Source organism: Eurosta solidaginis, chromosome 4, assembly GCF_040869045.1.
Source record: "Eurosta solidaginis isolate ZX-2024a chromosome 4, ASM4086904v1, whole genome shotgun sequence".
Lineage (NCBI taxonomy): Eukaryota > Metazoa > Arthropoda > Insecta > Diptera > Tephritidae > Eurosta > Eurosta solidaginis.
Window position 1 is genome coordinate 208,309,702 of NC_090322.1, and position 60,948 is coordinate 208,370,649.

Consider the following 60,948-nt stretch of genomic DNA (forward strand, 5'->3'; position numbering starts at 1 on the left):
GAGCCTGAGAAAAAAAGTGAAAATAAAAAAATGCACAAAAAATCGAAAAAATCGATGAATTTTCTCAGGCTCGAAAATTATTCGGTTTTCGGTTATCGGTTAATAAATCGACCCAGTCTAATGTATATAACATTTTTGAAAACACAAAGAACCTGATTATTTAGTAAATAATACACCTAGAATGCTCAAATTTGTCGTGTGGACTGATATTGGACTCTTTATAAAAGTTTGAAAAAAAAAAAAATTTAAATGGGTGTGGCACCGCCCACTTGTGATAAAATCAATTTTACTAATGTTATTAATCATAAATCAAAAATCGTTAAACCTATCGTCAAAAAATTCTGATGAGAGGGTGCATTTACTATAACGAATGCTAAAAGGGTCGTGGACGAATAAAATGAACTATGTCTTTGCAAAAAAGAGCTTTATATCAATGGTATTTTATTTCCCAAGTGGATTTATAACAATAAATAGGAAAACTTCAAATTTAAAAAAATGGGCGTGGCACCGCCCCTTTTATGACTAAGCAATTTTCTATGTTACGGAAGCCATAACTCGAAGAAAAATTAACGGATCGTAATAAAATTGGGTATACAAATTTTCCCTATAGCAGGAAATATTTCTACAAAAAAATGGTCGAGATCGGTTAAGGATCACGTCTACTTTTATATAAAAGATTTTTTAAAGGGTCGTAGACGAAAATAATATAATAATATACAACAACGAACATTTCGAAGAAAAAATCATGAGAATCGGTTAATTCTTGACAAAGTTATTGACAGTTGAAAACATAGGTAAATAAAATATCGATTGCATTTTATGGGATTCAATCGCCAATAAATCCGAAGAAAGAAATTTTATGAGGCAAAAAAAAACACGTGTTTTATTATTTTGACCAAAGAACAAATTAAAATTTCATCAAAATCAAAAATCATGTCCTGCGCGGACCGGGTGTCTTGCAATGGAATGAGCCATAAGTATATTATATGTATATGTGCGCAAACGAACGACAGTCATGTGCACTTGGTCGCTTGTCGAGCTAAGACTCCAACTATTAGGAGTGATCCAGCTATCAGATCTAAATGCAGCAAGTGGCATATGTCGTAGAAAGAAAAGAGAACGGATTTTTTTTATAATATATGTCCCGGTTTTCGTTTCGGGTTTTTTAGTTTGGTTGTTAAACAAACTTCTGGTGACACATTGGACTCATTCAGTCTATGTGAGGTGCTCAAGAACCGGCCAGTTGAACCTTACCTAAACTTGCTTCCGTGCTGGGGTGTAACACTTAGAGATACCAGACCGCTTCGATAGCTGCTGTTGCGGGTGAATAGTATAAAACTAAAGAGAGTTGGGTGAATTGAGTTGATTCCGTAGTAATCACAAAATATTGTGCTTCCGTTATTTATTAAAATTATTTTCATTTCCTTGAAACTGTGTGCTTTTCGTTGGTCTTCCAAGAGAGGTATACACAGTTCTCAATATCCTTTTTTATTTTTTATCTTTCCGACAGGGAACGAGTTTAATTTGCTTGGATTTTTTTACAGTAATTCCTAATAAATTTTCAAAACATTTTGTTTTTTTTTTTGTTTTTTTTTTTTTGAGAGCGGGAATGATTTTTCGTCATAGGAATTGTTCCTCAAAGCCAGGGCTGTTCACATATTTTTATATTAAAGTGCAAATAACAAAACGTATACAAAATTATATCTGCACTGAAGCAGTGAATTATTTTAAATGTTTAAGGAATTTTGATGGTCGAATAAATTTTGAATTAAAATTGTTTCTCAGTGATACAATATTTTTGAAGAACTGTTAGTGTATATTTGAATATCATACATAAGTGCCTTGGCTTCATATGGAAGTGACTTTTCTTTGCACTTTCATATTGTGACGAATATTACCATCACTAGTAATAAACTCCCAACACAAAAACATTGAAGCGAGCCACACTGTGTACATAAACACATCAATCATCATTTACACCCATATACATATGTATATAACGCATGAAGAGATATTACGCGCACACACTTGTAGTCATCAGCTCCACACATGACTTTGAGAAACGCATACACTATAAATATACATGTATATAGCTAATTACTAACTAGGAGATATGTACAGCAGTTCTAGCAGGCGAAACGACTGCACTCTAGGCTGTAGTAGAAATATGCGAATGAAGCAGCAGAGAGTATAAAAGAGCGCAAGCTGAGCAATCATTAATCAGTTTGATTTAAGCACGCTATTGGTTGCGAAGTATAAGTGTTATTGTGAAGTACTTTTAAAGTAGTCTAATAAAGACCATTTTGCATTATTGAATATTGGAGTTATTTATTCAACAATTTAGCGATACGAACGTTAGTAGAAGGTGTAAAATAAGCGGAGTTTCCCTAAATTCGTTACATTATGAAATTCAGGCACTTTGATATGAATCGAATTTATATGTGAGGGCATAAATACGTCCTTCTTGTCCGCCTCCTCACGTATGGCAGATAGCGCGCGGTCTATACTCTGGGTGTTGAGTCACATGAGAGTTTCTGTTACTGGGGCGGATGCCTACTTGTCCAGGGTGGTGATTCTGGGTGCCAACTACTCTACCATTCTTAGTATGATATGGATAACATGAGCTATCTATGCACAGGATATGTTAACCATCCTACGCGAACAGTTGCATGAGGAAACTAGAAAGGGGACCTCTGTATAGCCTTCCAACATAGGTAAGCATATTCTGTTTACCAAACAGTGAGGCTGCTAGCGGCCGCCAATCAATTTTCCCATTTTTGTGGTTGAAATGGCTTCGATAGGCAGGCAAAGAAGAATTTACAACGCAAAAACAGACGTTCCAATTAAACAATTTCCAACAAAGTTTGTATTGTTGGCTCAGGGGTGGGTTTGAGACTACGCTGCCACGAACCGACTTAGTTGATTAGGCAAGCGTTCACTTACCAGCGCAAGAGATGGAGTTACGATCGGCGAAATAAAAAATAGCTTTGACTGTAACGTGGTGAAATGCAGCCCAACTATGAAATATTTTCCAATGAAATGACCTTAATCGATTTTGCCGGGGCCCGTTAAATAGTGGGATGTGTTGCAGGCACCTGCACAAAGAGAAACACCAAGCAAACTGGCGGGCTTATTTTTAACAAACGCGAAACAAATAATCGGCATTACTTTAGGGTCCTAGATGTGTCATTATCCAATGTCTCAACTTTATCTTGTACGGATAGATTTGGCGGCCATACATATTTACATATATACAGACTTCTTCTGTGTAGCCAATTTTCGCAATCACTCAAACCACGTTGGCCTCTAATGGTTGCTCTTCGTTAAAGATATGACTAGAAGGGTATCATTACCAAACGTAACAAATTATTTCGGAGATCCGTTTAAGATAACTCGTCCGAATGGCGTTCCTCTTTTATTTGCCTGTGTTACTTAAACTCACAAGTTTATTACAAAGTTCATTCGATGGTTGCCAGCTAAATAAACTTTTCACACTCCAACATTAATGTATGCAACTTAAGTCTCATATATTTTCTCTTTTCCCTCCATTGCAGCTCTCAACCGCCGCCCAATTTGGCAGTATTATCCCGACAACATCAACAACAACAACAACAACATTATCAACACCAACAACAACAACCACATCCACTATATCACACACAATCCGCTCCTGCTGTGGCTGCAGCTAATTCTGCGTACTATGCCTCAACATCGGGTGCCGTTGATACCAGCGAATTGATGATACGCCTACGTGAATCTATCAAACAGAAAGAGGAATTCCTTAAATCACCATTACCGCACACGCACGCCACCTCACACACCAGCCATTCGACTGCTGTCGGCCACACAGTCCAACAGCATTTCTTCCCACCACATACACCACCATCTGGCAGTCCACAATTGTCTATGGTGTCGACGACATCAACATCAGCCGGTTCATCTGTCCTTAGTAGCATTGGCGGTGGCAGCGGTGCTGGGCCGGGAACGGCGCGTGGTCAGGTGCGTACACTCGTCAAACAACCATTATCTGCAACATCCTCATCGGCGTCCAGTACGCGTGAATTGCTGCCCACCAGCAAAGCAATTGAAATGCAGCAATATTACGGCAGTGTAAGCAATACAACAAGCGCGAGTAGCAAAAATCATATGACGAATGTTGTTGGTGGTGGTAATGGTAGTGGTGGAAACTATATTAGTACGGCGGAGAATGTGATGAGTCGTGGAAGTGTGGTGTTAAGTACAAGTGGTGTTAGAGGTAGTAGTAGTGGAGGTGATTTGGTAACACTGCGTCGTGCAACTGGTAATGGTGGCAGCAGCTCTGGTACTGGTGCCCACAACAACAATAATGGCATGGGTGATAAATATGCTAAAGATTTGGATTATTTGGAAACATTGCAGGATACGGGGGTTACAAATAAAGTGTGAGTTTGTTTGGAGTGATATTACTTTATTGATTAAGTTTTATTTTATCCAATTATGTTAGTTCAAGTATTTAATCTATTCTGGTGGCGTATGTATCTCTGCTTTTCCGTCTCTAAGTACGTGTTCTCTGCTGTCAGTCTATCTATCTGTAAATTATGTTGTTTGTTTTCGCAATTGGGTTTTCACTACCATTCGTTTTAATTATGATAACTATTAGGCCTCGATAGCCTTCGGCATTGATTTAGATCTATTGAACTCAATCCTTCAGCACATTACTGTAAGTGAAGGTTTTAATACATCTAAGTACCTCTTTTGGCTTTTTACTCCTTACCACGAACAGATTAAGAGTGACGCCACCTAATTTTGTGTCTCCCTACTTTGCCAGAGCGGTCGCAGAGAATGTAAACCGATATATCATCCGCCATCTCACAAAAGCGACAGATTTGTGTATCTAATAGATTTAACTTGCTTAGGTGATATCGTAAACTACAGTGGCTCCTATGTACCCAGTGAGAGTTTGTATGCTGATTCTCTCGTTGCGGTACAAACAGTTTGTCTTTGACCTGGGCAACCAATCCATTGTTGTCTCAAGTTTCCTATTTATTTATGGGACACAGAAGGCCGCCAGACCATAGGATTCTGCTATCCTACCCTGCTCTTTTCTATAAAAAATCGATATTTTTTTGGATAAATCGATATCTTTTCGATAACAAATCGATAATACCACGATAATTCTCCAAAGATGGACCGATAGCTCTTCGATAATAGTTGTAACAAGCCCATAACGTCTATAGCAGACCAATAACATGCCCGTAATTCTATAAAATAACAGCACGAAAACTTTTCATATTCATCAATTAATTTTTCCCGAATGAATTCATTCCGAAATAGTCTCTAGAATAATCCCGAAATTATCTCGAAATAAACCTAAGACGATCTCATAACTATAAAAGAAATACCGAAATAGTACAGAAATTATCCGGAAGTAGTCATGCAAATAATCCCGAAATGTTCCCTAACACGTCCCAAATTGATCTCGAAATAGTATCTAAAAGAATCCCGAAAAATTCCAAAATATTCCCGACATGATCTGCCGGAATCATCCCAACATAACTACAAAAAAGTCTCGAAATGATCACAAAAATGTTCCCGAACAGTCCAGCAATGATTTCAAAAGGGTCCTGAAAATAGTCCCAGGGCCGTGGTATGATTTTTCAGGTTTAAACTTTGAGGAATAACAGTTATTTTCAGATCCTAATAATTATACAATGTTAAGTTTACATTAAGCGGGTGAGAGATTTACCATCCCCTCAAAAATAAACATATCTCACTTTGAAAGCCCATTTTTGCTCGTGGATATCGGTTGTTATCCATAATAAACCAAATTGCCTTTACTGGTAAACTGTTAAATGCAATCTCTTGTAAATACCTTTATTTACCGTTCGGCTACCTCCGAACATCCAAACTTATGACTTAAGTATTTAATTGAACTTTTTTTCTACCCATCTATATATCAATCTTTATAGTTTTGAGCGCAAACTCGTCTCACACCTCGCCAAAGGTTTCGATCCCTTTCAACCGCTCTCCATCAATACGAACGCCTGTACAGATCCCAATATTACAACTAGCAATGTGATGGTGATAAAGAAACCCACAGTACTCTACGATTCACTACATCATCATCCTTTGCATCAGCAACAGGTACAACAAACACAACAGCAACAAACACAAACACCAATGCAACTAATGAAGTTGCAACAACAACAGCAGAAGCAGCATCAACAGCATACGACCAACAGCGTTGTGGATGGTACACAATATAGTCGCATGGAGATACACAAGGCCAGTTTGGCTACGACGACCATCGATCATGCGCCGTCAAGCAGTGAGTATTTTTATAGTTGATTTGTTTATTATTTTTATATTTGTGGGAAGTCGCTTATAACTTGAGTTGAGTGCGCATAATACAAACGAAGTGATTTAAAGATTTCATATCAATCCTGTACGTAAATGCGCACATTGCGTTATCAAAGTAAGAGAAGCAGAAAATAGCTAACTGAACTGTTGTATATTTCATATTAGAGAAGACGATGGGCCAGAGGCTATTGGTATTCTTTAGAGCCGGGCTCTCCATTGGAAATGGAGAGGTTCTCTACCAGTTAAACGAAAGCTGGGGTATCTGCTTGTTTCCCATTTATCTCCCTTTTCCTAATTGCAAAGAGGTCAACCAAACTCTTTTTACCAAACTGGCTTTTTATCATAGATGGATAGGTGAGATAGAATAATCGCAAACCCGTAGATTGACTCCAAAGAGACAACAAACTTCGAACTGAGATGCTAGTATGCCGCTTTGGAGGCGGAGAGAGAGATAACAAAGATATTCAAATCAGCCGGGTACTCTTTTTTACTATATAAATTACTCTGCACAAAAACACACCACCCTCACCCTTTCGGTGTGTCGCGACGCCAGGAAAAAATTCTGATATAAGGCGGTTTTGAAGAAAAAAGGTCAGATAAGACGTTTGGGAAACCGCAGCCAGTATAAACTCTACAAAGGACTGACCCGTTTTGCTCTATACATATGTATTTGAAGTGCTGCAATCGTAGTGGGATGTGTTGCAGGCTCTTGCAGAAAGAGAAACACCAGGCAACCGGGCGGGCTTATTTTTAACAAACGCGAAACGAACAATCGGCATTACTTGAGGGTCCTAGATATGTGCATTATCCAATGTCTCAGCTTTATCTTGAACCGATTGTTACATAGTACATACACGCTTCTTCTGTGCAGTCCATTTTCGCAATCACTCAAACCACGCTGGCCTCTGATGGTTTCTCTTCGTTAAAGATATGGCTAGAAGGAGCTAACTACCAAACGTAACAGCTTATTGCGAAGATCCGTTTTAGATAACTCGTTCCAATGGCGTTCCTCTTTTATTTGCCTGTGTAAATTAAACTCAACAAGTCCCTAATAGATTTTTTCCCCGGGATTCCATAAATCCATATCAAGACAAAAGCGCGTAAGTACGAGTTACGTATTTCTGTTCTACCACGAGAGAGTAAATAGTCGACCGCTGAGCTATAATCTTTTATCTTTATAATGATCCACCTGTTTATAATGGTCCAAAACTTTGACGATTAACTTGTATAGTAACAAAATTAAATGGATAAATGGAATCGACAAATATTCAGTTCTATTCCGATTGACACTCGCGATATGGGAATAGTCATTGATTTTAGTTGGTTCTATCGGGAGCCAGCGAACACTAAAATAGCGGTGGCAATTTTTATCAAATTTCGTCAGCTAAATTCTTCTGGTTTTCTTTTCGATAATTAAAAAAAAAAAAAACTTTTGTTTTATGAATTTTGTAAATGATGCAAACCAATATCAAAAACGTTTTAAAAAAACTTTTGAAAACTCGAGAAAGTTTTAAACAAAATTTTAAAGCTCTAAATTTCTGATCTTTTTGGAGTATGCTGTTTTGTAGCCCAATAAATTTTAGTTTCAAAAACGTTTTCGGAAAAATTCGAAAACTCAAGAAAATCACTTTCGAACATTTTAGTTAGAGCCAAGTTAATCATCTTCGTATAGAACAAAATATAAGAAACTTTTGAAAAAAAATTTTCAAAAATCAATACGATTTTTGAGGGACCTTAACCTGCACTTTATCAGACTAAAATGGATTGAGCTACAAAACTGCATACTTATAAAAATTCATATTTTTCCGAAAATGTTTTTGAGATTAAAATTGAGTGGACTACAAAACTGCATACTCAAAAAACCCTTAATAAAAGTTCGAAATTGCCGTAAAATTGTCTCACCGTTTTTTAGACTGGTGTGCATAGTTTCCATTGCAAAATATATTGAAGTTTTTTCCTTAAATTATCGAAAAAAAGGATAAGTTTAATTGACGAATTTTAAAATTATTGTTACTGCTATTTTGCTGTTCGCTGCTTTATATAACAGAAGACTCGCGGTAGTTTGTTCTTTTTTTAAATTAATCAAACCCCGTTCGCTTCTTGCTGTTCATATTTAAATTGTATGCTTCTAATCCGTAAATTTGTTTCGCAGAATATACCAGCAAATTACCGGAAGCTCTTGGACCAACAACAGCGCCAACAACCACGGCGATGACTGAACCAAAAGCAGCACTCACTGATATTGCTGAAAGCAATGAGGTACCAGCAAATATCCAAGGTATATTATTTATTAACTCTCAATCCCTCGCACTTTTCCTACTCCTTCTACGTCAAGCTAAATCCTTTACAGCAAGCATTTATTATGACTTACGTTTAACTGCTAAGTACAAAACCTGTTTCATTATTACCATTTTTTTAACTTCCCATTTTTACTTCATCATCAAATCAATCTCTCTTATCTTTTTTTCTACAAACAGTGGCTGCTAGTGGCACTTCCGATGTGAGCGGTGGTGCTACTGTCGTCCGTCGCTTTAAGCCGATCTCATCATCGTTTGATGATAACAAACCAATGCGTCGCATTTCGTATTTACGCGCTACCAACAATGAAGCTGACTATTCAACATCGGACACATCGATCACATCACTAACGGGATTGAATAGTAGTGCAGTTAGTATTAGCTCTCCACCGAAGCAACCACAACCACCACTTATTGAGGTGGCTACCAAACAGTTATCATGCGATAGAGAAGACGATGACCATTTGCACCATCACAACAACAATAATGATGATGATCCAACATATGATGTGGTTGCTGGTGATGAACGGCAAGTTGTACAGACTACGGTCAATATAGCGCAGGAGCCGCAATTGCAACAAAAACATCAACAACAACAACAACAGCATCACCAACATCATTTAAAAAATAATAGATCCAGTGTCACTGCAGAGGCGGCAATTGTGGCGGCTGTGACTGCTGCAGGTGTTGGTGGTGGTGCTGCGGCAGCATTAAGTGAAAGTAGACGTGAATCGTTGAATAGTGAAATACGTAATAGGTGTGTTTATTATACATATATTTTGAACATATATTTATGTACTGCTGTGTTTATAAATATGATTGATTTACTTATTACTTACTGCGTGAAGATATAAAAAAAATAGAAAAATATTTACATGAAATATGACGTTTATAATGTTTTTTTTTATCTTTTGCACTCAGCGTTCACATTGACGATGTAATCGCAGACATAAATGGAAAATTGGAGACAAAGGATGTGGCTACCGAAATGGAAGTGTTCGAAACCGAAATGGAGATTAAGTCGTCGTGCATCAATGGAAAGGTGCGTGTGCATGGAATTTTTAATTTGTATTTAACTTTCTTGTTGCTAGCTTTTTCGAAGCGAATGCGTTAATACTTTTTAAGATGTGTTTCATAATACGGGCAGTGTTGGGGTTTATTCCAATCTTCGAAATTCGAAAATGGTAGTTGGAAGAAAATATCTGTTCTTAGTAACTCATACCAAGCTTGACAACATATCTTTTATAGTAATCTACAGTAGCGAACACAGAAATAGCAGTGACAGTTTTTATGGAATTTCATCGATTAATTTTTTTTATTTTCGATGCTTTAAGAAAAAACTTTATAAAGTTTTGTAACTGAAACTATGCAACAATGTTTTCGAAAAAGGTCGAGAAAATTTTATGAAAGTTTCGAACTTTTTATTAAGAGTTTTCCTAGTTTTTTTTAAGAATGCTGTTTTTTAGCCCAAACAATTTTAGTCTAACAAAGTACAAGTTATAGGTCTCCCAAATTTCGTATAAATTCTTGGAATTTTTTTTCCAAGGGTGTTTCAGATATTCCTCCATATATGTATAAATTAATATAAAACACCATTCGGAACAAATGGCAAAAATCTATATGAATTTCTAAAGACCTATTACTTTTGCTCTGTTAGACTAAAATTGATTGGGGTACAAAACTGCGATTAACTAAATAAAATATTCGTAATTTTCGTAAATTCTCGGTTTTTCGAGTTTGAGATTGATTTGCTTAGTTTTAGTTAGAAAATTCATGGAAGTTTTTTCTTAAATTATCGAAAAAATGTAAATAAAAACTAAATTGACAATTAAAAAAAAATACTTGACAGGCTGGCCGGCACGAATTTTGTAATTGAAATTTAAATAACTTCCCGATAAGCTACAAGCTTGAAACTTGGAATATAGTTCAGAACCCGATGGCAATGCATTAATAAGAAAAAACTCCGATAGGTGGCACATGGATCGAAATATTTCAAAAAAATCGTATTTGTGGTCCGATTTGGCTCATATTTGGAACACATAATACATACAAGAATAGAAAGCGACCTATAAAAAAAAATCGCCGCTGGGTGGTGCAAGGAATAAGATATTCAAAACCGTATTTGTGGTCCGATTTGGCTCATATTTGGAACACATAAAACATACAAGAATAAAAAGCGGCCTGTGAAAAAAATCACCGCTAGGTGGCGCAATGATCGATATATTCAAAAAAATCTTATTTGTGGTCCGATTTGGTCCACATTTGGAACACATAATACACACATGAATAGAAAGCGACCTATGATGTCCGATTTGGCTCATATTTGGAACAAATATTACATACATTCCGGTAGAAGTGACATCAAAATATTTTTGAGTTCGAGAGGGGACAAGCATACGTGGCGCAGAGTCGAGTAAAGGCTTTGGAAGTATTATGTATTAAGGACTTAAATTGTAACAAATTGGCGGGAAAGAGTCCTTGTAATAATGAGTCACTAAATGAGCTAAATGGAACAAGAAATAATAGGACTAAAAACTTGAGAATAAAATAATAAAAAAAAATTTTAAGTTGAACGATTTTATTGAAAACAATACTTACACGAAGTAATAATAATACTAAAAGCTAGAAAACAAATAGGTAGATCCTAGGTACAAGTCATCACACTCCTCATCAATCTATGACGTTGATAAGACAATTAAATAAAAGCGTTGGATGCGTCAACTGAACCTTAATAAGGTTATGCTACGCCTCACATTTTTAGAAATTTCACGAGTATAGATTTCATTTTATATGAAAAGGCTAAGAAATCTAGGGAGGGAAAGAGTAAGATTAGTAAGAGGAGAGGATAATTATTGGGAGCGTGCAGTTAGTGGGTTGAAGAAGTAGAAGTTATCTAGGTCATATATACATATATTTCAAGATGTGGACAGTTTTATAAAAACGAACCGAGAGAACTGTTATGGGATTATTTCGAAATTGTTTTCGGATCATTTATGCATTGTTTTCAAAGGCTGCGGGGAACTTTTCGGGAACATTTTCCCAACATTTCAGGTGTGTTTTCGAATCATTTCGTTATTAATTCGGAACTATTTGGGGTTGGATCCTCTCCCCTTAAACCAAAGTAGTGGATAATTTCAAGACTATAGGAGTGTTCTAAATCATTTCGGCATCGTTTTTGTATCATTTGGAAACTATTTTTGGAATAATTTTGAGACTTTATCAAAATTTCGGAATTGTATTCGGATCATTTGACGACTTTTTCGTGATTTATTTCCAGCACTTCTTCAGTGTTCTTGTAAAGATCATTTCGATACTAGTCTGGGACTGTTTCTGGTCTTTCAGATTTTCCATAATGATGGGGTTTAGAATCATTACGGGACTATTCGGGATTGCTTCCAGGGGGGGTAATTTTGGAAATGTATTCAAAATAAATTCGGAATTGTTTTTGAAATCTTTTTGATATTGTTTTTAAAGTAATTTCGGGACCATCTTAGGATAGATGGGAACATTTCGGAATTTCAAGCGTTATCATTTCGTGACTATTTCGGGATACTATATTTATAAGTATTTAAGCTTGACAATATTATTACACCTCAGTTTTCGTGGGCGTTGTTGTAATTTTCATTTAATTCCCAGCGTCTTTCGGACTATCGATCTTGGCGGCAAGTGAAAATCGAAATCAAAGGCGATTTCCTACGCATCTATCCCGGGCGTCATGCTAAAGAGAGTCATGTAAGCTCACTACTTTTAAATATGGATTTATTATTATTAATAACTTAATGTTTCTTCTCCACAGATGATAGAACTCGATATTAGAAGTTTTAAAATCTTTGATGAATCGGTCGATAAAAAGAAATCCTACATGTTTCGTATGCAATCGAAACCAACACAAATTGCCACACTGGGCAATGAGCTAAATCTGGATGATGTTAGTGATAAGTTGACTTCATCGGGCAGCAGTGCATCGACATCAGCATCGCACAATGAACCACAACATCACCAACCAAATCCGCAACCTACAGAAATATTATTTAAAACGAAAAGCATGACGGAAATGAAACGCATTTTCGGTTTATTGCAATGGAAAAATAGTCTTATTTATGACGATAGTGTAAGTTGAAGGGAAATTTGCATAAGTTTTTACTAATTACACAACGCATAACGCGTTGTTCAACTCAATTCGGAGATGGGTCGTTCTGCAACCAATATTATAGCAATCATTTATTTTAATTAATATTAAATATTACTTTGTTTTGTCATTCAATTTGCGTAGGATCTTCAAGGCAGGCAATTAGCTGAGCCGCAAAAAACTGCGGCTATCTCAAGCATGCCAACAGCAACATACTGTGATGATAACGTACAACAACAACAACAACACCAACATAAGCAATTACAACCAGAATATTCACCTTTAAGCACAACATCACGTGGTGGTGGTGATTCTGAAATCATCACCGATTCTATATCGCCAGTGATGAAAACACGCAAATCATCTTCACATAAAAATATACCTGACAAGGATTTAGGTTCGCCAAAAGCCAAAAATTGGAAAGATTTACTATTTAGACGTGGTGGTGGTAGTAGTAGCCACCATGCTGACATATCACCATCAAGTTTAGCCTCGGGTGGCAAGGCGACTGGATCTATTGGCGTGCCCCTGAAAATGTGCCCAATGGTGAGTTGCAGCGTCAGTTTCAGAACATAACGAGGCAAAAAAATGCGTAATTTTTTTCTAATTAGCGCTAAAATATCGGCCTATTAATTTTTCGATCCGCGGAAGGTGGTTCGCTAGCTTCACGCTTATCTTTCGTAGATATTCTAAAGAGATTCGACAAGAAGGTTAATAGTAGTATTATGTAGTAAGAGTTGCCCCAAAATTGTAAAGCGACATTTGATGAGATAACCACTGCCATTAGCTAGTAAAGTGTAGTGGCGCAACCCTGTATATTTTTGGATTTAGATCGGAACCTATTCGACCGCGACTTACGCCTCAATTTATGAATCGCGTCAGGTTAGTTGGCGGCCACCGTGGTGTGATGGTAGCGTGCTCCGCCTACCACACCGTATGCCCTGGGTTCACACCCCGGGCAAAGCAACATCAAAATTTTAGAAATAAGGTTTTTTAATTTGAAGAAAATTTTTCTAAGCGGGGTGTTTGGCAAGCGCTCTGGGTGTATTTCTGCCATGAAAAGCTCTCAGTGAAAACTCATCTGCCTTGCAGATGCCGTTCGGAGTCGGCATAAAACATGTAGGTCTCGTCCGGCCAATTTGTAGGGAAAATCAAGAGGAACACGACGCAAATTGGAAGAGAAGCTCGGCCTTAGATCTCTTCGGAGGTTATCGCGCCTTACATTTATTTATTTTATACTGATGAGCCACCAGAAGTGGATGGGATGGCCGTTATTTTTATAAAATTATGTTCTTATGAAACTTCATTTCTTTTTATCCTCTATTTTTGTATTATTGAAACTTATATATCTTTTTCCTTTCAAATATTTTTCTTTAGTCCAAAAACAACGAATATGTGCCCCAGCTGGTCGACGTCTGTACAAATATAGTTGAAACGAAAGGTCTCGGTGTAGTCGGTATTTATCGCATACCCGGCAATAAGGCTGCCATTTCAGAGTTGTCAGAGCAAGTAAACAAATCGGACTTCTCATTTGATCGTTGCAACACCGATGTTAGGTGGGAGGACGTCAATGTGGTATCGAGCTTGTTAAAACAATTCATTCGCAATTTACCTGATGCACTGATGCCGTGTACCTTCTATATAAATTTCATCGAAGCTGACAAGAAGACTGGTTTGGAACGTTTAAAAGAGCTGCGAGAATTGTTAAGCGCTTTGCCGCGTTACTCATATGAAACATTGAAACATTTGATACGGCATTTGAGTCGTGTGAGTAAGAATTGTGATGTTAACTTGATGGAACCAAAAAATTTGGCTATCATATTTGGCCCATCGATAATACGAACACCCAACGATACGCTCGAGATTGCGGTTAAAGATATGAAACATCAGTGTCGTATTGTGGAGTTGCTTGTGACGCAGGTAAGAAAAGATGCAGTAGGTTTGAAATTGTACTAACATATTTGCTAACTTTTAATTTATATTCCAGTATGATTACTTTTTCGAAAATGGCGCTTTACCCGATTTGGCAGATGTGACGGGTAATACTCCAATCGCCTCCACTTCCAGTTCAGCGGCAAGCGCTCTACAAACACAAGAGGATCAAACGAACATGCTACTGCATAATGTGTCAAAAATTGAGCGTCTAACCGAACGTGAGTCGTCATCTACAACACGCACTTCACGTTTTATACCACAGCTACGTCGACGTACGCATAGCAAACGTGGTGCAGCCAGCTCGGACACTTACTCGGGTGAAAGTGTGTTGGTAAGCGAAAAGCAAAAATTGAATCAAAGTCATAATGCGATTTTGAATTCAGATTACAACAAAATAATCACTAACAAAAACAAACATAAACGTAAATCATTACAATCATCCATCAATCTCAATCAAACCATTACTAAAATTATTTCTGCACCACATCACATGCACAATGCATTACTTAAATATCATACTAGCACCACCAATTCCACCAATCGCAACAACACTACCATCACACAATCCACTCCTAATATTTGTGTGGCAGCAGCTGCCACACCAACGGCATCCAAACCACCAACAACACCACCACCTCCACTACCACCCCACAAATCTTTCAAACAAGGCGCATCGGTTAGTCGTACGCAAAAGCAGCTGCAGCAGCAGCAGCAACAACAGCAGCCGCTGCAGCCGCAACAGCGTCGTCGCAAAGCCGTGCCTACTATTTACGATTTTGGTTTAACATTGCGTGTACAATTTCAGTCATTAGATTCAACGAAATCAGCTACAGCAGCGATGACAACAAGCAGCAGTTCTACAAATGCTACGACAGCATCATCGAGCAGCGGTAGTGGCGGTAGTAGTAGCATACACCACACTATATCCAGCAGCACAACACAAAAAACGAAGAAGGAACGTAATTTCTTGATCAATCATGGCGGTAGCGGTTTTGTACGCGTACATCATCGTAAGGCCAGTCTGGATGAAAAGGACTCGGGTAGTTGTAGCGGCTCGGGCAGCGGTAGTGGCGGCAGTATGAGCAAAGAGCAGCAACGCAGTAGTGTCGATATATCTGTGTTGTTAACCGACGATGAGTCTAGCAACAGTCGAAGTGATACTGGTAAGTATCGTTAAGAGAAATTAGTTTGAATCGTTGTGGGGTTGTGTAGCGCCACCCTCTCAAGGGGTTGCCAGCGCAACATATAGCTTCTCCAATCCAATTGTCAACCTCATCTACCCGTGGCGAATCATGTTTCATTAACAGCCGAGGCTCTGGCGACCGCAAGTTCCTCTTGGAACTAGGGGTTGGGGAGGGCGGGATGGCCTAGAAGATTCAATGTGGTCATATTAAATCGTTCCCGAGATGGTCGGGCCAGTACCTTAATGGTGCTGTGTTACCGGAACGTAACGGATCTATATCCGGCAAAGGACCATCAACATCGATAACACTCCCCAAAGCCTTCGGGGAGTGTCTTTATTGTTAATACAACAACAACAACAGCAGTTTGAACCGTCCTTTCGCATGCTCGGTCACGTAACTAAAAGTTAAGATATCGCATCGAAATACTATGCTATTCTAGTAGTGGAAAGATATCTACCCAATTCTACACTCTCTCATGGTTCCTATTATCATGCAAATTATATATATCGATGAGATGGGTCTTGAAGTGTTCGAGAGAAAAGTTCTTCGAAAGACGTATGGTCCTGTATGTATAAGCTGTCTGAGTTTTACGCAGACATGACGATAGTCCAGCAAATAAAAACCCAAAGTCTTCGCTGTTTAGGTCATGTTATGCGAATGGACGAAGACGCGCCGGCCAAGAACGTATTTCAGTCGACACCGTAGTTTGGTAGCACAGGAAAGGGGGACCTCCACTGAGTTGGGAGAGGCAGGTGGGATAAGACTTGATCTCTCTTGGTGCTGGCGTGAGTTGTTGCGAAACGGTCGAAATTGCTTAGCCGCCTAAGCGCCAATTATTGATCATGATGATACGCATCTATTGCTATATTATTCTAATCTGTTGAAGCAAGCATCCAATATTTGAAAAAGAATACTCATATGTATAACAGAGTAAGGCTAGGAATGGGAGGCAGTGAGATAGAGAGCAAATGTGCGAGGGATAATATGAGTAGGAGGTAAGGTTTATGTATAGGGGGGAGATTAAGTTGAATTGGAAGAATTGTCCGATAGTAGGAGTGATAGAAAGTAGATATGGTAAAGGCAAGAGTGAGAGAGACAGGGTTAGAGCTAGGGATAGAGAGACTGAAGTACATTTTCAAATATGGAGAAGTAAGCAACGACCCGTGTCTGATAATCAATTAAGGCCTAGTTTCGACAATATGGGTCAAATATGACCAAAAAGGCCCTATAAGGATTGGAAAAACTTAATGCTACGATAGCTCGCTTTTGGAAATTATAAAAATCAATTTTTTTTTTAAGCCGAAAATAATATTTCTTTTTTCTTTTTAAAATAATTTTAGTATCTCTCATCACAGGTTCAATGTCTCTCACCACCATCACCGATGCGCTCGATACAAAATTACGCAATCTACGAAGCGGTTCGGAATCAAATGATGAAAATGGTTCGCCAGAGTTTCGTAAAAATCGACGGCATACACTTGGCCAACCGCTACATTTGCTGCATTCAGAAAACATTCCCTATGCAGACGAATCACCTGAGCGTCATTTTTATTCCTGTCCATTGGATGCACCAAACGTGCTTATGCTTAGCCGTTCCTGTACAGCCACTAACACCCTCGCCACAACGAAAGCGAATGAGAGCAAAGAACAGCGTGTAGCTGCGGCATTATCTGCCTACAAAAGCAACAAGCTGCAACATTCAGCTACAGTACCAATCAATCCAGTCGCAGCTTCAGCGACGGCGTCGCCAATAACTATTCTGGGCGGCAGGTGTAGTACACCAGCGTCAGCAGCGTCCACGCCTACCGCAATTTTGACTGTGAAAACAACAAATACACCAGGTGGTATTGTTGCTGTTAGTGGAAATGTGGTAAGCACTGGAAGTGGTAGTAGCTTAGCGCGCAACTCCTATGTGGGAGGCACACGTAGCTCACGCTTCTCCAAGCAAATTCACGAGCAACAATTTTGTTCTGATGATGACTCCGAGGGTTCAACAACAAGTGATCCCAAAGATTCACTTATTATAGCATCACCGCCGTTTTTTCTAGATCGTTACAATAAGAAGCGACGTGATCATCGACTTTTCCGTTCGGCTTCTTTCAATTGTCGCAACTATTCATCGTCAGGTGGTAGGCATAGCAGCAACAGCGGTGGACCGCATAGCAATACAAGCGGCGGCGGTGGTTCGGCCTCAGCGTTAACTAAAGATGAAAAGACTGATATGAATTTAACGAAGAAGCGACAAATACAAAATAAACAAAATCGTTCGATTAAGCGACGGCATACGGTGGGGGGTCCACATGATTATAATGGACCCAATAATGGTTGTTGTACGGTAGCGAATAGTAATACTTGTAATCAACATCAACATCAGCATACGTGCAAGGTGACCGCTGGTGGTGCTGGCACAGCAACAACAACTACAACCACCGTATTACGACGCATTCCTATACCAAGCGCTAATGCTAATATTAGCAATAACAATAACAATATCAACACGAGTTTAACGCATGATGGCAACAACGGCAATGGCAGTGGTGGAGGAGGAGGAGGAAGCAGTGGCAACAGTGTTAGTGGCGGCAATGGAGGCGGTGCGGCTACAGTTTCAATGGCAAGCAACGCGGCTGGGGAGCATGTGCTGGAAGTTGGCATACGTATAAAGAATATCAATAGAAGTCGATATTAGAAGAGACGTTATGAAATGATGTATAATGTATGAACAGGAGCTTATTTAGCATTAGTATGAAGCAATGAATGTGAAGAAAGTGTGCTTTGCAATTTTGCAAACAAAAAAAAAATAAGATAAATAAGAAATAACACCAATTAGTTTTTAAGTTCAAAGTAAAAAAAGTCAAAGAACGTTCAGTTAAATATATGTGTGTGTAGAAAGAAATTTGAATATTTAGTATTAGCAAAGAAATTATATTGTAATTAGAAAACAAAACAAAAAAAGCAACAACAAAATCGGAAACAACAAACACTGGGGTTATTCATGCTGTGAGCAAATTAAAAAAAAAAAGGTAAAGAGTAAATTTTAAAATTTGGTTTGATGTTAAAATAAGTATAAAGACAGCAAAATATCTTTCTATGAAATAATTTTTATAGTAAATGCCAATAAGAAAAGTTCTTTAAGGAGCTTACGTTTTATATTTTACTTGGATAAATCAGACTCTCTGATGAAAACGTATAAAAAGCATAGAAACGCGTAGAAGAATAGAAAAAAGCTGTAGTCTTTATCTTCTGTATATTGGCCGAAAAGCTCCTCCAAGGAAATCAAGAAAAGTACTTTAGAGGAATCGCAGAAATAAATGGCTCCAAAAATGTAAAGTTACAAGTTTCGAAACATTTATTTTAAAAGAAAATGTTTCCGCAAGAGCAACCATTTTCAAATAATCAATATCGATTTTTAATTTTTAATCTTTTCTTATTCACTTTGTATTGAGTTTTATTTTGGGTTCGCTTAGTGCTAATTTTCGCTAATTATCTTCCGAAATTGTAAGCCAGATTTACATAGAACGTCAGTCAGCGGTCAGTGCTTCACTTTAAAGATGAGTTCAATGTACGCTTTAGGATACGATCTTGTTACACGAAGTTTGTAAAATGTAAAGCGAAGCAAAATGTTGAGATATTTTCAAATATGGTGCTCTCAGTATCAAAGCTCGTGGCAAAGAGAACTGATAGCCTATATATTTGGTCAATATAGAATAGATTAACTGCTAGGTGAATCTTACCTCGGCTGCTTATTCGGACACGCTCTATTCCAGAAAATTTTTGAAAGACCGCCTCTATCAGAATTTGTTGCATACGCTCAGATAGAGGCATTTTTGGAGAAAATGCTTAGATTGGGCGGTTTTCAAACAAATTCTGATATATTGAGTTTTCAATAGTTTTCTAAGATAGGGCGTTTTCGAAACGGCAGTCGAGATAGGGTGATATTGCGATCGATATAAAATGTTTGTAAAAAAAAAAGTCTTGAAATTTCCTCGCTTCAGCTTATCTTTTATATATCTTCTGATTTAGCACTTGCTGAAAAAATTAAAAACATTTTCGAGATTTTTTCTATAATTTTCTTAAAAATATCTTTTCTGGCAGATTGCTGATTTTGAATATGGAAAAGATTTATTTGGTTCAAAAATACTAAATTTAAAATAAAATGAAAATTGTAATAATAACGTGCATTATCGATTTCAGAAACCTTTCTAGAATTTGATTTGCGTGAATTTTCTTAGGTCGTTAACAAGCTCGTTTGCCGTTTCAAAAACGCCCTATCCTATCAAAACTTGTTTGAATAACGTCCTTTCTCGAATTTTTTTTTAGAAATGCTTTATCTCAGAATTTTTTAATAACGCATTATCTTAGAGCTCGACACACTTTCTCAGAAACTGAGGCAGTCTCATCAATAATTTTATACAATTTTATATAAAAAAAGACCTTTACCACCTTTTCTTCGAACATAAATGTTTTTGGCTCTCCCACTTTTACTACAAAAATATAGATTGTAGATTTTGAAACGTTGAATTCAAATATGAAAAAAATATTTTGAGAACGGCTTTTTTTGAATTTCAAAACGTTTAAGGTATTCACGTGAAACCAGCCATCACACTTTCTGCTTATGTGGTTAAAGCTTTAACACCGTTAACATCAGTTTTGAAACGAATTGAATTAAGTACCAAAAAACTTATTGCTAAAAAATTTTAAGATGCTGAATTTGATTAATAGTTTTGCGCTGTTTTTCTTAATTCTGAAACAGTTTTTCAAATTACGAGTTCGTCTAATTTATCAATTAAAATAAAAAGACAACAAATCGCAAAAGTCCATGTTGTAGAAACTTGCTTTAATAATAATTTTTTAAAGATTTTACAAAAGCTACCGCATGGCCTGAACTTCTTCGAAAATTGTTTTTTTTTTTTTCTTTTTTTAACAGAGATATTTTGCTGTACTTATACTTTCTTTAATACAAAATTAATAAATTGTAGAAAATATTTCAAAACGCTCAACACATATAAAAATGTTGAAGTTTTTTTCTGCAAATTTTTTTTATTATACAGTTATGTGAGAATAATACACAAAAAAATTAAAAAAAAAGATCTGTTTAATACAGAAAACTTTCTTGAATAAGCATATGTATTCTGGATGTATATCTGAACCACCTAATCTACAAACATATTTTTGTAGCGCAAAAAATCATGTTTATTGTTTTACTTTTTTTAATTCAAATTCTTTAATTGCGATCTTATACATTTTCATTGTTATTTGAAAAAATATTTTTTTTCTTTATTTTAAATATAAACACTGCAACTACATTTTTGCATGCTAACAGAAGAGAACATAGAAATTTATGAACATACAAATTTATTATGAAAATACAAATATATCAACTTAAAAGTAAAATTTATGTATTACGATTTCAAAACGCCCGAACTTGTTATATTTACCTAAAATATACAATTTAATTTAACTGTCAAAATATTGATTGTAAATACTTATAATTATGAAGCTACGATAAAAATAAATAAATTTATTTATTTGCAAAAATTGTACATACAAAAAAAAAAAAAATATGTCGGTTTTCTCATATCACATTCAACGGAGGACACTTTATTCTGATCAATTGCGATTGTTGTTATCGTTTTGTTATTAGAAAAATTAACACATTTTTTACTCAGCGTGCTTTGCACACAGAGTATATTAACATTGATTGGATAACGGTTGGTTGTACAGGTATAAAGGAATGGAGATAGATATCAAAATCATCAGTATCGAAAAAAAATTTGATTGAGCCATGTCCGTCCGTCCGTCTGTCCGTTAACACGATAACTTGAGTAATTATTGAGATATCTTCACCAGATTTGGTACACGAGCTTACCTAGACCCAGAATAGATTCGTATTGAAAATGAGCGAAATCGGATTATAACCACGCCCACTTTTTATATATATGTATATAACATTTTGGAAAACACATAAAACCTGATTATTTAGTAAATAATACACCTAGAATGTTGAAATTTAACATGTGGACTCATATTGAGACTCTTGATAAAAGTTTGGAACATTTTTTTTGTAAATGGGCGTGGCACCGCCTACTTGTGATAAAATCAATTTTACAAATATATATCATAAATTAAAAAGCGTTAAACCTATCGTAACAAAATTCGGCAGAGAGGTTGCCTTTACTATAAGGAATGCTTTGAAGAAAAATTAACGAAATCGGTTAAGGACCACGCCCACTTTTATATAAAAGATTTTTAGAAAGGCCGTGGACTATTAAAATAAGCTATATCTTTGTAAAAAGAGCTTTATATCAATGGTATTTCATTTCCAAGTGGATTTATAACAATAAATAGGAAAAACTTCAAATTAAAAAAATGGGCGGGGCACCGCCCCTTTTATGACTAAACAATTTTCTATGTTGTGGGAGCGTTAACTCGAAGAAAAATTAACATATCGTAATGAAATTGTGTACACATATTTTCCTTATAGCAGAAAATATTTCTAGTAAAAATGGACGGAATCGGGTAAAGACCACGGCAACTTAGATATAAAAGAAGTTTAAAAGGGTCGTAGACTAGAATAATAAGCTAGAACTTAACAAAAAAAAGTTTTGAATCAATGATATTTCACTTATCAAGTTTTATTGTAAGAGGAAATGGGAAGACATTTTTGTTTTAAACGGCCGGTTCCACGTGTTATGTTGAAAAGTAATTTATCTGAAATGAAATATACAATTGAACCTCACGCTGATTATATAATGTTCGGTTACACCCGAACTTAGACACCTTTACTTGTTATTATTATAACTTTCGTTCCTTAAAATTCTGTATAATAACGTGGCGGCCACCGTGGTGTGATGGTAGCGTGCTCCGCCTGCCACACCGTATGCCCTGGATTCGCACCCCGGGCAAAGCAACATCAAAATTTTAGAAATAAGGTTTTTCAATTAGAAGAATATTTTTCTAAGCGGGGTCGCCCCTCGGCAGTGTTTGACAAGCGCTCCGGGTGTATTTCTGCCAAGAAAACCTCTCAGTGAAAACTCATCTGCCTTGCGGATGTCGTTCGGAGTCGGCATAAAACATGTAGGTCCCATCCGGCAAATTTGTAGGGAAAATCAAGAGGAGCACGACGCAAATTGGAAGAGAAGCTCGGCCTTAGATCTCTTCGGAGGTTATCGCGCCTTACATTTATTTTTTTTTTTAACGTAAAAAAGAAACTCAAAGAGCCATTTTATTTATATTACCCGCGAATTGTTAGCGTGGGATCACGAATCAAGTTTAGGACCACATCTTGTTTTTGAAGAGATCTAGCCATAAAGCAAGAAGTTACACTTCCTTTTTCCAATGGAGACTAAAAGGTAATAATTTCCTTATTTTAATAATTTAAATTTATTTATTTTCAAGTTTATATAAAAAAAAAATGTATAAAAAAATCGAAGTAAACATCTTTTGATTTTGACTTCGGAACCCGTATAACACCGGCCATATAATATGAAGAACAAAATATAATTTTTTTCTTTTTTATTCTTCTAATGCTTTAATTTAAAACAAAAGTACAAAAGAAGACTCGAATTTTTTAGTAAGAGGTACATGTAGCGAGCGAAAAGAAGCCACCTTTTACTCGGAAACTGTAGGCTGAAAAAATTCCAGATTTTTACGCATAAAGTGCTGAGCTTTAGAGGCTAAGTTCGAAAAGCGGCGAACTTGCTTTGTTTTTTGCTTATGTCTCAATGTCTTAAAAAATTTGGTTGGTTCAAAAGACTGCGGATCAACAAATTTACTATTTTCCAGTGGTCAAATCGTAACTTGACGGCATCATATGTCTCGTCACGTAAAACATAGTCTTGCGATTATGACATACGTTATCGTACTACTTGATTCTCATTCGGCATGATGATATACATAAAGCGCCAAATACACGACACGAATATTTCCGCGAACATTCCGCAATCTTGTTCGCAGCTTTGGCCATACACCATACGAACTTTTGGCCGAACATTAGTTCTCTTTCAGACAGCGATGAATACGGACAACAATTGTGCTGCAGCAATATTGCTCGCTGTGGCAATAAAGCGTAAAAAAAAGGGAGAAGATTCAATAAATTCACTCAGAAATTTTTTATTGTCCATTTTACTTTTCCGCGCACGTCTGTTCCGTTCAGAAATTACTACGATTATGAGCTATTTCGCCATACACGCACGAACAGTTCGCGCAAATGTTCGCCAAAAATTAAAATATTTTGATTTTTGGCGAACATTTGCGCGAACTGGCAAACACCACCATACACGACAGAAAAGGTCGCAGAAACATGACATAACGGGAATGTTCGCGGGAATGTTCGTGTCGTGTATTTGGCGCTTTAGTAAACGAGTCATTGAACGTAATCGCCGATTGTGGATCAATCTATAAATAGATAACTATATATTACAGACATTTTTTTTTTTTTTTTGAAATTTTTGTGTTCGGTAAAGCGTTATACACAAAGTCGGCAAAAGTTGTCGATAAACCGATGAACCCCGTTGCGCTGGAATCGTTAATGATGGAGCCTTGAATAAAAATCTTGATTAATCTACAAGTAAGTATATATGTATGTATTGCAAAAATAATTTTTTTGAAATTCTACTTGGTATAACACATCTCAATCTACAGTTAGGAGGCTATATAAGGCATAAAAAAGTTTGGAAAATCTTACTTGATTCAAGAGATATACCGTTTCGGCTTAGTTAATTTTTACCCTTACCTTCGAGTCATGAAAAAACCGAATGAGTTTCATTCATAACCGCTTTTAAAGAAGCCTGGAAGCAGGTTTATCAAACAAAGTTCCGTCGAACGTGGTCCGTGAAAATTTAAAAAAGTCGAAAATTTAGTAAAAATTTCCCAATATAATAGGAGCTCAGAAATTCAACACAAGCGGCAGCGGAAACAATAGAATTCCAAACGCCCCTAAATGTATACTACAATTTTATTGATTTGTGGAGCGCAATATATATCCTATTGCATGGGCTCAATATAATTTGTTTGATCTTACTATGCAAGAGCATGTGATAACTTTGTTTTTTGTTTGTTTGTGTCCACTATCGTTGGACTAAAGTGAGCTTTATAAGTATTCCTACTCCCTCCTTATGCAAGGAAGGAGCACGGTTCCTCTAGTGCTATCTCTGAATTGATTCTCATAATCCCTGGCTGTTGTAATCAATCCTTCAAATCTGGAAAGAACAGGCATACTTATTTATGTTGTTTTATATTTCAAGAGCTCATGGTTGTCAAACGATTTAGGCCCTGCTTCTTCTAAAGTTTGTGATGTTTCAAGATCTCTCACATTAATAGTAATTCCAAAAGGACGTAACTAATTTTTACTTAAGATTCTCATTGATTCAATCAAAGCTATAACGAACCTAGCACATTCACACTAAAATGGTGTCCACGCGGCACCTTGTCGAGCCTCGAAATTATAAGAAGCTCAGAAATTGAAATGAAATCTCAATCGAAGGGAACATTGCCCCTTAATGTAAGCTAAACACATAAGCCGGGTTTGTAGGTATCGAATGAGGAAAACTGGGCAGCTGATTTTTCTAACTCTCACAAAGCCGATGGGAGCAAGTTTCAAGAGGTTTCAGTATCGTTCTTTTTCGAATCAAAATAATGGTTTCCACTTAGGTTTTTTTTTTTGAAGCAGCTTCAGACGGTTATAGGTACCGTTTTGGCTTACTTCATTTTTACCCTTACTTTCGAGTCACGAAAAAACCGAATAAGTTTCATTGATACCGCTTTTACAGGAGCCTGGTCCGTGAGAACTTAAAAAGTCGAAAAATAATAGGAGCTCAGAAATTCAGCACAAGCGGCAGCGGAAACAATAGAATTCCAAACGCCCCTAAATGTATACTACAATTTTATTGATTTGTGGAGCGCAATATATATCCTATTGCATAGGCTCAATATAATTTGTTGCTCATGGTTGCTAAAAGATTTGAGTCCATCTTCTTCTAATGTATGTAATGTTTCCACATCTCTCACATGGACAGTAATTCCAAAAGGATGTGACTTTCAACTAATTTTTAGTTGACATTCTCATTGCATCAGTCAAATCTATAACGGAACTGGCGCATTCGTACTAAAATCGTGTTCACGCGGCACCTAATTGAGTCTCGAAATTATAAGAAGCGCAGAAGTTGAAAGAAATCTCCATCGAAGGGCACAATGACCTTTAATGTGAGCTAGACATACACATAAAAGAGTGATCGTGCTACTTAAATATTGCGAATTTGGACAGGTGCTCAGAAAATAAGGACCTACCGCAAATGCAATCCTATTGCATGGCTCAATATAATTTTATCGACGTTACTATGCAAGTAAATGCGATGTCTTTTTTTTTTGCTTCTTTGTGTAAATATATTCTCGTTGGACTAAATTGAGCTTTCTAAGTATTCGTACTCCTTGCGTAAGGAAGGACCACGGCTCCTATAGAATTATCTTCGAATTGATTCTCACAAGCCTTGACTGTTGTAATCAAACCTTAAAATCTGGAAATAACATGTGTACTTATTTGTGTTTCTTATATTTTAAGAGCTCATGGTTGCTAAAAAATTTGCGCCCATCTTCTAACGTTTGTGATGTTTCCAGATCCCTGACTTTAACTAATTTTTAGTTAACATTCTCATTGCTTTGGTAAAAGGCAGAACGAAACTAGCACATTCGTACTAAAATCGTGTCCAAGCTGCACCTAATTGAGCCTCGAAATTATAAGAAGCTCAGAAGTTGAAATGAAATCTCCATCGAATTAATGTAAGCTAGACACATAAGCCGGTTCTGTAGGTATCGAATGAGAAAGACTGCGCAGCTTATTTTTCTCACTCTCACAAAGCCGATGGGAGCAAGTTTCAAGAGGTTTCAGTATCGTTCTTTTTCGAATCAAAATAATGGCTTCGGCTTAGGTTTTGAAGCAGCTTCAGACGGTTATAGGTTTACTTCATTTTTACCCTTACTTTCGAGTCATGAAAAAACCGAATAAGTTTCATTGATACCGCTTTTACAGGAGCCTGGTCCGTGAGAACTTAAAAAGTCGAAAAATAATAGGAGCTCAGAAATTCAGCACAAGCGGCAGCGGAAACAATAGAATTCCAAACGCCCCTAAATGTATACTACAATTTTATTGATTTGTGGAGCGCAATATATATCCTATTGCATGGGCTCAATATAATTTGTTGCTCATGGTTGCTAAAAGATTTGAGTCCATCTTCTTCTAATGTGTGTAATGTTTCCAGATCTCTCACATGGACAGTAATTCCAAAAGGATGTGACTTTCAACTAATTTTTAGTTAACATTCTCATTGCTTCAGTCAAATCTATAACGGAACTGGCGCATTCGTACTAAAATCGTGTTCACGCGGCACCTAATTGAGTCTCGAAATTATAAGAAGCGCAGAAGTTGAAAGAAATCTCCATCGAAGGGCACAATGCCCTTTAATGTGAGCTAGACATACACATAAACGAATGATCGTGCTACAGGTTAACACTCTTAAATATTGCGAATTTGAACAGGTGCTCAGAAAAAAAGGACCTACGACAATTGAAGTACATAATTTATGCGTTGCTCCCAAATGTATGCTACGAAATCATGTGGCGCATTTCACATTTCCTCCGTAGATTTTAACAGTGTGTGCGTTCGAACATTTGGGGGCAATGTATAAATCACTAATTTCCATTGCCGTCGTTCTTTAAATTCTGAGCACCTATTCACACATTGTGGAATATAATTTACTATATATATTCTACCTCTGAATGCATCAAAACAATAGAGTCAAATAATATAGTCACCGATTACACTAAAAACTGCGCGCTGCGAATAGGGGCTCAGAATATAAAGACCGACGACAACGGAAGTAAATGAGTATGTGGCACTGTCCAAAATAAGGTATTCTTCCATAAATTATACAATGTGCACGAAAATTTAATATAACATAAAATACACTATAGCAGGTTCTGAAAAAATACATATATATTTAAGAATTGTAATTTCTAAACTTTTTTATTGAAAAAGATTTAAAAAAGTCATTTTTTTGAAATACCATTTACTTCTAAAAGATTTTCTTTATAAGTTTTTGGGGCAAATTAAATTAAAAACAAATTTTTTTAATCGCATTCTTGCCGGCAATTTAGCAAACACTGCATACTTTAGTAGGAGCTCAGAAATTCAACACAAGCGGCCGCGGAAACAATTGTATTGTAAAATGCTCCTAAATGTATGCTTTAAGTAAACAACGTACAAAGCAATTCAGCAACAGCTGAATGTAATTTGTTGTTGCTTTGATCGGATTGGATTTTTATCTTTATTTGTGTGTTTCCGTTAATATTCTGTTCTGTCCTGCCTTATTTCATTACTTGTTATGTAATTGTATTTATTTTTTTGTGTTTGTCCCTCACTTTCTATTAGATTTGGATAAATTTCAGATAAATTGGAAAATTAATTAAATAAAACTGGTAAGTTTACAGAAACCTGGGCCTGAGACTAGCCAACTGATCGATGCAGCCTTGTCTCTCAGGTAAATAACGAGACATGTAAGTAAATATTATGAATAAGTTCGGATGCAAGAGCTTATAAGATTAATCTAAAAGAAAATGAAAAGACCCTTCGCCTTATCCATGCACGGTCGGCAAATTCTTAAGCCGAGTAATGCCCGTCCAAATTTTACCCAATTCTTACATACTTAAGAGGAAAGTATTCCCTCTAAGGCCTCGCGCGTCACCCGTTAATGATGGTGCCTTGAATAAAAACGTTGATTAATCTACAAGTATTGCAACAACAATTTTTTTGAAATTCTGCTTGGTTGGTGGAGAATACAAGTGCTGGGGTATTTGTGTACCGATAACTCCCAGTTTTTCCCTGAAGCCTGAAGGGTTAATCATAGATCTTTATATCAAATTGTGGATTAATCTACAAATAGGTACCTACATATTACAAAAAAAAAACTTTTGGGAATTTTTGCTTCGTTAAAGCGACATACACAAAGTCGACAATAGGTGTCGATAAACCGATGAATCCCCGTAGCACCTGCTGGTTGAAACTAAAATTTATCCAATGTTCAATTATTATTTAATTAACTAGCAGGCGCCGGCAGACGATGTTCTGCCCTAAATTTGGCCTATCTGCATATATTTTAATAAGCTTTTTCCGTCTAACTCTGCCCTCCCCCTCTTCACTTTTTCTTAATCCTTTTATTCACCCCTCCCTCCGTCTTTTTCCCTTCATCTCCATCTTCGTCTCATTCTATCTCTTTCTCAGTCTCCTTCTCCCTTTTCTCTTCTCTCAAGTTTTTCTCCTTCTTCTTCATCTCTTATTGCCAGTCCCAGAGGGTGGCATGTATTTTATTTCAGTCCCATTCCGAGTCTCAGTCCCGGTCCTAGTCCTAATCCCAGTCGCAGTCCGTCTCTGGTATACTTCCCGGAAAAGAGCATCGTAAATACTAATATAGGCAAATTTATATACGAAATTTCAGGCAAATCGAATAGGAAGTATGTAAATAGATATGTGGGTATTATTAATTCTTGTCTTTATTTCGGCTTCGCATGCATATTTATCAGTTTTGCCAGGTTGACGCGACTAAATCGAATATCACAATGAACTTTAGAGCTCTCAGCAACAGCTTTCATTTGATATCCATAATACACACATTCTAGGGGTATCCGGGTCCATGTTTTGACCTATATCTCGAGACCCTAGTCACTCAGCGGTGTAAAACTTACTCTGTATTATAGCACACATCAACAGCTTCAATTTGATACCCATAATATAAAAACACATTCTAGATGTTTTGGCCTATATCTCGAGACCCTAGTCACCCAGCGGTGTAAAACTTACTCTGTACTAAAGCATACATCAACAGCTTCAATTTGGTATCCATAATGTAAAAACACATCCTAGTGTTACCCTGATCCACGTTTTGGCCTATATCTTGATATCCTAGTCACCAATAGGTATGAAAACTACCCTGTACTAAAGCACTCGTCAACAGCTTCAATTTGATACCAACAATGTAAAAGCATTCTCTAGACGTTCACGGCCCCGCGTCTGGCCTATATCTCCAGACCCTAGTTACCCAGGGCTATGAAAATTATCCTCTACTAAATCACTCGTCAACAGCTTTCATTTGATATCCATATTGTATAAGCACATTCTAGGGGTACCCGGGTCTACGTTTTGGGCTATATCTCGAGACCCTAGCCTCCCAGTTGTATGATAATTATCCTGTAATATAGCACTCATCAACAGCTTTCATTTGATATCCATATTGTATAAACACATTCTAGGGGTACCCGGGTCCACGTTTTGGGCTATATCTCGAGACCCTATCCTCCCAGTTGTATGATAATTATCCTGTACTATAGCACTCATCAACCGCTTTCATTTGATATCCATATTGTATAAACACATTCTAGGGGTACCCGGGTCCACGTTTTGGCCTATATCTCGAGACCCTGGTCACACAGGGGTATGAAAATTATCTTGTACTATAGCACTCATCAACAGCTTTCATTCGATATCCATATTGTATAAACACATTCTAGGGGTGCCCGGGTCCACGTTGTGATCAAAAGACCCTAGGCACGTCGCGAAAAAAAGGTAGACGTTGGCCGATTCTCAGACCTACCCAATATGCTCACGAAATTTCATGAGAATCGGTTCAGCCGTTTCGGAGGAGTTAAGCCTCTAAAACCGTGACAGAAGAATTATTTTATTATTATTTTTGTTAATACTGAAAAGTTTTTTTTAATGTGTTTCAAAAGAATTTATAAAGCCGGTTCTGTAGTTATCAAATGAGAAAGACTGCGCCGCTGATTTTTATAACTCTCACAAAGCCGATGGGAGCAATTTTCGAAAGGTATCAGTCTCGTTCCTTTTGGAATCAAAATAATGGTTTCGGCTTAGGTTTTGAAGCGGCTTCAGACGGTTATAGGTATCGTTTCGTCTTAGTTCATTTTTACCCTTACTTTCGAGTCATGAATAAACCGGATCAGTTTCAATCATAACCGCTTGTACAGAATCCTGGTCAGCTGGTTTAGCCTTCGAGCGTCAAGTAACCTGTGAAAATTTAAAAAAGTCGAAAATTTTGGAAACATTGCCCAATATAATAGGAGCTCAAAATTCAACACAAGCGGCAGCGGAAATAATAGAATTCCACATGCCCCTAAATGTATACTACAGATTTATTGATTTGTGTAGCGCAATATATATCCTATTGCATGGGCTCAATATAATTTGTTATTTGCCTTTGTTCAAGAGATATAAACAAATTCACAGTAGTTATCGAAAAACCGATTAATGCTGAACCGTTAATGATGAAACCTTGAATCGAATAATGGATTAATCTATAAGTGGGTACCTATGTAGTGCAAAAAAAGTTTGTTTGGAAATTTTGCTGCTTTCAAGAAATGTACGCAATAATTGGTTTTGTTGACAGTAATTGTCGATAGACCGGATATCTCACGTAGCGCTTGAACTGTTAATGCTAGAACGTTTATTGTGTCTTAATGTTGTACAGTTAAGGAGCTATATATTGCAAAAAATAAGTTTAGGAAATCTTGCTTGGTTCAAAATATAAGGGCAACTTAATTGCTGGGTCATATCTGTACCGATAACTCATATTTTTGCGTTGAAGGGTTAATGACGGAACTTAATATCAAATTTTGGATTAATCAACAAGTGTTTACCTATCAAATCAATTTGTGTCTAAATCTAAAGCAACGTAGGTATATAATTAATATATGCAAATTGTCGCTGGGTTCCGGGTTAGTCCTGAAAACATAACTAATTCGAAATTGGGTCCATTTTCGACGATATTTTTTTATTGGTTGTTATCTGGAACGATTTTCCGTCATTCTTTGGCAAACCAGTTTGGATAAATTACAACTCTTGGGCTTATGTCAATATTATCCAGAGAGCAGTTACATACATACAATCATACAAGTAAAGCAAATTTAAGCGTTTAAAAAGATAAATAATAAATTTAAAGTTTAGCATTTGGCGCAGTGCCGGTTATTTTATAAACAATTTGATGAGCATAATCATAGTGTGGATTACAGCCTGCGCGCACGCGCTTCAGCCATGCCTTAATTTTTGGATATTTGATGCGCACGTCGTAATCGGCCAAACCTGAAAGTGCAAGGAAATAGACAAATTAGCCAAATATGTTAAGTTATAAAAATCTTTCCAGAATCTTTAAGCTCAGCTTTCGCACTTACGTGTCTGTTCGATTTCGCATGCCGCAAAGATATCTGCAACCTTTAGACTTTGTCCGGTTAGAAAATCTGTTTTTGCTAACCAAACATTTTCAATAATATCCAAATTACCCTCCATTTGATTTTTAAGCTTTTCAATTTTATCGTCTTCAGGACGTTCACCCGTAACTAGTGGATCCAGCCATACGGTACGAAAGTAGAGACTACAGGTTATACGCAGCGCGAGATGGTGCCATTCGAGAAACTCATCGACACGTGCCTGTTCAACGAAATATTTAGGATAAAGATGTTCTGGTATTTTACCCTTTGCGCTGAGATACCTGAAAAAAAAATTAGAAGTACGTCCACATAAGAGAGCAATCAAGATCTAGAAGTGTCGCGTGTTTGAGAATGTGGATACTCATCCCAATTTTTTAGCAGTGGAAATTGTCGACGAAGTCTTCATGGGGATGAATTGCTTTGCTTGCGTGAGGTATACATTCAAATTAATACAAGAAGCAGGATTATGACAACCAAATCATTGGAAACAACATGTGCTAGAGGTGAAGAGGCGCGTTCCTCATAAGGCAGATTGGTCAACACGGAGGAAAGGAGAGGGGTTTAGGAAATATAGATTTGTCATATGTGATGAAAACCAACGGCCAAATAGAGAAGACCTCAGCAGCGAGAGTCGCATCGCAAGGGCATACTAAACTTGCAATTGTTGCCTAAATGAGAGTTCCATTTGTTACCAAAGAGTCGCATATATGTTCAGATGGAAGCCATATGGGCATAACGAATAATTTGTATATTTGTAATAATTTGTTCAAGCGTCCTATATTTGATGAGAAAAAACTGTGTGGGTTTGGATTAACAAGTCTATTAAGTGATGTGAAGACGGCAACCGAGAAGGAATATTCCGGGGAAGCCACGAAACTAAGAGGCAAGAGTAGTAGAGAATACTGTTCATGAGAAAATGAAACCGGATGTGGGTTAGATAATTAAAAAAAAATCAAAAACAAGGCGCGAAAACCCTCCGAAGAGATGTAGGTCAAACTTCTTTTCCAATTTTCGTCCTGCTCCTTTTAATTTTTCCTACAAATTGGCGGGACGGGACCTACACGTTTTACGCCGATACTGAACAGCATCTGCAAGATGCAGAAGAGTTTTTACTCAGAAGCTTTTCATGGCAGAAATTCACTCGGAGTGTTTCCCAAACATTTCCGAGGGGCGACCCCACTTAGAAAAACTTTATTATAATTGAAAAAAACTTTTTTGTAATTTTTGCTGCGGTTTTGCCCGTGAGTTGAACCCAGGATCTTCGATGTGGTAGGTAGGCTACCACCACACCTCGGCGAGCGGAAAGTTTATCGGATGCGACTCATGGGAAATTAGATCACAATACAAGGAAACTGATGATTGGTGCAAGAGTTTCATTCCCTTTTAAAAATGTAGTTTTTCGGCATTGAGTAGCTGTCAGCATTTAGATTGGGTAATGCGCTAGATTAGGGCACTCCAACTTAGGCGGAGGGCAGTGTTTCATAATACAAAGCTGACGCCAATTGAGAGCACCAAAGGTTATCAAGTCTTCATTCACCTCTCACTCCCATTTCAGTGGATGTATTCCCAATACATCTGGAGCCCCGAGCAGTAGTTCGAAAACGGAATGATGGCTGCCAAAGATGAACTGATCATAGATTAGTTTAGCATTGCCAAAGACGGCGTTCGAATCTGGCTTCATTCCCGCCGGTAGAATTCCCGAAATACGGCCTCACTTTCCGGCGGAGGCTGTAAATTTAGCGAGAGAACGTGACCTTATAAGACAGCTCGATCCCGGCGACCCCCAAATAAGGGATATAAACCAACGCACCAGATTGCTTGTGGATGAACACAAACTTTGGTCCACCGTAAAGTCCCTATCGAATCCGTCGAAGCACAATGGCAAAATTTCCATCGCCTTTGGCGATAAAGTGCTGTCGGATGCGAAAAAATGCGCGAGCGCTTTCTGCCGACAATATATAATGCATTATACGGCCGACAAAGATAGACGGAGGGCCAACAGACACGCACATAAGCATAAATTCAGCGCGTCTCCGATTACCATCACCGCCAAAGAGGTTGAGGATGCCATCGGTCATGCTAAACCATCCAAAGCAGTGGGCTTAGACGGCATAGCCATGCCGATGCTTAAAAGCCTAGGAAAAGAGGGTTTCAAATATTTAGCGCATGTCTTTAACCTGTCTCTTTCCACCATTCTCATTCCCGAAAAATGGAAAATGGCCAAGGTGGTTCCGCTACTAAAGCCTGGGAAACCAGCTAACATATCGCCAGTAGCCAAGACGCTTGAAGCCATTTTGCCCCCCTACTTCAAAGCAAATTTGCAGCTAGCCTGTCATCAGCATGGCTTTAGAAAACTCCATAGCACCACCACCGCGCTAAATGAAATTGGCACCCAGATAAATTGTGGTTTAAATCAGAAGCCCCACCATAGAACAGTACTCGTTGCGCTAGACCTATCAAAAGCTTTTGATACGGTCAACCATGGCACGTTACTGCAAGATCTGGATGGGTCTACCCTTCCATGTCTTAAAAGGTGGTCCGCAAATTATCTGGGTGGTCGGCAGGCATCGGTGCAATTCAGAAACGAAACACCAAAGCCAAGAAGAATTAAACAAGGGGTGCCACAGGGTGGTGTCCTATCTCCACTTTTGTTTAATTTCTACATATCAAAACTACCTTCGCCACCGGAAGGAGTTACTATCGTTTCTTACGCCGATGACTGCACAATAATGGCAACAGGCCCGTGCCCACAGATCGATGAGCTTTGCAACAGAATAAATGGCTACATCCCTGATCACTCCAGTTTTTTCGCCTCGCGAAACCTGGCATTATCACCGACTAAATCATCCGCGACCTTATTTACAACTTGGACGTCCCAAATGTCGACCATTTTGAACATCCACGTCGATGGCACTACGCTACCGACTGTCCTACACCCCAAAATCTTAGCTGTGACGTTTGATCAGGATCTACATTTTGGTGAGCATGCAGCCGCAATTGTACCGAAAATCCAGAGCCGTTATAAAATCCTTAAATCTCTTGCTGGCAGTACTTGGGGAAAAGATAAAGAAACGCTCATTACTACTTACAAAGCAATTGGCCAGCCGATTGCATGCTACGCGTCCCCTATATGGTCGCCAAGCCTTAAAACTACTCACTGGAAGAAGCTACAGGCCTGCCAAAATACTGCTCTCAGAATCGAAACGGGCTGTCTTCTTATGTCGCGAATACTCCCCATCAGGGAGAATGAGATGCTAACCAAACAGTTCCTGTTGAATACCAGAAACCTGGGCATCCCAACAGACATCTGATTGTTGAGCAAACACCGCCTAGGGGCTTAAGGAGTCATCTCCGTAAGTATTATGAGGAAATACGGCACCTGAGAACTCATCCGTAGGAAGCAAAAAATCGCAAGCAGGTCCTCAGTGAACTCCAGAAACAGGCGTCGAACCTTTATGCTGGGAATTGCCCGGTGAATCCAGTACTCAAAGAACAGTACCCAAAACTTGCGGAAGAGGAACGCACACTACCCAGGGAAACACGAGTCACTCTAGCTCAACTTCGATCTGGATACTGTAACAGGTTAAACTCTTACCTATCCAGAATCAACCCCGACATACGAAATGTATGCCCCGCTTGCAATGTGTCCCCACATGACACCAACCATCTCTTTAATTGTAATGTGGAACCAACGCCTCTAACACCCCTCTCATTATGGTCCACCCCTGTTGAAACACCAAGTTTCATTGGACTCCCGTTAGAGGATATTGATGACAATTTGTGATCGGCCGCACCTATTGGATGGGGCGAAGCACTGCTACAACAACAACAACAACAACAACATGAACAACAACAACAACGGCGTTCGAATCGAATTTGACTACATTTCTTTCTCCTGCCGGAGTCTACTAAGCAATTAGGCTATCTTTTGATCAAAAACGCGAAACCAAATCGATGACGTTAAGTTCGACGTCTGGAGATTGTATACGAACTTGTCCACCATATTGTGACGAGTATGAGTGACACTAAGTGATACTCACATCCCTAGTCTGATGCTAAGTAAATGAAGTCACAACAACAAAGAAGCAGACAGTCACTTGTATCTACATAAACGAATCAATCATTATGTCTACATATATGTACGTATACGCAGATGAGAAGCAACGCACAACCACATGCATATATCTGAGATACTCCCGAAAGTATGCAATGAGAGAAGCTATAAAATCGTGCATCTGTAGTTACAGCTGAGAAATTTGATAGCTGATGGCCAACAAGTAGATTCTGGAAATGTAAGCGCCTAGAAGATGCGAACGAGGAAATCAGAGAGTATAAAAGGCGACACCAGTAGAGGCGCAATAAGCAGTTTTGATTAAGCCGCTATCTGGCGAGCAATAGCAGTATTATTTATTGTGAAGTACTTTAATAAAGGCCATTTTTCCATTATTCAATATTGTAGTTATTTATTCAACAGTTTAGTGATTCGAGCCTTAGTAGAAGATTTGAAATAAGCGGAATTGCAAGTAAATTCGTTACAATATTGTAAGAAAGAAAGAAACATTGATGCGCAGAGTACCATCCAATGTTTGGCTTCGAAAAGTTGCTCAAGCAAAAAGCAACTAATTAATTCTTCATTAAACTCCCTCGCATTTTCTTTCTAGTATTATTAAGTGAAATACAATCAAAGCTTCCTAGCTACATATGTAGGCGTGGCGATCCCAAGCTCCTGGTGCTATAATAATTTCTTGAAAAAGATTTCCCTTTTTAGCAACACTTCGCAAAATCTTTGGGAGTACTACGTAGTGCGGCTAAGAACACCAAAGATTTCTTCAGGTTTCGGAAGAGCACCTAGTATAAAGAGAACATCGTGTGGTGTCTAACGGAAATAAAATTTGACTACAGAGCCACATGATCTACGTCCGTAGGTTGCAGTGATAATGAGCATTATACTTACTGCAGAGCGAGCTGAAAGAGACGCTTTGTTCGAAAAATGGAAAGTGAGGTGCGATAGTTCAACTGGCTGGTCAATAAAAACCTCACATAGACTCAATGTGCCCTTAGTGTTACCATAATTTGTTTGACGACCAACGGAAAACCCCCTATTAGGCACCAAGAGTTGTGTTATAAAATAACTTCGTTTTCTTCGCAAATACTAAAAGTTGTCTAGGACCTAGTTAAATTTTGCCTAAAGATATGGCAACTCTGTCTCTGGTAGCCGGAGCCTTGACGTCCCAACTATGATAGTGTGGCGAATTTTAGCATCACTATGTTAGTAAATAAACGACCAACAACAATAAAGCAAGCTGCCACTCGTGTGTACAGGAAGACATCAATTTAATCATCATTTACACACATACATGGAAGGCGATGAGAAGTATATGCACACACATGACCAGCAGTTCGAAGTGAAGAGATATCTAACACGCACACAAATGTAGTCATCAGCCGAATTTCTTACTCACACATACACACGCATATAATTAAATTACCAAGCAGGAGATACAACAATTCTAGAAGGTGAAAGGAAATATGCGGACGAGGCAACAGAGAGTATAAAAGCAGCGCAAGCTGAGGAATAACCAATCAGTTTGATTAACACACGCTATTGCGAAGTATGTGATATTGCAGTATAATTGTACTACTCCCAAAGTAATCTACATAAAGCCCAATTTGCAATACTGAATATTGGAGTGATTTATTCAACAGTTTAGCGATTCGAACCTTAGCAGAAGGTTTGAATTAAGCAGAATTCGCCAGAATTCGTTACAATAGGAATAACGACTGAAAATACTTCCGAAAAACCGGACAAATGAAAAATGGTTTCAAGGCACAATCTAGCAGTAATAATAATGACGACACTCATTATTGAACAGCAAAGGATATTGCTGTATGCCAAGTGGCTCGACAATCCTCCTGTTCCATATGGATCACATTGTTGTTGCATTTACATGTTAAATCTCTATCCGTATCTGGTTCTCGTTTCATTGGAACACGAGGAATATTTTTTATATAAAAGCTTTTATAATGGCCCTAATGGTGTTTAAGTGTTAGCTGCGTATGATTTATGATATTTTTGCTATTTTATCTTACCTTAGCACAGCAATACTTTCAGCCAATTTGAAGCCGTCATCGATAATACAGGGCACACGTTGAAACCGGTTGATATTTTGTTTGAATTCTTCAGTTAAGTGCTCACCTGTAAATACAAAGTAGTAATTTGAAAATGAATGCCTTTAAAAATCAAAATCTGGTCCACTCTTAGTGTGCGCTATGTTGGAGTCCCGTTGTCAGCTGTAAATGGACCGTCGCATATCCTTACGGGGAAACACGTATAGTGTTTTTGCAGTCGCATCTTTACTCAGGGCCATGCTAATATCGGGGATCCAACATGAATGCACCCTTGGTAAGACCGTTTTTTTTAGAAACTCTTTTGAGGATCAAATAAGGAGAAAAGTGAAGGGAACAGTACGGAAAAGGAAAAAGAGAAAGAAAAAACAAGGAAGGTAAATATAAAAAAGAAATAAGAAAAGGAAATCAAAGTAAAGGGGAAAAAACAAAGGAAAGCAAAAAAAAGGATAAAAAAAAAATGAATAGAAAAGAAGGGACGGAAAGTTATCAAGGGAAGTGAAGGCATTCAAACAAAAAGGAAAGGCATGTGAATGAAAAAACTGAAGGAAAAGATGGGAAGCTATGAAAGCACACCGTTATTTCTCTTCCCTTTCCGCTTGATGTCAGGCAAGGTGAGTGCTCGTTTCGCTAATTCGTCCCTGCTTTGGCTCGCTTTATACCGGCCGGTGGAGTACCCAAAATCATACTACATTTCCCTACCGAAGCTGCAGTCCTAACAAGAGAACGTGATCTAGTTAGACTGTTCGACCTTAGACAACTCCAAATAAGGGATCTCAACTTGGATGTTATGCGGCTGGTAAATGAACATAAACGTGCAAAATGGGAAGAGCATCCAAAGAGACGAAGTGTCGTCCACTACTGTCATCCACATAGACGTTAAAAACGATATTCAAAACGTCAAGCCCCCCCAACTCAATAGGCCCAGTATAGCCATGCCGATGCTTAAACACTTTAGCAATGAGGGAGTTTTCAATTTATCGTTCAAATCCTTCGTCATTCCAGAACACTGAAAAATGTGGGAACGACGCCTCAAAAACTAGAAGAATTAATCAGGTGTGTCGCTAGGAGGTGTCCTATCCCCACTTCTGTTTAATTTCGACACATAAAATTACCCCTCCCCACCAGAAGGAGTAACCATCATTTCCTATGCCGCCGACTGCACGATAATGCCAACAAGCCCTGGTGCTTTAATAGACGAATGAGTTTCAAATAAATAAATAGTAATCTCCCCACACCCATCACCGACCTCCGGTCACGTTAACAACTTGGTTCAACTATACGGTTGGCTCAACTCTACAGCAAAAACAAATATGTGCTCAGATTGTCAAAAACTGCGTGTTGGTCTTAGACGAATGAAATGGAGAGAAAACATTACCTTTTTTAAGCGGAATTGTATCTTAGTTACAAAGCCGAAAGGATAAACGAATGCTGCTAATAACTTACAAATCAATTGAATACTTGACAAGGGCTGCATGCCTGTCAAAATACTGCACTGAGAACTGCCACGTGATGTGTGTTTATAACCCCTGAACACCTCCTTCATAGTGAGGCAAAAGAGCTGAATATAAAAGGAACATAAGAAAATTCTGAACACACCAGTTTTGCTGAATTGTCACAAAGGGGAACATGCCTGCAAACAACTGCTTCATCTTGCCCCGCCTCCTAGAGGGATAAGGAAGCATCTCCGTAAGCACTAGGATGAGATCCGTCACCTACCAACTCAGCCCTTAAATATCAGGAAGTCTAATCCACGTAGAGTCGGTGTAATCGTACTCTGTCAGCCTGGTTATTAATACAAATTATCCAAACCTTGCAGAAGAACTACCCACGGAGATACGACTCACTGTTGTTGTTGTAGCGACAAGGACACTCCCCGAAGGCCTTGTGGAGTGTTATCGATGTTGATGGTCTTTTGCCGGATGCAGATCCGGTACGTTCCGGGAACAAGCACCATACAGGTGTTAGCCCGACCATATCGGGAACGATTTGGTATGACCACATGAGACATTCTAGGACACAGCGTCCTCCCACCCCTAGATCCATCAGAAGTTTGGGGTCGCCAGAGCCTCGGCTGTTACTGAAACAGGATTCGAAGGGTTGTTGTTGTTGTTATAGCGATAAGATTGCTCCCCGAAGGCTTTGGGGAGTGTTATCGATGAGATGGTCCTTTGCCGGATACAGATCCGGTACGCTCCGGTAACAGAGTACCATTAAGGTGCAAGCCCGATCATCTCGGGAACGATTTATATGGCCACGTTAAACCTTCAGGCCATCCATCCCTCACCACCCCCAAGTTCCATGAGGAGCTTGAGGTTGCCAGAGCCTCCTCTGTTAGTGAAACAGGATTCGCCGCAGATAGGTGAGGTTGTCAATTGGGTTTGAAGAAGCTATATATTGCGCTGGCGACCTGAAGGGTTGCGCTATACAGCCCATTGAATTTATTTCAGTCGCCTCTTACGACAGGCATACCTACCGCTGGTATATTCTAACCCCCTGACACGCTGGTGGCTTCCTCACGGGTAGGTGAGGTTGACAATTGGGTTGGAGAAGCTACATATTGCGCTGGCAACCCCTTGAGGGGTGCGCTACACAACCCTTGAATCAATTTGGTATTTTGATCGCCTCTTACGACAGGCATACCTACCGCGAGTATATTCTAAGTCCCCTAACCCGCTGGGAAATACGACTCACTTGTTGTTGTAGCAGTGCTTCGCCCCACCCAATAGATGCGACCGATCACAAATTGTCATCAATATCCTCTAACGGCAGTCCAAGGAAACTTGCTGTGTAGGGTGGACCATAATGCAAGGGGTTTAGAGGCGTTGGTTCCACATTACAATTAAAGAGATGGTTGGTGTCATGTGGGGACACATTGCAAGCGGGGCATACATTTTGTATGTCGGGGTTGATTCTGGATAGGTAAGAGTTTAGCCTGTTACAGTATCCAGAACGAAGTTGAACTAGAGTGACTCGCGTTTCCCTGGGGAGTAGGCTTTCCTCTTCCGCAAGTTTTGGGTACTCTTCTTTGAGTACTGGATTTACCGGGCAATTCCTGGCATAAAGGTCCGACGCCTGTTTGTGGAGTTCACTGAGGACCTGCTTGCGATTTTTTGCTTCCTACGGATGAGTTCTCAGGTGCCGTATTTCCTCATAATACTAGGCGGTGTTGGCTCATCAATCAGATGTCTGTTGGGATGCCCAGGTTTCTGGTATTCAACTGGAACTGTTTGGTTAGCCTCTCATTTCTCTCCCTGATGGGGAGTATTCTCGCCTCATTATGTAGATGAGAGCAATATTTTGGCAGGCCTGTAGCTTCTTCCAGTGAGTGGTTTTTAGGCTTGGCGACCATATAGGGGACGCGCAGCATGCAATCGGCTGGCCCATTGCTTTGTATGTGGTAATGAGCGTTTCTTTGTCTTTTCCCCAAGTACTGCCAGCATGTGATGTGTCTCGACATGACACCAGCCATCTTTTTAATTATAATGTGGAACCTAAGCTTCTAACAACAGTGCCCCTATGGTCCCACAATGTTGAATCTTGTTGTTCCTTGAACTTCCGTTAGGATACTGCGTTGACAACTTGTGAGTGGTTGCACCTATTGAATGGAGTAAAGCACTGTGGAAGCTTGATTCCGTTGAGCTTATAGTAAAATATTTTATTCAAAATTAGAAAATCACTCGGCTATAGCGGTACTTTTGGTATACCTTGTAAGTATACATACATACATACACACAGTTACACAAAACATATTTCCTTAACTCTATTTAACTCACCTTTACGCAGCGCAACTGGACAATCTTGAAATTGTACACCGCTCATCTTGAGAATTATCAGCAGCGCACGCGACGGCTGCGACATCAAATCATAATAAAATTTCAAAGACATTTCAACCTTTGAACGACGATTAAATGATACTAAGTAAAACACAAAATAATGCAAAAACAACTTAAGTGAAAGTGTAAAGCAATTTATTTGATCGAAAACGCTTTTTTAGAAAATGTTTAACAAACTTTTTACTTGATATTTACTAAAACATACGCAATAGAAAATAAATAACAAAATGCGATTCAAAATAAACCAACAGTGAATAAGCTACTGCATTATGTGTTTAGCCAATGAATATCAACAGACTGTTGTCAAACTACTAAATAAAGGTGCAGTTTGACAGAGAAATTGGTGGGGATGTGCGAATAAATTGTACTCAACAAGCTCTCATTGAGTGCTCAATGGCCGCTCTCTTCTAATCAGCTGTGCTAATTTTACCCATGCATGGGTGCCTAGCCTTGTATGAAAGTGAACTCTTGTTTGCATTTACAAATTTGTTTATCTTTATTTTGGAGAGCAAACTTGCTCTCTCTTTTGCTGGATTTCAGGGCAAGGTACACGCGTATTTAACAAATTATTTATTTGAGTAGATGTTGGTGTGTGAATTGCAAACACGGTTGCCACACCATATTTTCATTTGGAACCAAAATTCATCGAAAAAAAATGACCAAATCCCAAATAAATGGACCAAATTTTTGTTGTTGTTGTTGTTGTTGTAGCAGTGCTTCGCCCCACCAAACAGCCGCGACCGATCACAAATTGTCATCAATATCATCTAACGGGAGTCCAAGGAAACTTGCTGTTTCAACAAGGGTGGACCATAATGAGAGGGGTGTTAGAGGCGTTGGTTCCACATTACAATTAAAGAGATGGTTGGGGTCATGTGGGGACACATTGCAAGCGGGGCATACATTTTGTATGTCGGGGTTGATTCTGGATAGGTAAGAGTTTAACCTGTTACAGTATCCAGATCGAAGTTGAGCTAGAGTGACTCGTGTTTCCCTGGGGAGTGTGCGTTCCTCTTCCGCAAGTTTTGGGTACTGTTCTTTGAGTACTGGATTCACCGGGCAATTCCCAGCATAAAGGTTCGACGCTTGTTTGTGGAGTTCACTGAGGACCTGCTTGCGATTTTTTGCTTCCTACGGATGAGTTCTCAGGTGCCGTATTTCCTCATAATACTTACGGAGATGACTCCTTAAGCCCTTAGGCGGTGTTGGCTCATCAATCAGATGTCTGTTGGGATGCCCAGGTTTCTGATATTCAACAGGAACTGTTTGGTTAGCATCTCATTCTCCCTGATGGGGAGTATTCGCGACATAAGAAGACAGCCCGTTGCGATTCTGAGAGCAGTATTTTGGCAGACCTGTAGCTTCTTCCAGTGAGTAGTTTTAAGGCTTGGCGACCATATAGGGGACGCGTAGCATGCAATCGGCTGGCCAATTGCTTTGTAAGTAGTAATGAGCGTTTCTTTATCTTTTCCCCAAGTACTGCCAGCAAGAGATTTGAGGATTTTATAACCTCCCCCCCTGATGGGGAGTATTCTCGCCTCATTATTTAGATGGTGTTCTGTGGACATAAGAAGACAGCCCGTGGCGATTCTGGTTTATAAATAATTCGGCAATTCACGAATTCTTTGTAAAATCGTTGATTTCAGGTTGTGGTAAAGTACAAAGACACACACACTTTCATTCTAACAAAAAGCCTTATATAAATAACTGTTTTAACGAAAACCTTAGAACAAACCCGTGCCGCAAGCCAAACTAGTTCTGTTTTATTATACTCAGTTGAGCAGAGCTCACAGAGTATATTAACTTTGATTGGATAACGGTTGGTTGTACAGGTATAAAGGAATCGAGATATAGACTTCCATATATCAAAATCATCAGTATCGAAAAAAAATTCGATTGAGCCATGTCCGTCCGTCCGTCCGTCTGTCCGTTAACACGATAACTTGAGTAAATTTTGAGGTATCTTGATGAAATTTGGTATGTAGGTTCCTGGGCACTCATCCCAGATCGCTATTTAAAATGAACGATATCGGACAATAACCACGCCCACTTTTTCGATATCGAAAATTTCGAAAAATCGAAAAAGTGCGATAATTCCTTACCAAATACGGATAAAGCGATGAAACTTGGTAGGTGAGTTGAACTTATGACGCAGAATAGAAAACTAGTAAAATTTTGGACAATGGGCGTGGCACCGCCCACTTTTAAAAGAAGGTAATTTAGAAGTTTTGCAAGCTGTAATTTGGCAGTCGTTGAAGATATCATGATGAAATTTGGTAGGAACGTTACACTTATTACTATATGCCTGTTTAATAAAAATTATCAAAATCGGAGAACGACCACGCCCACTTTTAAACAATTTTTTTTTTTAAATTCAAATTTTAAAAGAAAAGTTAATATCTTTACAGTATATAAGTAAATTATGTCAACATTCAACTCCAGTAATGATATGGTGCAACAAAATACAAAAATAAAAGAAAATTTCAAAATGGGCGTGGCTCCGCCCTTTTTCATTTAATTTGTCTAGGATACTTTTAATGCCATAAGTCGAACAAAAATTTACCAATCCTTGTGAAATTTGGTAGAGGCTTAGATTCTAGGACGATAACTGTTTTCTGTGAAAAAGGGCGAAATCGGTTGAAGCCACGCCCAGTTTTTATACACAGTCGACCGTCTGTCCTTCCGCTCGGCCGTTAACACGATAACTTGAGCAAAAATCGATATATCTTTACTAAACTCAGTTGACGTACTTATCTGAACTCACTTTGTATTGGTGTAAAAAATGGCCGAAATCCGACTATGACCACGCCTACTTTTTCGATATCGAAAATTACGAAAAATGAAAAAAATGCCATAATTATATACCAAATACGAAAAAAGGGATGAAACATGGTAATTGTATTGGTCTATTGACGCAAAATATAACTTTAGAAAAAAACTTGGTAAAATGGGTGTGACACCTACCATATTAAGTAGAAGAAAATGAAAAAGTTTTGCAGGGCAAAATCAAAAGCCCTTGGAATCTTGGAAGGAATACTGTTCGTGGTATTACATATATAAATAAATTAGCGGTACCCGAAAGATGATGTTCTGGATCACCCTGGTCCATATTTTGGTCGATATCTCGAAAACGCCTTCACATATACAACTAAGGGCCACTCCCTTTTAAAACCCTCATTAATACCTTTAATTTGATACCCATATCGTACAAACACATTCTAGAGTCACCCCTGGTCCACGTTTATGGCGATATCTCGAAAAGGCGTCCACATATAGAACTAAGGCCCACTCCATTTTAAAATACTCATTAACACCTTTCATTTGATACTCATATCGTACAAACAAATTCTAGAGTCGCCCCTGGTCCACCTTTATGGCGATATTTCGAAAAGGCGTCCACCTTAAGAACTAAGGCCCACGCCCTTATAAAATACTCATTAACACCTTTCATTTGATACCCATATCGTACAACCAAATTCTAGAGTCACCCCTGGTCCACGTTTATGGCGATATCTCGAAAAGGCATCCACCTATAGAACTAAGGCCCACGCCCTTTTAAAATACTCATTAACACCTTTCATTTGATACCCATATTATACAAACGCATTCTAGAGTCACCCCTGGTCCACTTTTATAACGATATTCCGAAAAGGCGTCCACCTATAGAACTAAGGCCCACTCCCTTTTAAAACACTTATTAACACCTTTCGTTTGATACCCATATTGTACAACCGCATTCTAGAGTCAACCCTGGTCCACTTTTATAACGATATTCCGAAAAGGCGTCCACCTATAGAACTAAGGCCCACTCCCTTTCAAAATACTCATCAACACCTTTCATTTGATACCCATATAGTACAAACAAATTCTAGAGTCACCCCTGGTCCACCTTTATGGCGATATTTCGAAAAGGCGTCCACCTATAGAACTAAGGACCACGCCCTTTTAAAATACTCATTAACACCTTTCATTTGATACCCATATCGTACAAACAAATTCTAGAGTCACCCCTGGTCCACCTTTATGGCGATATTTCGAAAAGGCGTCCACCTATAGAACTAAGGCCCACGCCCTTTTAAAATACTCATTAACACCTTTCATTTGATACCCATATTATACAAACGCATTCTAGAGTCACCCCTGGTCCACTTTTATAACGATATTCCGAAAAGGCGTCCACCTATAGAACTAAGGCCCACTCCCTTTTAAAACACTTATTAACACCTTTCGTTTGATACCCATATTGTACAAACGCATTCTAGAGTCAACCCTGGTCCACTTTTATAACGATATTCCGAAAAGGCGTCCACCTATAGAACTAAGGCCCACTCCCTTTCAAAATACTCATCAACACCTTTCATTTGATACCCATATAGTACAAACAAATTCTAGAGTCACCCCTGGTCCACCTTTATGGCGATATTTCGAAAAGGCGTCCACCTATAGAACTAAGGACCACGCCCTTTTAAAATACTCATTAACACCTTTCATTTGATACCCATATCGTACAAACAAATTCTAGAGTCACCCCTGGTCCACCTTTATGGCGATATCTCGAAAAGGCGTCCACCTATAGAACTAAGGCCCACGCCCTTTTAAAATACACATTAACACCTTTCATTTGATACCCATATTTTACAAACGAATTCTAGAGTCACCCCTGGCCCACTTTTATAACGATATTCCGAAAAGGCGTCCACCTATAGAACTAAGGCCCACTCCGTTTTAAAACACTTATTAGCACCTTTCGTTTGATACCCATATTGTACAAACGCATTCTAAAGTCAACCCTGGTCCACTTTTATAACGAAATTCCGAAAAGGTGTCCACCTATAGAACTAAGGCCCACTCCCTTTCAAAATACTCATTAACACCTTTCATTTGATACCCGTATAGTACAAACAAATTCTAGAGTCACCCCTGGTCCACCTTTATGGCGATATCTCGAAAAGGCGTCCACCTATAGAACTAAGGCCCACGCCCTCTTAAAATACTCATTAACACCTTTCATTTGATACTCATATCGTACAAACAAATTCTAGAGTCACCCCTGATCCATCTGCGATATCTCGAAACGGCGTCCATCTATAGAACTTAGGCCCACGCCCTTTTAAAATACTCATTAATACCTTTCATTTGATACCCATATCGTACAAACACGTATAGTACAAACAAATTCTAGAGTCCCCCTGGTCCACCTTTATGGCGATATCTCGAAAAGGCGTCCACCTACAGAACTAAGGCCCACGCCCTCTTAAAATACTCATTAACACCTTTCATTTGATACCCATATCGTACAAACAAATTCTAGAGTCACCCCTGATCCATCTGCGATATCTCGAAACGGCGTCCATCTATAGAACTTAGGCCCACGCCCTTTTAAAATACTCATTAATACCTTTCATTTGATACCCATATCGTACAAAATAAATTCTAGTCACCCCTGGTCCACCTTTATGGCGATATCTCGAAACGGCTTCCATCTATAGAACTTAGGCGCACGCCCTTTTAAAATACTCATTAATACCTTTCATTTGATACCCATATCGTACAAAATAAATTCTAGAGTCACCCCTGGTCCACCCTTATGGCGATATCTCGAAACGGCGTCCATCTATAAAACTTAGGCCCACGCCCTTTTAAAATACTCATTAATACCTTTCATTTGATACCCATATTGTACAGAATAAATTTTAGTCACCCCTGGTCCACCTTTATGGCGATATCTCGAAAAGGCGTCCACCTATAGAACTTAGGCCCACTCCCTTTTAAAATTATCATTAACACATTTCATTTGATACCCATATCGTACAAACAAATTCTAGAGTCAGGCCTGGTCCACCTTTATGGCGATATCCCTAAATGGCGTCCATCTATAGAACTGTGGTCCACTTCCTCTTAAAATACTCTTTAATACCTTCCATTTGATACACATGTCATACAAACACATTCCAGGGTTACCCTAGGTTCTTTTTACAACATGGTGATTTTCCCTTACTTTGTCTCCACAGCTCTCAACTGAGTATGTAATGTTCGGCTACACCCGAACTTAGCCTTCCTTACTTGTTTACATAAAAATTGTATTTTTATACTCAGTTGAGCAGAGCTCACAGAGTATATTAACTTTGATTGGATAACGGTTGGCTGTACAGGTATTAAGGAATCGAGATAGATATAGACTTCCATATATCAAAATCATCAGTATCGAAAAAAAATTCGATTGAGCCATGTCCGTCCGTCCGTCTGTCCGTTAACACGATAACTTGAGTAAATTTTAAGGTATCTTGATGAAATTTGGTATGTCAGTTCCTGGGCACTCATCTCAGATCGCTATTTAAAGTGAACGACATCGGACAATAACCACGCCCACTTTTTCGATATCGAAAATTTCGAAAAATCGAAAAAGTGCGATAATTCATTACCAAATACGGATTAAGTGATGAGACTTGGTAGGTGAGTTGAACTTATGACGCAGAATAGAAAACTAGTAAAATTTTGGACAATGGGCGTGGCACCGCCCACTTTTAAAAGAAGGTAATTTAGAAGTTTTGCAAGCTGTAATTTGGCAGCCGTTGAAGATATCATGATGAAATTTGGCAGGAACGTTACTCTTATTACTATATGTCTGCTTAATAAAAATTAGCAAAATCGGAGAACGACCACGCCCACTTTTTAAAAAAAAATTTTTTTTAATCCAAATTTTAAAAGAAAAGTTAATATCTTTACAGTATATAAGTAAATTATGTCAACATTCAAATCCAGTAATGATATGGTGCAACAAAATACAAAAATAGAAGAAAATTTCAAAATGGGCGTGGCTCCGCCTTTTTCATTTAATTTGTCTAGGATACTTTTAATGCCATAAGTCGAACAAAAATTTACCAATCTTTGTGAAATTTGGTAGAGGCTTACATTCTAGGACGATAACTATTTTCTGTGAAAAACGGCCAAATCGGTTGAAGCCACGCCCAGTTTTTATACACAGTCGACCGTCTGTCCTTCCGCTCGGCGGTTAACACGATAACTTGAGCAAAAATCGATATATCTTTACTAAACTCAGTTCACGTACTTATCTGAACTCACTTTGTATTGGTGTAAAAAATGGCCGAAATCCGACTATGACCACGCCCACTTTTTCGATATCGAAAATTACGAAAAATGAAAGAATGCCATAATTATATACCAAATATGAAAAAAGGGATGAAACATGGTAATTGGATTGGTCTATTGACGCAAAATATAACTTTAGAAAAAAACTTGGTAAAATGGGTGTGACACCTGCCATATTAAGTAGAAGAAAATGAAAAAGTTTTGCAGGGCGAAATCAAAAGCCCTTGGAATCTTGGAAGGAATACTGTTCGTGGTATTACATGTATAAATAAATTAGCGGTACCCGACAGATGATGTTCTGGATCACCCTGGTCCACATTTTGGTCGATATCTCGAAAACGCCTTCATATAAAACTAAGGGCCACTCCCTTTTAAAACCCCCATTAATACATTTAATTTGATACCCATATCGTACAAACACATTCTAGAGTCACCCCTGGTCCACGTTTATGGCGATATCTCGAAAAGGCGCCCACATATAGAACTAAGGCCCACTCCTTTTTAAAATACTCATTAACACCTTTCATTTGATACCCATATCGTACAAAAAAATTCTAGATTCACCCCTGGCCCACCTTTATAGCGATATCTCGAAAAGGCATCCACCTATAGAACTAAGGCCCACTCCCTTTTAAAATACTCATTAACACCTTTCTTTGATACCCATATCGTACAAATTCTAGAGTCACTCCTGGTCCACCTTTATGGCGATATCTCGAAAAGGCGTCCACCTATAGAACTAAGGCCCACGCCCTTTTAAAATACTCATTAACACCTTTCATTTGATACCTATTTCGTACAAACAAATTCTAGAGTCACCCCTGGTCCACCTTTATGGCGATATCTCGAAAAGGCGTCCACCTATAGAACTAAGGCCCACGCCCTTTTAAAATACTCATTAACGCCTTTCATTTGATACCCATATTGTACAAACGCATTCTAGAGTCACCCCTGGTCCACGTTTATGGCGATATCCCGAAAAGGCGTCCACCCATACAACTAAAGTCCACTCCCTTTTAAAACACATATTAACACCTTTCGTTTGATACCTATATTGTACAAACGCATGGTCCACTTTTATAACGATATTCCGAAAAGGCGTCCACCTTTAGAACTAAGGCTCACTCCCTTTTAAAATACTCATTAATAACACCTTTCATTTTATACCCATATCGTACAAACAAATTCTAGAGTCACCCCTGGTCCATCTTTATGGCGATATCTCGAAAAGGCGTCCACATATAGAACAAAGGCCCCCGCCCTCTTAAAATACTCATTAACACCTTTCATTTGATACTCATATCGTACAAACAAATTCTAGAGTCACCCCTGGTCCATCTTTATGGCGATATCTCGAAAAGGCGTCCACCTATAGAACTTAGGCCCACTCCCTTTTAAAATTATCATTAACACATTTCATTTGATACCCATATCGTACAAACAAATTCTAGAGTCAGGCCTGGTCCACCTTTATGGCGATATCCCTAAATGGCGTCCATCTATAGAACTATGGCCCACTTCCTCTTAAAATACTCTTTAATACCTTCCATTTTATACACATGTCATACAAACACATACCAGGGTTACCCTAGGTTCTTTTTACAACAAGGTGATTTTCCCTTACTTTGTCTCCATAGCTCTCAACTGAGTATGTAATGTTCGGTTACACCTGAACTTAGCCTTCCTTACTTGTTTAAACTAAATTTCTCCAGGGCTCGGTTGTATCGATTTTATTTTAAAATCAGACAAAAAGTTAAAAAAAATTGTTTCCAATAGCTGGTTGCTCCACTTTTTTTAATTTAATTCTTTACTCTTCCGTTTACCAGTGCACCCTCATGCTTCAATTTTCCCATCTATGGCCTAGATTCACTAAGTGCGGGTTTTGAAATGTACATTATTTCCATGTAATATGTGTTAGAGAAAAATGTATATTTCAAAACTCACATTAATTGAATCTAGCCACAGTCTTCAGATTTACTTTTGAAAAGCGATCTTTTGAAAAGTCTTAAAAGTTTGATCTGTGTAGTAATGGTCGAATTTCCATTTGACGAGGTACGAGAAATTAGTTATTATTAACAATGTTATTATTCAAGTTTCTGGGGTTCTGCTCTCCAACGGGAATAACTTGGAACAAAGCGTTTATATCAGATCTACGTTGAGCATTTGTTAAGTTATCGTTTTCCAAAAATATTCCTGCCTTACTTCCAATAAAAATATTTCTTCGGTTAAGAATCTTAGTATTCTAAATTATGTACACTGACATTTTTTAAATATACAATAAAAAAAAAAAAAAAATGTAAGGCGCAATAACCTCCGAAGAGATATAAGGCCGAGCTTCTCTTCCAATTTGCGCCGTGCTCCTATTGATTTTCCCTACAAATCGGCCGGACGGGACCTGCATGTTTTATGCCGACTCCGAATGGCATCTGCAAGGCAGATGAGTTTTCACTGAGAGCTTTTCATGGTAGAAATACACCCGGAGCGCTTGCCAAACACTGCCGAGGGGCGACCCCTTCTAATTGAAAAACCTTATTTCTAAATATACAATATTTTGATATAATCATTGCAACTAAAATTACTCATATTGATGGAATAATATCAGCAGACCAAATGTTTCTGATTGAATTCTTTAGCGCAGGTCGGAAATATATAGAAACTTTTAATTCTGTAACTGATATTGAAATTGACGGTTGTATAGCAGGAATGCTATTAACTTCCAGACACAAAAATAGAAAATATAGCTCCATCGCAAGTGTGAAGAACATAATAGTCTTGGAATTCCTAAAACTCATCAATTTGTTTTGTGCTGTGTGAGAAAAATTTAAAAACTTTCATTGTCTATTGAAGCATATCGCATAACTTGAACATAAAACAGTGGTAAGTCACTTAATATAAAACAAATTAGTCTCAATAATTTATTTAGTTTTCAGTACAAGAATGTCTTCATCAGTGGACAACTCCGTCAAATTACTTTGAGATGTACGTGCATTTGCAAGAACTTTTTTAAGCTCAAACAATGACAAAAGTTTATCACGAAAAGTTTTTGATAAACGATCGAAATATTTAGCCACCAAAACAAGATTTTCTGATTGACCGCTTGTTTCCAACACTTTTCCAAATGGACCAAAGTGGCAACCGTGATTGCAAATTCTATTATATTTCTTTTTTTTTTGCTTTTCAACATTAAAACAAAATATTTATGTGAGCCCCAGCAGTTTAGTATGCTACTTAAGGAACAGGGTGACGCAAAACGCTCAGTTTGTTTCTTTATTCATATAATTAGTCTACGATATGATGGAAGGAGTCGATATTTCGATTTTGTAAGTTGTGCTCATCCAGGACGCTCGGGATATGTCTCCATTGAATGATGTATTTGCGGCTCAGTTTTTTTCCTATCAACCATCCAACAATACCACTTCGCTTCAGGCTTTTATTTGCTTTGCATTGCGTTAGTTTCTTCCTTTTCCTAGTGTAGGAACTAGGGTGGTTTGTTTGATGGTCTGGTTGACATTTTTCACTTTTATAAGATTGCTAAACTTCTTGTTGAGTATTTTGTACTTCAGTTCCATCGCCTTATCTATTATTTGGAAGAGGGTTCCCATTAGAATAAGGACTGATAGCCGCTCCTCAGTTTGTAAGTGGACGTTCAGCAATTAGGCACTTGGTTTTTCTTTTTTTGATTAAAAAATAAATAAAAATAAATGTAAGGCGCGAAACCTCCGAAGAGATCTAAGGCCGAGCTTCTCTTCCAATTTGCGTTGTGCTCCTCTTGATTTTCCCTACAAATTGGCCGGACGGGACCTACATGTTTTATGTGACTCCGAACGGCATCTGCAAGGCATATGAGTTTTCACTGAGAGCTTTTCATGGTAGAAATACACCCGGAGCGCTTGCCAAACACTGCCGAGGGGCGACCCCGCTTAGAAAAATTGTCTTCTAATTGAAAAACCTTATTTCTAAAATTTTGATGTTGCTTTGCCCGGGATGCGAACCCAGGGCATACGGTGTGATAGGCGGAGCACGCTACCATCACACCACGGTGGTCGCCTTTTTTTTGATTGCAGCATGTTTATTTCGTGTCGTAGCAGATCCATTTTCGCTATTTGCATAATCTCCCTGCTTCTCACATTGTCCGGTTCCGAATGTATTTGCGCAAACTTCGGAATAATCTTTATTTCTAGGAATTGCTTTTTAAAAGAACAAAACGCAGGCAGCTAACACGAAGTCAACCCATAGATGGCAACTTAAAACCGCTGACTTCTACCTGTCAAGTAATCGAACACAACCATAAACCAAACACTAACTCTAAGAGCGCGTTTCACGAATACACACGAACAAACTACCTGCCATACACACAAGACGTACCTAAACGAACTAGCTAACAAACGAAACACGACCACAACTTAACGAAATTGTATGGTGAGGTTACATAACGCCGAAACCGGTTTGTCTTCAAACAAAAATTTACAAGGGATGACGGAATATCGTTCTAAAATAGTTCTAAGGGTAAGAGCTGTCGGAAAAATCAACATCAAAGGACATTGGTTTGGCGTCGAAGAACATATTGACAATGAAGATGGCACAAAATCGAAACCGGGTTGTTTCGAAAACAGGCTTGACAAAGGACAGCGGAAAATCGTTCCAATTTACATAATTTTTTTTTACCACCTTGTATACCAACTTTGCTCGACCCTTTTTATGATAAGCAGAAGACCTAGTTTAAACGAGTGTTTCGGTGTCCAACCATTTGCACAAGCTTAGTGACCAAGTAAGGACAAAAACTATTTTTCCCGATTTGATCGATTACGGGCCACTCAACCAGTTTCTTATAAATGTTTACAAATTACTTATTTTTTTGTGGGACTGGCGTAATATTTTCACAACTCAAATCGAAGTGAAATCTTCACAGCAATAACTAGTAATCGCACGTGCATATTCGACTTCTAAGCTATGGGTTATGACTTCCGAAATAAGGCTTCATTTTAAACTAATGAGATCATTAATGGTTAAGTAAATTTTTATATTAGTTGGAGAAACTAATTCTAGTTGTGGCGATTAGGTGTCGATCTTGGCTTTATTTATATATCATTTTGTTGTATTAAAAATTATTTGCACGCCTTTCAAATCCATTTCAACATTATGCGAACAAAATAATTCTAAAAAAATTATACTCTCTCTGCTAGCTCTTCACATAATTAGAACGTCGTACGTTACTTTTAAACATCTTTAAGTGGTAATCTGATATCTTATTAGCACATCACACCGCACATTTTTTATTTAAGTTGAAGAAGATTTTCCAAATACTAAAGGTTTAACGAAAAGTGTACTACTATATAAAGAATCGTACTAAGCAGTTGTTCGGATTATTTACAAAAAAAAAAAAAAATTGTATGACATTTCCATTTTATTTAACACTTGACGGACATAGCTGATAAGCATTCGTTTGCTTGAAGATATAATGTATGGATATTAACCTGGGTCGATTTGTATGGACGAAAGTTAGCTGATATCGCGCCATCGACTTTTCGATAGGGTTTGGGCTCAGGAAAAAAAGTTCCACTACGGTATGCGAATATTTTTTTTTTTTTCAAAAATCTGCTGTAAAAACGTTGGCAATAAAAGTTTTTTGAAAAAAAAAAAAAAAATATTTCTTGGGTTTTGGGGAGTGTTTTGGTCGAAAAATTGACGCTTTCGCCATTTTTTTTCGCAGGCTCGAAAATTATTTTTTTGGGTATGCGTAGTGGAACTTTTTTTCCTGAGCCCAAATCTTATCGAAAAATCGATGGCGCGATATCGGTTAATAAATCGACCCAGTCTAATGTATATGTATATTGGAAATGTAAGCATATCAAAGTAGGTGAGAGTATTCAAAGCGAGAAAATAAAACGAATAGATAAATGTAAACAATAATGAGAACTCGCTATACTCCAAGAGAATGTGGATTTTAAAATAAGAGAGCGGCGATTTTTAACAAACTGTTTTTATATATTTCTGAGCTAGTGCGTAAACTGATGGAAAATTTTTTAGCTTAACTTTATTTCAAATGCATTAGCTGAACTTATATATAGTAGGCTTATATTCAAAAAATTAGTTTTTCGGGAGTGCGGAAAACCCGTTTTGACAGCTATATCGTAAATTGCTAATAATGTGAAGCACCCCAATGGATGATAAAATATCCCGATGTATATTAAAATCAGTTTTTTTCTAAACTCAGCTTTTTTCAATTTAAAAGTCAGATACGAGGTTTTTGCTATTCCAATGGTAATTATTTTTATAAAAAATATTTTTGATGGTAAAGAAAATATTGGTTTTTTGGATGTAGCGTCTCATATTCGAATGAATCCTTGTAATATTTGGCAAAGTACTTCTATATCGAAGGCCATGATGTTGGTTCGCAAGGCAAGTATTATCAAAAACGTTAACCGCTGAAGGACGAACCTGGCACAATCAAAGTATTTATCGGCATTGATATAATTGATATACGGAAGTTTATGCCTATCTCGACCGCCACTATTACACCAATGCACCCCAAAGTTTTGCGATTAAAGCTATAATTTTCTATGCATACGTATAACTGGGTATAAAAATATAAGCTGATGAAGGGTTTTGCTTTGGAAAAAAAAAAAATTTTTTTTTGCCGATAGAGAAATCAAAATGAGAATTAATTCCATTTGAGCTAAGTTTTAAAGCTGGCATCAATATCATATATTAAAAGTAAGTTAGTGCTCATTTTACCATCTTAAACTCACTGTCGTTAAAATTGCTGTTGGAGTGTATTGAATATAAGCCCATGATAAACGTTTTTTTTTTTTTTCAAGTCTTAACAAGTACTTACAAAAATATATGTATACGAGTATAAACATTTAATATACTAAACTCAACTTTCCATTGAGACCATATCTCGGCAGATAAAAAATGTTGCTATTAATGCTGTTGTTTGTGGCGCTTCAGTGCAGCCTTTCGCCAAACGCTCTTCAATATCGGCCATTTTAATAACTAACTTATTCATAACGCCTGGTGGCAACTCCACTAAAATTACATAAAATATTTATTTGAAAAAGAAATTAAAAAAATATGGAAGAGTTGTAAAACTTACAACGCATAACAAACAAATGCAGTTCAGTAAGAATATCGCTGAGCGCTAGTCCGCGTACCGATTTAATACGTTGAATTTCTGAAAGTGTATTAAAGAAGAATTGGTTTACATAAAAATAAATGTTTTGTAATTCATGCAAGTGTACACATTTAAAAACAAAAGGGAAGGCTCTTAATGGGATATCGAAATCATTTTAAGGTTATGGGGATTTGTATATATTGGTATAGACACTAGCGTTAGTAAGAGAAAGGACAAAACCTCACAAGACTGGTAAGGCTAGCGGCAAACTGTAGTTTAGCTACCAAATTGATCGTACAGGTTTGTTGTGGACTGGCCATGTTACGACACCATCCCAAGGACGTAACTTTCCATCAAAAAGGAGTATTATACAATAATTACAATTCGGTTTACCTGTCTTGTGCTTCAGAGAGGAATATTATCTTATGCTGGGAGCACTGGAGGATTGGAAACAGTCCTTTCCAACTTCCTTTAAAAGAGTGGCTCCCAGACTCTTTTAAAGGAAGTTGGAGAGGACTGTTTCCAATCCTCCAGTGCTCCCAGCATAAGATAATATTCCTCTCTGAAGCACAAGACAGGTAAACCGAATTGTAAATATTGTATAATACTCCTTTTTGATGGAAAGTCCGTTTGTCACGCTAGTACATAAACTGATCTGAATCACTTGGCATTCACCAACAGACGCTCTGACGACCCCAAGCTCCTCATGGAACTTGGGGGTGGGGAGGGAGGGATGACCTGAAGGTTTAATGTGACCATATAAATCGTTCACGAGATGGTCGGGCTAGCACCTTAATGGTGCTGTGTTACCGGAGCGTACCGGATCTGTATCCGGCAATGGACCATCACATCGATACCACTCCCCAAAGCCTTCGGGGAGCAACCTTATCGCTACAATAACAACAACAACAACAATGAATTGTGCTTAGTAGTTTAAGTTTTATGTCCAAACAGCGGTAATAATAAATATGTTAAATTAAATATACATCACTCGCTTAAACCTTGGGGAAATTTTTGCTTTTACGACCACATACACTGATTGCCATGTCCATAACAATCGTTCCTAAAGACTGCTTTAGGCTTATCAGAGATACAAATACTCAATTTCTGTAAGCACATCCAAAAACTTTTAGGTAACAAGGGGGATTAAATGAATGGCGCACCCACCTCAAGGGGTTGCCGGCACAATTTATAGCTTCTGCGCTCCAATCGTCAGCTTCGCCCTTGCGAGGCGGTACATATTTAGCAGGCGAGGCTCTGGAGACCCCAAATCCCTCACGGAAGAAGGGAGTGGGAAAACCAGAACTTTCAGCGTGGTTTTATCAACACTATTCCGAGATGGCCGGGGTAGTACCGTAATGGTGTTAGTTTTCGGTACGAGTCGAATTAATATTGGATAACACTTCCCTTAACTTGCGGGGAGTATCTCTATTGCTACATGAAGAGAAATAACAAGATAATTTATGATTTTGTGGTTTGTTTTTCCATCTTTCTTGATTGAAATCCGTGCTAGTAGAACCAAAGTACACAGCCGCAATAAAATGCTTAAATGGCTTAATTGTAGCTAAGCTAAGAGGACGGTGTCTATTGGATGGAGGACTGTCGTCATTGCAGACATATCTTTTCGGAATCCTTCAACAGACATATCCTTCTCGATGATGTTCACTCAGTTGTCCTTTACTCACCATCATAGGCATCCTCAAAACTCTCTGTAGATAACAATGTTTGTAATGTGCGCTCGATATCACTACGTAATGGATGTCCTACGCATGTATATACATTATCTTCATTAACAACATCGAAAGCCATAGATGTACTTTGCAACACATTCAAGACCTTACGCATATCGCCTTTAGAAAGTGTCATTAAGGCTTTTTTACCATCTTCAGTAACATTTAATCTAAAAATATATAAAATGAAACAATGTATTTTAATTCAAACAGATTTTCTAGTGGCACTACTTACTTTTCCTCTGTTATGATTTTGTCAAGCCGTGGCAAAATTTGTTCGGGTGAAAGAGGTGCAAAACGGAAACGCGTGCAACGCGATTGTAACGCTGGTATAATTTTACTTAAATAATTACAAATAACACAGAAACGCACATTCTCTGTATATTTCTCAATGATACGCCGTAAAGCATTTTGTGCATCATTGGTCATAGCATCAGCTTCGTCCAATATTATCAATTTGAAAGTACCACTAAATATTGTACGCGTAGAGGCAAAATTTAAAATTTGTCCTCGTACTATTCCAATACCGCGATCATCTGAAGCATTTAATTCCAATACCATTGATTTGAATTGCGCCGGGCTGTAGAGTTGTTTGGCGCAAGCGAGAATCGTACTTGTTTTGCCGGTGCCTGGTGGACCATAGAACAGTAAATGTGGCAACTGTTTTTTGCCGATGAAACGATTTACTGTTGGATATTATACAATTAATGAGAATTCGTAGTATTACTAATTAATTTTAACTTACTTGTGTTTATTATTTCTTCGTGTGATATCAAATCATCCAACTTTGATGGTCGATATTTCTCTACCCTGTTAAGGATTTTAATATGTAATTATTGTTTTCATGTCTAAATTTTTCACTTACCATGGCATTCGGCATTCTTTTTCTGTTTTCTCAGTCATTTTATTAAATTTTCGCAAAAATACTTCCCGGCAAATACAAATCCATACAATAGAAAAAATTGGCGCCGCCAACTGTCAAACACGAACAGCTGTTTTTAGCGTGCCGTTGCTTTTGTTGTTATATATCGAAGGGTTGCTGTCACCAGTGCTGCCAAGCAATTGACATTTTTTAATGAATGGTGGTGCCGCTCGTTTTGGAAATATTTGGTTTTTGGACATTTTATTAACCAAAGTTTTAGGTATTTATGAGTATAATCTCCAATTAACGCCAATCGCCCCCTTATTTGAAAGTATTTAGGACCGTTCCATTGGTTTATCGAACTCTGGCTCCGGCTCAAATCTCATTGGAACGATCTAGATCAACTTTATGAGAGCTGGCAGCACTAATATAAAACATCTGTGTTGTAGAAAATAAGAAGAAACGTACGCAAAATTTTAAGATACTGATAGAATTATTACCATTTAAATAGTTTCGCTAGTAAGTAAGCAAACTGTTTATTTTCCTTACATCATCTTCAAGTTGTTTACTCTTTCAGTGTTCTTGCTTTTAAATATGGCGAGATCTTTTATGTATACACAAATGTACACGTATTTAGTTCAGTGCTACAATGGCTCAACTATATGGTTGGCTCATCTCACCAGTTGATTTTATTTTTTTCATTTCACTAGAGTAGGGAATGTCAGGAGATGGCAAACTTAAAAAGAAACCAACGAATTTTCAACATTTTCTTACTACTTACAAATGCTGCTAAGTTTTATGTTTTCATTCCATTCCATTCGCCTAACACCAACACGCTAATTTTGGCAATGTGAACAAAGGTATATTATTGCTGTAGAGATGAGCCAACCATATAGTTGAGCCATGAGTGCTACCAACTCAAAAGTGGTTAGCTGTCAAAAAATCTACTACAGAAAACGAAACGAACAGAACTGCTATACGGATCAGAAATTGAACCAGATAAATATCAGGATCACAACGTTGTTGTTGCATTTGTATGTTAAATTTCTATCCGTATCTCGCTCAAGTCTCAATGGAACGTAACTAAAGTCGGATTAACATAAACGCTTTGATCGCGTTGCTTCGCTTTGTGGCCTAAACAGCGCTTTGACGAGACAAAGCGTTATATAGAACCCCTCTTAATGGCTACGCAGAGCTTGTTATCTGCTGATTAGCGAACCACTTTTATAGTTTCTATAGCAGCGGTGATGCATAAAGTATTTCAAGAAGCACGTCCTGGCTGGGAATCGTCATTTGTCGTGAGGTTCTTGGTTCCTCTTTTTCTTTCTTTCATTCATATCTATATATATAAAATTCAAATTATGTATGTATGTAGGTAGAGATCGAGTTGCGTGTTAAACTGATCGGCCGAATACAACTAAGTGTAAATCATGCACTAGAAACTATCCAAAGATGGTCATAGGCTAAATATAACTTCAATATAAACAAGTAAGGACGGGACTGTCTTCGGCTATGCCGAAGACTTCATACCTTTCATGAATGGGGCTGAACAATAATCTTATCCCGTTCGTAATCTGCAAATAATCGGATGTATAAGATCAGAAATATATAGTGAACAGATGTACATACCTAAACGATTTTTAAGATAAATATAAAATAAAAAATGGCAAAAAACTCCCTTATCTGAACGATCGGTTGTATGGGACATATATATTATATATAGCTCCGATCGAAATGATTTTTAAAGGAAATCTTCTATGATATATTAGAATAAATATCGCCAAGTTTAACGTTTTTATATTGGAAATTAAGGGAGAAATTGCCAAAAATCTTTCTATCTGAACGATCGGTTGTATGGGATATAACTATATATAGCTCCGATCAAAGTGATTTTTTCAGGATATCTTCTATGATAGAATATATATCACCGAGTTTCCCGTTTAGACTTTCTAAATTGTGGCAGAAATAAACCAAAATCGTCTTATCTGAACGATCGGTTGTAAGGGAGATAAATGTTATAGTG

General features: G+C 38.0%; 3 protein-coding genes across 8 annotated transcripts in view; 1 reads left to right on the forward strand and 2 right to left on the reverse strand.

Moving 5' to 3' along the window:
* The window catches only part of RhoGAP19D (Rho GTPase activating protein at 19D), a 233,501-nt gene extending 212,030 nt beyond the window's left edge, over window positions 1–21,471 (forward strand). For 3 of the 4 annotated variants that reach the window (XM_067784656.1, XM_067784659.1, XM_067784658.1), the window contains 11 exons: window positions 3,555–4,421; window positions 5,949–6,307; window positions 8,492–8,617; window positions 8,817–9,393; window positions 9,558–9,678; window positions 12,273–12,368; window positions 12,433–12,747; window positions 12,910–13,311; window positions 14,143–14,685; window positions 14,753–15,863; window positions 17,240–21,471. In XM_067784656.1, the coding sequence (XP_067640757.1) occupies window positions 3,555–4,421; window positions 5,949–6,307; window positions 8,492–8,617; window positions 8,817–9,393; window positions 9,558–9,678; window positions 12,273–12,368; window positions 12,433–12,747; window positions 12,910–13,311; window positions 14,143–14,685; window positions 14,753–15,863; window positions 17,240–18,570 (5,848 nt within the window). In that variant the 3' untranslated portion in view covers window positions 18,571–21,471. Of the gene's footprint in view, window positions 1–3,554; window positions 4,422–5,948; window positions 6,308–8,491; window positions 8,618–8,816; window positions 9,394–9,557; window positions 9,679–12,272; window positions 12,369–12,432; window positions 12,748–12,909; window positions 13,312–14,142; window positions 14,686–14,752; window positions 15,864–17,224 lie in introns of all 4 variants that reach the window. The other variant, XM_067784657.1, reaches the window with a different exon arrangement.
* Window positions 21,472–31,688: 10,217 nt separating this feature from the next.
* GstT3 (Glutathione S transferase T3) lies at window positions 31,689–54,588 on the reverse strand. 3 transcript variants are annotated; one of them, XM_067784660.1, is made up of 5 exons: window positions 54,434–54,588; window positions 42,050–42,190; window positions 38,238–38,343; window positions 32,112–32,428; window positions 31,689–32,022 (listed from the first exon to the last, which is right to left on the reverse strand). In XM_067784660.1, the coding sequence occupies exons 1-5, from the start codon at window positions 54,441–54,443 to the stop codon at window positions 31,877–31,879; spliced, it is 720 nt and encodes a 239-aa protein (XP_067640761.1). In that variant the 5' UTR covers window positions 54,444–54,588; the 3' UTR covers window positions 31,689–31,876. The 3 variants fall into 3 exon arrangements, with proteins under 3 accessions (XP_067640761.1, XP_067640763.1, XP_067640764.1); XM_067784662.1 differs by having other exon boundaries at window positions 54,429–54,541; XM_067784663.1 differs by lacking the exon at window positions 42,050–42,190 and having other exon boundaries at window positions 54,434–54,458.
* A 648-nt stretch (window positions 54,589–55,236) lies between these two features.
* RfC3 (replication factor C subunit RfC3) lies at window positions 55,237–59,251 on the reverse strand. Its single transcript, XM_067784686.1, has 6 exons — window positions 58,929–59,251; window positions 58,809–58,873; window positions 58,299–58,749; window positions 58,019–58,233; window positions 56,316–56,393; window positions 55,237–56,248 (listed from the first exon to the last, which is right to left on the reverse strand). Exons 1-6 carry the CDS (start codon window positions 58,964–58,966, stop codon window positions 56,097–56,099), a joined length of 999 nt encoding a protein of 332 aa, XP_067640787.1. The 5' UTR covers window positions 58,967–59,251; the 3' UTR covers window positions 55,237–56,096.
* Between the last annotated feature and the right edge of the window lie 1,697 nt (window positions 59,252–60,948).

Excerpts from the sequence above, each read along its gene's own strand:
- RfC3 (XM_067784686.1), bottom strand. The coding sequence starts at position 58,966 with ATGACTGAGAAAACAGAAAAAGAATGCCGAATGCCATG. Across the intron at positions 58,874-58,928 it reads AAAGAATGCCGAATGCCATG|GGTAGAGAAATATCGACCAT; the intron begins GTAAGTGAAAAA and ends AATCCTTAACAG. Across the intron at positions 58,750-58,808 it reads CGAAGAAATAATAAACACAA|TAAATCGTTTCATCGGCAAA; the intron begins GTAAGTTAAAAT and ends AATATCCAACAG.
- GstT3 (XM_067784660.1), bottom strand. Across the intron at positions 38,344-42,049 it reads TCCAGTTGCGCTGCGTAAAG|GTGAGCACTTAACTGAAGAA; the intron begins GTGAGTTAAATA and ends TTGTATTTACAG. Across the intron at positions 32,023-32,111 it reads ATGCGAAATCGAACAGACAC|GTTTGGCCGATTACGACGTG; the intron begins GTAAGTGCGAAA and ends TTGCACTTTCAG.